General features: G+C 41.0%; 2 pseudogenes; both read left to right on the top strand.

Moving 5' to 3' along the window:
* Window positions 1–26,978: 26,978 nt before the first annotated feature.
* Window positions 26,979–29,152, top strand: LOC128113794 (uncharacterized; annotated as a pseudogene).
* A 31,016-nt stretch (window positions 29,153–60,168) lies between these two features.
* On the top strand, window positions 60,169–62,356 carry LOC128113787 (uncharacterized; annotated as a pseudogene).
* Window positions 62,357–72,089: the final 9,733 nt, after the last annotated feature.

The following is a 72,089-nucleotide window of genomic DNA, read 5'->3' as shown; positions in this document are numbered from 1 at the left end:
TAATTTGTCTTGTGGAAGACATTACAGAGCAGGATTGCCTTCAGGTTGTGGCACAGGAAATGATCAGGACCCTTTCACAGGTTTATAATACAAAAAAAATATCAGCAATTGGGACTAAAACCACAGTCATTTGAAAACAGAGAGCCCTAATTGAAACCCTGCTTGAAAAGTCCTTTGCAGCTGGGATTCACCCGCCTAAGCATATACCTGCCTGTGGTCAGCACACAGAAGCTGCCATAGAGAAAAGCTGCAAGGAACTCATTACCCTCACTTTTGTTTACTCTAAGGCCTGCAGAGGGGTTTGGGGTGTTTCTTGCCTGAATTCCTCCTCTCATAAGTAGAAAGCTCAAAACAATCACAATGTGGCTTTTATGATTTTTCTTAAATCACATGATCATTTGGGGTTGTAATTGCTTTCATAGATTCACTCTATGAAAGATGGTACCTCACCAGCACAACACAGTTATCAACTGGCTGTTCCAGATCCTATATTTACACTGACAAGTGTGTCCTAATGCAACCTTCTTGACTGGCATGAAGAGTCTGCTTTCCAACCAAGGGCTCCCTTCTTTCTGGTCAGTACCTGGAAACATCATATCTTCTCAGCAAGAAATTAGCCAGAACTACATTTGCACACAGTCTGGTGCCATCCAATGTTAATCTCTGAGAAAGGGCAACGGAGAGAAGTTGAGGGAAATTTTTTATTCTAAAAAATTACATCTTTGTGGTGGTATTTTACTTGTACTGAAATGTGATTTTAATTGTATGTTAATAAATAAAGTTGTCTGGGGGTCGGAGCTTTTAGAGCCATAGCAAGTGCGTGGCGGCAGTGGCGCACGCCTTTAAGGACCTGGAGGGTGGTACATACAGGCAGTGATGAGGCAGTCACATGTTTGGGTTTACAACCAATGAGAAGGCAGAACAGAAAGACTATAAAGACATACACACCAGAAGTAGGTCCCTTTTCGGAGAGCTCTCTTGGCTGAAGAGGATCCCTGAATCAGGAAGGGTGAGGCTCTTAGCTCTGACCTCTTGGCTTTCTCCTCTGAATCGGCTCTGTGTTTCTTATTTAATAAGACCGTTGGTTACATCTACATTTGGCGCCCAACATGACAAGAATCCATTAAAAACCTTGGCTTGGCGGCAGGTCCAGTTTCCCGCCAGGGCGGCCAGCAGGTCCGGTCTCCCGCCAGGGTGGCCGGCTCCCTAGCCCGGGCCCAGGTCGGCTTGACCTCAAGCAAGACTAACTTTGGGATACTTGCTTAAAGCCGGTGCTACAGACAATTCAGCCCTGCCCTGCCAAACAGGGCCCCTGCATGTAAAGCCAACACATGTGGTTGGAGCTTAAGGTAGCCAGAGCCAAGGCTTGACTAGGCTCAAGCGGGAACACGTGGCTGGATTCAAGCTTTTAGGCAGAACTTCCGGCTATGGTTCTTGCGTGTTTTCTCTCTCTCTCTCTCTCTCTCTCTCTCTCTCTCTCTCTCTCTCTCTCTCTCTCTCTGGATTCACACCTCGGACACTAGGTGGCTGTTTTGAAATTCCCTCAGATTGGTACTGTTCTGCGAGGACTTGGTCAGTCACTTAACATATCAGATATTTTAAAGGAAACTATATAAAAGAGAAATTTTTTCCACATTTAAAAAAAATGGGTTTTCTGTGTTCATTGGAAGAAAATTGGGCTTTGTTTGCAATATTAGACAGTCTGACTATGGAACAGCTATATGAGAAGATTAATGTTGATCGAATTATGCATTTTATTACTATGCTTATTCTCATTTTACTATTTAAAAAGATAGTCAATTTAAGTGCCAGGGTGACAGCTTTAGAAAAACTTGATAAACCTCTAAAAACTCAGACAGAAGAAACTAACAGTGAAGTTGCTTCAAGATTGGATCATAGGGTTACAGAAAGAAAGCCTGTTTTCACACAGTCACCCTTAGTTTGTCCAGTAACTGTACAGCAGTTGCCTGATCAAATGACTACACAAAATATTTGGGCTCCAATTGAAATGTTAGATTTACGAAGGTTTAAGGAGGCAATAGTATCTTATGGCATGCATTCCCCATATGTAAAGCAAATGTTAAACTCTTGGTCAACATATAATAGGATTGTACCACAGGACTGGCGGGAGCTGGCACAAGCTGTTCTTGAACCCAGTCAAAGGCTTCAATGGCTAACTTGGTTCAAGGATGAAGCTAAAAGCATAGAAAAACAGTGGAGGGATAAAGGAATACAAGTCTGCCAGGATCAGCTTATTGGAGAAGGTCAATATGCTTCAGCACAAGCACAATGTTTATATGATGTCCAAACCCTAATTTTATGTCGAACAGCAGCCTTGAATGCATGGGACAGAGTTGAGGAACCAGGAAAAAAAACTGAGTCATTTACAAAGGTTGTACAAGGCCCAAAAGAATCTTTCATAGATTTTTTTACAAAGACTGGCTTCAGCAGTAAAGAGAATGGTCCCGGATTCAGAAGCTAGTAAGATATTAATTGAATCTTTGGCCTTTGAGAATGTGAATGCAGCATGCAAAACAATAATCAGGCTGTTAAAGGCAAGATCTGCACCTTTGGAAGATCGGATTAGAGACACGGTTAATGTTGAAGCTCATGAGCATGATGATACGTGGGTAGGAGAAGCAATTTCAAAAGGTTTGAGGAATGTTAGATGTTTTGGATGTGGAAAGCAAGGAAATTTGAAAAGGGACTGCAAACAGGTCATTCCTAGAAACAATGTTTCGTCAAGGAACACTGGCAACAGAATGCCCCTTCCTTCTGGAGTATGCAGAAGGTGTGGTAGGGGAAAACACTGGACAAACGAATGTAGATCAACAAGGGACAGACAGGGTAATCCTTTGCCTCAGTCTTCGGGAAACTCCCAGAGGGGCCTCATGCAGGCCCCAATAGCAAATCCAGTTCAAACCTTTCCTGCAGTCATAGAGGAAATCCCTACTCAGAGCAATTAAATAACCAAATGCCTATTGGAATAAGTCATGCTGGTCAGGATGATGAAACAGAGAGAATAGAAAATTCAGGAGAAAACATAAAGAAAATTTTTTGGCAAACTTCTATTAATGAACAAAGACCAAAATTATCAATAAAAATAAATGGTGTTTTGTTGTCTGGTCTGGTAGACACAGGTGCGGACATTACCATAATTGCACAAGAATTTTGGCATCCAACTTGGCCTCTTCAGGAGGTAAACGTTCAACTGTTGGATATTGGGACATTATCTCAGGTAAAACAGAGTGCAAGATGGCTCGAATGTATAGGTCCAGAAGGACAGAGAGCAAAATTAAAACCACATGTGGCTAACATAGCTATGAACCTGTGGGGTCGAGACTTGTTGCAACAATGGAATACTCAGATTAACATCCCTCCAATCTCAGAAATTAATCATAAACTAGCACATGTTTCTGGGAGAAATATTAGAAGGCGATATTCTGAATGGTCACCAACCATCCATGTTATACAAGAACAGGGCACAACAACCGATGATCTTTCAAAGACATCAACAGCTCTACCTTTAAAATGGTTAACAGACAAGCCTGTATGGGTCCAGCAATGGCCTTTAACAACAGAGAAACTCCAGGCTTTAGAAGAGCTGGTAGAAGAACAGTTAAATGCTCAGCATATTGAAGAATCAACCAGCCCTTGGAATTCTCCTGTATTTGTTATTAAGAAGAAATCTGGTAAATGGAGAATGGTAACAGACCTTAGAGCAATTAACAAAGTAATTCAGCCCATGGGCTCTCTACAATCTGGAATTCCTTTGCCTACTCTGTTACCAAAAGGATGGCCTCTCATAGTTATTGATTTAAAAGACTGTTTCTTTTCAATACCCTTACAAGAAAAAGACAGAGAAATATTTGCTTTCACAGTGCCTACTTATAATAATTCTCAACCGGTTAAAAGATTTCAGTGGAGGGTCCTCCCACAAGGAATGTTGAATAGCCCAACTCTGTGCCAATATGTTGTAAAACAGCCATTGGAAGTGATACGTAAAAAATTTCCTAAATCTATAATTTATCATAATATGGATGATATTTTACTAGCTGACTCAAATGCAGATACTTTAGAAAGAATGTTTGAAGAAGTAAGAAAATTTTGCCTTGCTGGGGATTACAAATTGCTCCTGAAAAGATACAAAGAGGAGATTCTATTAATTATTTAGGATATAAAATAGAGCTACAAAAAATTAGACCCCAAAAGTTGCAAATTAGGAGAGATAGACTACAGACTCTTAATGACTTTCAAAGATTATTTGGAGACATTTCTCATCTAAGAACTATTGTTGGGGTAAAAAATGATGAACTGCATAATTTTTTCAAAACCTTAGAAGGTGACAAGGACTTAAATAGTCCAAGAGAATTATCACCTGAAGCTGAGGAAGAATTGGCCTTGGTAGAAAAGGAAGTACATTAAGGACCCGTGGATCGTATTGATCCAAAGCTGGATTGCATTTTGGTTATTTTACCTTCTAGGCATTCTCCTACAGGAATATTAATGCAGAGGGAAGATATTATATTAGAATGGATATTTTTACCAAATAAACCAAATAAAAAATTAAAAACTTATGTGGAAAAAAATCTCTGACTTGATTTGGAAAGGAAAATTGAGACTTCGTCAATTAGCAGGAATAGACCCAGCAGAAATTGTCGTACCTTTAACTAAGGAGGACATTGAAAAATTATGGACAGAAAGTGAACCTTGGCAAAGAGCTTGCAGTAATTTTTTGGGAGAAATTAACAGCAAATATCCCAAAAGCGATAGAATTGATCTTATAAAGAGAGCTGATTGGATCTTGCCTCCAATTATATGGGAAAAACCCATATCTGGAGTTCGTACATTTTATACAGATGCCAACAAACAAGGAAAGGCAGGTTACAAATCAGAAAATTTAAGTAAAGTGGTTCAAAGTCCTTATAATTCAGTTCAGAAATCAGAATTGTATACTATTCTGTTGGTATTAATGGATTTTTCAGAAACTCTCAACATAGTAACTGACTCTCAGTATGCTGAAACTGTAGTATTACATATTGAGACTGCAGAATTTATCCCTGATGCTTCAGAATTAACTTCACTATTTATTCAATTACAAGATACAATCAGGAAAAGGAGTCATCCTTTATATATAACTCACATTCGATCCCATACTGGTCTGCCAGTCCCTCTAGCACAAGGCAATGATGAGATTGATAAATTATTGATAGGAAATGTGCTGGAGGCCTCAGAATTTCATAAAAAACATCATGTCAATAGTAAAGGTTTAAAAAAGGATTTTTCCATAACCTGGCAACAAGGGAAAGAAATAGTAAAGAAATGTCCTACTTGTTCCTTCTACAATCAAACGCCATTACCAGCTGGATGTAACCCAAAAGGTACTCAAAGGAATGAAATCTGGCAGATGGACGTGTTTCACTTTACAGAATTTGGAAAACTGAAATATGTACACCACACTATCGATACTTATTCAGGATTTCAGTGGGCAACTGCTTTGAGTTCTGAAAAAGCTGATTCTGTAATCACTCATTTGCTAGAAGTTATGGCCCTCATGGGTATACCTGCACAAATCAAAACTGATAATGCTCCATCATATGTCTCTGTTAAAATGAAACAGTTTGCCAGGCGGTGGTGGTGCACGCCTTTAATCCCAGCACTCGGGAGGCAGAGCCAGGCGGATCTCTGTGAGTTCAAGGCCAACCTGGGCTACCAAGTGAGTTCCAGGAAAGGCGCAAAGCTACACAGAGAACCCCTGTCTCGAAAAAACCAAAAAAAAAAAAAAAAGAAACAGTTTTTGCTTATTACAATATAAAGCATATTACAGGCATACCACATAATCCTACATGTCAAGCAGTTATAGAAAGATCAAACAGAACTCTAAAGGATATGCTAAATAAACAGAAAGGGGTAACAAAAACCCCCAGAAACAGACTTCATAATGCTCTATTAACTTTGAATTTTCTTAATGCCAATGAGAAAGGAACAACAGCTGCAGAGAGACATTGGATAATAGAAAAAACTACAGAATTAAATCAGCCTATATACTTTAAGGATGTGCTGACCTCAGAATGGAAACCAGGGTATGTGTTACGTTGGGGACTAGGTTTTGCTTTTGTTTCTACAGGAGAAGATAAGTTGTGGGTACCATCAAAATTGATAAAGGTTCGATTTGAACAAGAGAAACCTCTTAATTAGAGGAGGTGATAGTTCATCAACCAGCATGAACATCCAACTTAAACTAACTTATACCAGTAACACATGTCTTTTCATTTAATCAGATAATAACTTGCGAAAAAGGAACATCCCCAAAATTAGTCTTGGGGAAAGGTTTTTGTTTTTGTCTTTTAGGAGAATGAAGGTTAAGGAATCTGAAGAACACTGGACAAATGAGACAACTGAAGAAAAGGGACAAATCATCTATCCCAGGAAACAGAGTGAAACAGCATATGGGTATATATTATCTAAAAAATTTTATGTCTTCCTAAATGTTTGTTTCTGCTTTTCTCTAAAAATTTAACACTATTGGTCTTCTAATAGTCCCAGTTCAATTAAAATTTAAAGCTGACTTTAGAGTTGGAGAATGGCTCTCTCCTTCTTTAAACTCAAGCATGTTGTTAAAAGGAAAATGCAAACCCCCTGTATCATGCCAGAATAAAAGAGCCATCTTCTGCTATGGGACAGGAGAAAAGCCAAATTAACTAAGGGACTATTCTATTGCTAATCTCAACTCTTTGATTCTATTCTGATTCTTGAAAACTTTTCTTAAAGTATAAATTTTATATCAAAATTTACAAGATTAATATATATAGATGTATAGATATATATACATTTTAACCTTTGTTAAGATATGAATGGTCATATAGAGTATTAATTAATTCTAGAAAAAAGGCTTCAATTAGCTGCATATATATGTCTTTGTGTTCTAGTCTCTTATCAGTTTTCTGCAGGAAATCACGGCCAGGCCTAACATCAACTGAAGTCTCCAGGAAGAAGTTGGGGCCCCACAACAACAACAATTCCACGTGGATAATAATAATATCACTAAGCTGACAAACATCATCTACAGATCAGCTTTGAACTACAAGGTGCTCAGAGCAATTTTGAGATGACTAGCTGAGATGATCCAGTCTCAAAAACTACTTGAATAAGGACTTGAGATAAGCCCTGAACTTTGGCATTATACACAGACTGGTTAATGAAGGATATGGTTACATTTCCTAGAATTTGACAATTAACCTAAAATGTTTCTTTCAGGATAAAGATACCTTCGCCCATACCCAGCAGGAAGCAATTTTAAGAATATGACGCCCACATTCCCAAAGAGGTGGTGTGGGGTGGGTGGTTTTTTGGTCTTTTTAATGGGTTTTGGGTCTGGGATAATTTTCATTGTTTAGGGGGTTGGTTACAAGTTGTTGTCAAGGGTTAGGAAAAAGGCTAAGCAAAGGAGATTAGATTTAAGGTTCTTGTTTAAAAAAAAAGAGAAAGAAAGAAGAAGAAAAAGACAATTACTAGTTTTAAATACATTACATTGGATTGGATTGTTTTATATTGTATACAAATTATATATATTGAAATTGATATTGTTAGAAAATGCTATATGTATATCTCTAATTGTACTTATACCGTTCATTTAACAATGCAATTTTCTGATCCTTGAATGTTATTGTTACCAACTATTAGGATATAAAGAAATGACAGTTAGTAGTTAGACATTACAATAGAACTTGTAGTCATATTAGATATGTTTTAAAAATTGAGCAGATATATTTTAGACAGGTCATCTTCAAACCCTTCAGAGATCTACAGAATATGGCATTTAAAATGTTTTAATAACTGAGAAAATTTTTCTTTTTTGTTATGATTATGAGACATGTCGGCTCCTGGCAATACCAATCTACTTCAGAGAAAATATGGGCATTGAAGAAACTGTGTATGGAGTTAACTTTCATTGTGGCAAAAGTTAGCCACTGGACAACAAAGTATCCTTGAATCAACTGCTGACAAAATGGACAGACAGGACATGAAACAAAGGACTACTGATTCTTGCCAAAACGAGTGATTATGGCTTTATCAAAGGGCGTCTTCTGAGGCCAGGACAATATGGCACCATCCCTGAAGTGGCCTTCGCAATTCGGAAAAGTTACAGTACCCTTTTCTTTGAAGGAGCTGAACAGTCAGTGGACCAATGGCTTCTGATGTGCAATGGAACAGCAGCTGAAACAGTTATTCTTGAAGAGTAACTAAGCTCACGCCTCTCAATAGTAGACTGGCATTTGATAGAGGGATGTGAAGAAGAACAGGATGCTGAGATGAAGCCATATATACACAGCCAAGAAGAATGGACAGCTGAATTAAAAAACCATCAACAATTTCCAGAATTTAAAATCCTGAATCATGACATGACACTAGTGGAATTCAGGTGTTTCTGGTACATGGACTGCTCTCACCCAATATGAGGTTGAACTGATGAACTTCACAAATGAGTCTGTCAGATATGCTAACCATATAGGCTGAAGATGATGCCCCAACACTGTGGAGAAACCTCACGTGACTGTCCAGGCAGCTGGCTGTTTCTGTCAACTCACAAATTTTTTGGAAGTTGATTGTATGCACTTTCTGTTTTTATTTTTATTAGCTAATATTATTTCCTTCTTGGGTATCTGAGGGAGTTGAAGATTAGGTAGTTATAGTTGAAGGTTAGTTAGTTATACTTGAAGATTAATTTGGATAGAAAGTGAATTAGATACATTTTGGACTTAACAAAATAGGATAGATAATGAAATTATTTTCTCTGAATTTGTCAAATACAAATGGACTAGACATTGTTTAGACATTTATTACTTGTATATATTTTATATAGTCATTGTACTTTTGTATATAGTTTTTCTTTTGTTAGTTATAACCTTTTTCTTTTTTTCCTTTTTATTAAAATAGAAAAGGGGAAATGTGGTGGTATTTTACTTGTACTGAAATGAGATTTTAATTGTATGTTAATAAATAAAGTTGTCTGGGGGTCAAAGCTATTAGAGCCATAGCAAGTGTGTGGCGGCGGTGGCGCACGCCTTTAAGGACCTGGAGGGCAGTACATACAGGCAGTGACGAGGCAGTCACATGTTTGGGTTTACAACCAATGAGAAGGCAGAACAGAAAGACTATAAAGACATACACACAGGAAGTAGGTCCCTTTTCAGAAAGCTCTCTTGGCTGAAAAGGATCCCTGAATCAGGAAGGGTGAGGCTCTTAGGTCTGACCTCTTGGCTTTCTTCTCTGAATTGACTCTGTGTTTCTTATTTAATAAGACCATTGGTTACATCTACATGTCTGTCTCCTTTAAGAAAGGATGCTCATTTCTCACACCAACCAGGAGATTGGAGCTGATAAAATCTGCTAACAGGCAGGAAGCAGAGGCAACAGAAACTGTTCAAGGAACACTTGCATAAGCAAGGTTGAGAAACACTAGTCTACAGGATACTATTTGACGGTTTTAATAAAGTTTGTGGGGTTTTGCTTCTTTTTCTTTCCCTATGCCCAGAGACTATCTGTTTCTCTGTCAACTTGCAACTGTTAGGGAATCTCACAATTGTTCACTCCTGTGGGGAGTTGTTTTGTGTCTTTCTCAGATCCATACCTTTTACTTTCTATCAGAAGCCTTCACATCTCTGTCAGTGTCACTTTTGGCAGGCAGCTACTGCATGTTTTTCCTACCTCAGGTCTGGAATCATCCTGCTCTGTCTAGTACCCTTCTCTACTCAATGGTTATTTCCCTTTCCTGTCTCTGAGTTTTCTTTCCAGGACCTAAGTTCTTAACCCCAATGAAACTGGATGATACCTTCAAGCTTTGACCCCTCACTCAAGACCCATGTAACACACCTAAAAGTTGACTCTTGACCTCCATATGTATGCAGTTGCACATGGTCTCATGTTAGAAAATAACACATAAACACTCCAAACACTTGCACACGAGTAAATGAATGTAATGTTGTAATATTATGAAGTGAAATTGGCAAGAAGTGGGCTTAAGACAGTTAATACTGAATGATGAAAAGTCAAGAGCTAGAATCAAGAAGAGGATGAGAGCTTCTGGTTAATGTCAAAGATTTTCATGATTTGGTGTGAGAAGATCATCCCCCAATGTAGATGGCATCATTCCATGGATTATGAACCCAGACTGCATATAAAGAGGAAAGCTGAGCACCAGCGGTCATTGCTCGCTGCTTCCTAACTTCTGATATACTACTTACTACAAGCAACTTCGTGCTCTTATTCTCATGACTTCTTGGGCATGATGGCATATTCCCTCACACTGACAGCCAAAATAAACCTGTCCTTTCTGAGTTGCTTATGTCAGGACATTTGTCCCAGAGATGTGTCAAGTATCTAACATGGTGGATCTTGCTTATGAGCGTGGAAGAGCAAGATACACTGAGAGAAAAATATCCATTTGAAATAATACACGTAGAAGCTGACCATGTGGAAGAATTGGAACTGTAGTTCTCAAGAAGCAAGTCAGAGCTGTAATAAAGATCTTCCAATGGACACTGATAGACTAGAACTTCATGATTGTTGACACTTGATATGGAAAGACTAGATTCTCTCTAAGTAACAAAAGGCTCTAGAAAACATCCAAAATCTTTGTTCAAAATCGTTATAAAATATTCACCTCTCATAACTATGGGTTTCTGTAAAATTAAAAAAATATAAAAGTAAGTTGAATACTTTCTTTTCCCAAATGGAGGGCATTAGGATACAGTTACAATAAAATCAAAGCAAAACAAATAGCTGAATGCCCTGCATCTGGTATTCATCCAGGAACTCCTGGGGTCCTATTAAGTTCCTGTTCTCCAGATTTGCAATCCATAGCATGCACCTTCTATCTTGTAGGTTCAGGCTGGCTCTACTGAACACCTGTTTTTGTATTTGCTGGTCATACCATGGTAGTGGCATGTCCACTCATTTGAGGTCTCCAATGCAAGTGGGCTGTACTTTTACCAATAGGCTCTCTTGCGACCTTCTCAGAGACTTTCACGCTTCCAGATTGTGCCTAGATTGCAATCTTCTTAAGACCCATTTAATCCTGGAGTTTGTACCTCCATTAAGGCTGCACATTCAACAAAGGATTCTTATGCTCCTCACAGTCTTAAGCCTCTGATGCTATACATGTCCCCTTCATGCTTTCAAAACCAGTACATTCTAGGAGGATAATATATATTTTTAAGTTTGTTTGCCAGCACAAGGTATTGCGATGCCCCCATCTTGAACATAGCACATGTGTGATTATCCTCAGAAAACACTTCCCAGGAGATTTTCCTTCAGAGATGCTGATCTCTTTCAATTACAGATGATTAGTCATCCCCAGCCAAGGAGAAACAGAATGCTAACTCAAAAATTGTTCAAATTGTCCTCTTAGAATCTTTCCTTCCTGGCTAAACTTCAAGGGCCAGGCCTCCATTATCTGTGTTGCTCTTAGCAAGATAATCTTCCAAGATTCCATAAAACAGCCCAGTGAACTCTTAGCATTGAACGCCTTTTAAGGACCAAATTCAAAGGTCACCATAGTCTTCCCAAATAGAAACAGTGTGGTCTACTTCAGCAACACAGTGTTCTGGTACCATTTTCTGTCTTTGTTTGGATGTCAATTGCTGTAATAATATAAAACCAAAAACAAAGGAACTTTGAGATTACAGGATTTGTTTGATATTACATGTCTGACTAACAGTCTATCACTGTTGGAAATCTGAGCAGGAGCTCAAGAAGGGCAGAAACCTAGAGGCAGCAGCAGAAACAGAAGCCATGGACTAAAGCTGCTACTGGATTGTGCCTCATGGCTTGCTTATCCTGCTGCATTATACACAACAGGACCACCTGCCAAGGAGTAATATTATGCACAATGATTTAGACACTTCTATATCCATCCTTACTTAAGATAATGCCCCACAGTCTTCCTTACAGTTCAGTCTTATGGAGCCATTTTCTCATTTGTTAGTCTCTCTTTCCAGGGAGCAGCCATACAACCATACATTAAGGTAGTGAAGAACACAGAAAGTGTATGTGAACCCTCTAATGGCCTCTTCCTCAAAGGGGGCACAGACTATTGTATTTTTTTTTTTGGAGGAGCACTAGTCAGGAGCTACCACCAAAGTTGTTTCATGAGACAGACAAAAAGCTGTACATATTGGATGAAGACACAATCAGACATGTATTGGCTGACATGGCCATTGACAGGCAGAGTTGAAGGACAAAGACGCTGTTTTCCCCCTTTTTTCCACTAGCACTTTCTGAATGTGACAGCCTCCTGTGGAAAGGGAACAACATCAAGGGGAAGCAACAGACCTTATTAATGGGATCTTTTTCCTTTTCTAACCATCACAATTTCCCCTGAACCCTCTCTTAACATCCCTGTTAAAGATGAAGATTGAGTGTCATTATGGGAGCGATGATATTCTAGGTATTTCCTCCTGATAGGAGATGAAGTTTTAAGCATAGACCAGAGAAAGGAAGGCCCTCCAAGGATAGTTCTTAGTTACAATCCAGAGGGATACAGTAAGATTCTCTGGTTTGCATAGATCCATGGCACCAGATATTCATTTGATGACAGTGCATTATTTGATTTATGTAACAGTTCTCACCTAGAAATAGTAAAAGCATTAGAATAACTATAAGTCCTGTGATTACAAAAAAAAACAGTTTTATCTTCATTAGAGAAAGAATACAGGCTAGAAAATCATTCAAAACCCTCTACAGCAGTGGATCTTAACCTGAGAGTTGTGACCCCCCCCAATGGGGGCTGCATATCAGATATTTATGTTATGATTCATAAAAGCAGAACAATTACTGTTATGAAGTAGCAATGGCATAATTTTATGGATGGTGAAAACCAGAATACGAAGAAATTTATTAAAGGGTCATAGTGTTAGGAAGGTGAAAATAGGTTTAGAAGTTTAGGGCCACTGCCCCAAAGGTTTCACAGAAATCAATGATGACTTTGAAGATTTCCTTGTGGATTTCATCTGTTGCAAGATGTGCATGAGGAAGAGAGCACAGGTTTGATTCAAGAGGTAAAAACCTCCTCATCTCCCAAGTCAAGTTGAAATTGTATTCATCCTATTGTCTGACAGCTATAAATTTCCATAGAAGAACATACGCCTACACCATGATTGATATCATGGAGAAGGTAAACATTCAAATGCTTTCCTAGAATAAATGTGTGTGCTTCAAAGAATTGATTTCCTCCTGCTGCAATTCCATTCCAGTATTTTGTCTACACTAAGATGTTAAATGTAGCTCTTTGACAAAATATCTCGTCAACTGTGGTGTTGATCCTATTGTTTGTGTTAGGACAACCAAGATCAAGAACTATACTTTGAGTTCCATGAACAAAAATTGAGGTTGAATTGGCAGCCCCAAAGCAGGGAAGGTGCCTGAGTGAGTACTTTTGTGAGGCGATATGAAGAGATTTAAGGCTCTGGCTCAAAATTCCAGAATGACTGGGAGAACATTTATGGTGATTTAAAAGATGTCAGTAGAGGGGACACCAGTTCTGAAAATCTAGGACTCCAGATTCTGAAGAAACCGTCACCATAAGGAAAGGCCTCAGTTGCTTGTCATTCTAGGTTAGTGGATGTTAGTTCAGGCTGAATTTATTCAGAACTCGGGTATCTTTTCTCCTCTACCATTCTCTAGTAAGTAACTCAAGACTAAAACAGGTGGGCCTTTCACCAACAGGCCTTTTATCCACTCTTGAGATCATCAATCTGTATTCTGCTTTTACATTACACTTTTCCTCTCTGCAACCCATAAAGGAGCTGAAAGGACAGTTAGATTGTCGGATTTTAACCCCCATCACTCTTCAAAATTAGATTCATCAGGGGCTCAATTCTGTTATCTTTTCCCTTTGTTTTACACTTTGTAGAGTGGAAGATGCACATTAGCCTTGCGCTTGGTTTTGAATGAGTATGAGCAGCAAAAATAGAACAAGCACAGATGGGACCAACAGCAACTCTCTCAGACACAGGCACAGAAACTCACTCAGACACAGGCACGTCTTATACCTATTAGACGAGGAGAAGGACAGACGTCAAAGCAGAAGTACATAAAACAACACAAAGAGCAGTACAGCATCACCAGAACATAGCCCTCCTCCAACAGCAGGACCTGAATATCACAACGTAGAAGAAGCACAAGAAAGCAATCTTAAGAATATCATCATGAGGATGCTAAAGGCCTTTCAAAAAAATGAAAAATGAAATTGAGGAAAAGACAAACAAAAAAGTGAAAGAAATCAATAAATAAATTGAGAAAAAGACAAACAAAAACTTTGCAAGAAATCTATAGAGAAATAGAGGAAAAGACAAATTAAAATTGGAAGAAAGCAATATATCCCTTAAAGAAAACCATGAAAAAGCAATTAAACAGGTGAGGGAAACAGTTCAAGACCAGAAAAGGAAAATAGAAACAATGAAGAAGACACAAACAGGGGGAAAGTTGGAAATAGAAAATTTGAGTAAACGAACAGGAAACACAGATGCAAGCATAACCAACAGAATACAAGAGATGGAAGTGAGGACCTCTGGTATAGAGGATACAATAGAGGAAATGAATTCATCAGTCAAAGATAATACCAAATCCAAAAAGCATACCACAAAATGTCTAAGAAATCTGGGATACAATGAAAAGACCAAACCTAAGAATAATAAGGATAGAGGAAGGAGAAGAATACCAACTCAAAGGCACAGAAAATATATTCAACAAAAACGTAGACTAAAAATTTCCCAACTTAAATAAGGAAATACCTATGAAAATACAAGAAGCCTATAGAACAGCAAACCGAATAGACACCCCCCCAAAAGAGTCCCCTGGCCACATAATAATTAAACTACTAAACCTACAGAATAAATAAAGTATAATGAGAGCAACAGAGGAAAAAGGCAAAGTGAAATATAAAGGATAACCCAAAAGAATAACTCCCAGGTTCTCAATGCAGACTTTTAAAGCCAGAAAGACCTGGACAGATATAACGCAGACTCTAAGAGACCATTGATGCCAGCCTAAACTGATATACCCAGCAAAACTTTCAATCACCTTAGACGGAGTGAACAAGACATTCCAAGACAAAACCAGATTTAAACCATACCTATCTACAAATCCAGCGCTACAGAAAGCACTAGAAGGAAAATGCCAACTTAAGGAATTCAGATGCATCCACGAAAAAAAAAAAAGGCAATAGATAACACCACAGGAGTAAACCCCAAAGAAGAGAAGTACACACACACACTCTACCACCAAAAGATAACAGGAACTAACAATCATGTGTCATTAATATCCCTTAATATCAATGATCTTAATTCACCCATAAAAAAGACACAGGCTGACAGAATGGATATGAAAGCAGGACTCATCTTTCTCTGCATACAATAAACACATCTCAATTTTAAAGTTAGACACTACCTCAGAATAAAAGGGTGGGAAAAGTCTTTCCAATCAAATGGTCTCTTTTTCTTTCATTTTCTTTATTAAGAAATTTTCTACTCACTCCACATATTATCCACAGACCCCTCCTCCTCCCTCCTCACAATCCCAGGTCTTTCCCAAGCCACCTCGCATCCCCACATTCCCCAAATCGAGGTCTCCTATGCTGAGTCAGCAGAGCCCAGCACCCTGAGACTGGGCAGGTCCAGGCCCTTCCCACAGCACCAAGGCTGTGCAAGGTGTCACACCACAGCAACCGGTTCCAGAAGCCTGCCCATAAACCAGGGAGAAATCTCGATCCACCTCTCTGGGTACCCCCCAAACAGTTTGAGACAAACAACCATCTTCCATTTCCAGAGGGTCTAGTCCAGTCCCATAGGTGTACCACAGATACCAGTCCACAGTTCATGGGCTTCCCACTAGTGTGGACAGTCATCTCTGCACATCCTCCCATCATGATCTCGATGTCTGCCGCCTCTAGTATCTCTCCTCTTTCTCATCAATTGGATTCCTGGAGCTCAGCCTGGTGCCTGGATGTGGATCTCTATATCTGCCTCCATCAGTCACTAGACAAAGGCTCTATGATGAGAGTCAGGTTATGCAACCACTCTGGAAATCAGTATGGTGCTTTCCCAGAAAATTGGGAATAAGTCTTCCTAAAGACCCAGTTATAGCACTCTTGAGCATATACCCAAGGAATGCTCAATCTTACAATAAGAACACATGCTCAGCTATGTTCTTATCAGCATTATTCATCATAGCAAGAACCTGGAAACAACCTAGATGCCCTTCAACTGAAGAATAGAGAAAGAAAGTATGGCACATATACACAATGGAGTACTACTCAGCAGTAAAAAACAATGAGATCATGAAATTTGCAGGCAAATTGATAGATCTAGAAAATATCATCTTGACTGAGGTAACCAAGACTCAGAAGGACAAACCTAGTATGTACTCACTCATAAGTGGATACTCGATGTGAGGGAAGAAATGGCCAGACTACAAAACACAACTCCAGAGAGGCTAGCTAACAGAAAAAGACCCTAGGAGGGACACATGGATGATCCTGTGAAGGAGAAGTGGATGAGATCTACATGAGTGAACTGGATGGGGTGTGCTTGAGGGCAAGGAGTGGGGGATGAGCACACAGGGAAATGGGAGGGTCAAGTTTGAACAGGGACACAGTGGGAGGGCAGGGAGGAAGATACCATGATAGATGAGTACATCATGGGAATAGGAAGAGCAGGGTGCTGGGCAGGTTCTCAGGAATCCACAAGGATGACCTACTTGGGAGTCTGGCAGTGGTCTAGAGGGTGCATGGACTGGTCTATTCTGGTGAATACCTTAACAGTCATCGTAGAGACTTTGTCCAGTGACTGGTGGAAGCAGATGCAGATATTCATGGACAGGCACATGGATGAGCTGTAGGAATCTAATCAATAAGAGAAAGGAGGGATTCTGCATGCAAGGGACGTTGAGATCATGATGGGAAGACATGCAGAGATGACTGGCCACACTGGTGTATGCCAATGAAGTGTAGACTGGTTTCTGTGGAGCCCCAATAGGACTGGACTAGGCCCTCTAGACACAGAGGAAAGTTGTTTGGCTCAAACTGTTTGGATGTTACCCAGAAGGGGTGATTGGGATCTGTCCCTGGTGCTCGGGCAGGCTTTTGGTGCCCAGTGTCTGTGGTGTGACACCTTGTGCAGCCTTGATGCAGTGGGGTGGGTCTTGGACTTGCCTAGGCTCAGTATGACATGCTCTGCTGACTCCCCATGGGAGACCTTGATTTGGGGGTTTTGGGGATATGGGGTGGCTTGGGAGGAAGGGCTGTGTGGTGGGACTACGTAGGTGATGGTTTCTGCGGGTGGTATGTAGAGTGAGTAGAATATTTCTTAATAAAGAAAAGTGAAAAACTTTAATTAATACATAAAAAGTAAAATAGAAAAAGAAAAAAACTGAATGGCCAATAGCTAAGCAGAGGAGGGATAGGCAGGCCTGGTAGAAAAAAGAAAAAGAGACACCAGGGCCAGCCAGTGCCCAGCCAATCAGATACAGAGGAAGGAAGAAAACAGGATGAACAGTACACAGATGAGGTAAATGAGGCTCAGGGCAACACATAGATTAATAGAAATAGGTTAATTTAAGTTTTAAAAAAGAGAGCTAGAAATGGGCCTAAGCTAAAGCTGCACATTCATAATTAATAAATAATAAGTCTCTGTGTTATGATTTGAGGCTGGCATTACAAGAAAGCCTCCTACAGTACATGTTCTGTACACTCAGAACAGGGCTGGATAGTGTGCAAGATGATACAGGGAACACTAGTTCTAGAGGATCTCACCGGGAAAACCCAGTCCAGGAGGTGTATGTCTAGAGCCAGGCCATATGAGGTAGAATGGGGCAGATTGCTTTGCTTCTTGGAGAACTAACCTCAGAATTCCTCCATTGGCTCCTTGAAAGGGAGCAATGGCTGGAAGAACAGTATTGTGATACATTTCAAGTTTCATTGGAATGTCATAGGGAAAGCCAGTGTGTGGTCTCTGCATTCAGAACTAGGCCTGGGGCTAAAGGGGCACAGCTATAGGCTGTTCTGGTGGCACTTGCCAGATACAGTTGCTGCACATACTGCTTGAACACAGGTTGATTCCAGAGTGGAGTTTATATGCTGACAGCAGAGCATCTTTGTAACTCACCAGGCAAGTCTGCTATGCAAGGTGTAGATTATGGAGGCCAAGGCACCAGATCAGTTCTCAGGGTACTCAGCAGAGAAAGCAAGTGAAGTAACTGAGTCTTAACTGGCCTTCAGAGCAAGGCCAATGTGTATATGCATAGCCCAGGCAGGAAAGGTTCTATAGAACATTACCATGTAAATCAGTGCAGGTTTGGTGCATCTAGAACTTGGTAGTGTGTTAATAGTATAGACAAGCTTGGCTCCAGGAGTGACCAGGCAATGCTAATGCAGGAGCTCAGTTATGGGTGCTTAGTCTCCGAGGGTGCATAAGGCACTGGCAAGAAACCTATGAGGAGCACACCCGGCAGAACTGTAATCAGGACATCAGAAGATGATATGAAAATGGCACAGGCAGCCTTGATTCTCAGAATGCATTTCAGGGAAATCCAGTGCAATGACTGTGAGAGAGAAGAAGCTTGACTTAGAAGTGTGGTGATGTAGAGGCCTTGCAAGTTCCTGTGGTGTTTCATCAGACAAGCAAGTACATATAGAGCTGAGAATGTGGGTCCATGATTCCACAGGTTCCAAAGAAACTCACGAAGGCAACCCAAGCAGGAGGCATGTAACCCTTGTCTTTAATTAGGACTAGAATGAGTGGGTAGTTCTTGTGGGTGTGTTTCTGGGAGCTTAGCAGTCAAAACATGTGTGCTACCTGCACACCAAGAACTAGATTTGGGAGCATGCAGGTGGTTCTGGCAGGCTTGGTTCTGTGGAACTCACCTGGAAATTCTTCTATAGGGGCTTCTTGCTGGATAAGCGGAAATGGACCTGGTGGGCAAATTTGTGGTCATCTGGGAAAGCTGATGTACATGTACGCATCCAGAGTTAACACTGAACTGTGGATATGATGCAGGTATTCTTGGTTCTGTGTGAACACTCCAGGAAATGAAGCTTCATTAACAGTTTGACTGTGACCTGGACTAGGTCTGTGAGTGTGGAGAAGGCTCTGGCCATGTGTATTTAAATTCATGTGGCAAATCTGGCAAGCAATATGAACATCCACAAATACGTCTGGGGAATAAATAAATGGTACAGGCTTGCTCAGTTCAGTTGGTATTCAACAGAACAGAGAAGTGAGGGAAATCTACAAAAACAGCTAGGCTAGGAACTGGATGGATGGTGCTGATGGGAGAGGTTCTTTGAACCTACAAAGACAAAGCTGATATGAGATCTGCCCATCTGTAACTAGATCACTAAACCTGGGAGTGCCCGCATGAAGCTGGAGGAAGAGGTTCTGGGTAGCATCATCAGGCAACACTGCTGTGCAATCTATGAATCCAGCTCTTGGCCTTGGATAGAAGAGATCGTGCCATTGTTCTTGGTTCTGGGAGAACTCACTTGGGAAAGATGTTTAACATGAATTGCTAAATGGTCTTATTAATAAAAAAAGTCCAGAGCCAGATATTGGGGGGAAAACTGAGATCAGAGGAATAGTACAAGCCACAGCCAACCTCATCTCACCAACTTTCAGAGGGAGCCATTTCCTGTTTACTCATGCCTATATCCTTTCTGTCCCTGCCATCTTGCTGCCTCTCTCCACCAAGCTACATCATTTCCTCTTTCTGCCCAACTCTGTCACTTCCTGTCTGTATAGACCTCCACACTTTTATAGCTAACTAGTATTGGAATTTAAAGGTGTGTGCCACCATGCCTGGCTCTGCTCCTAGTGTGGCCTTGAACTCACAGAGATCTGGATGACTCTCTGCCTTCCAGATGCTAGGATTACAGGCCTGACCTCTATGTTTAATATAGTGGCTGGCTTTCTCCCCTGATCTCCATGTAAGCTTTATTTATTCGAGCACAAATAAAACATCACCACAGAGAGCTTTTGCAAGAGCTACATGACCTGAGCTAGGGCTGAGAGAGCAGATGACTGTGTTAAGCACGTGTCCAGGAATGCCAACAGGCACACCCAATCTTTGATCTATGCAACCAGATCTATGCCTTAACAATCTGGAGATGGTGCATGCGTGCTTGGTGTGGAATAACTATCAGGAAAAGCTATTACCAGAGGTTCATGACACAAGGTAGATATTTGAGAAAGTAGATGTCTCTGGAAAGTGAGATATTGGAGAACTCAACAAGCCAAATCTGGGTGCATACAGACCTTGGCCTGGAGTATCGTCATCACTCAGGTTGGCATGCTTCTTGAAGAATTAACCAGGAAAAGTTGGTTCAGGATCTATAACACCAGAGATAGCCACGGTAGTGTGGTGATGTCACTGGGGACCGAGGTTCCAGGGACTTTACCAGGTAAGGTCAGTGCAAGACCTGTAAGTTCAAATCAAGAATTCACAGATGGGCTTGCTCAAGAGAGAATTCACCAGTGAAATCTGGTGTGGCACTTGTTTGGCCAGAGCTTGACTGGACATGAAGTGATGTTGATTGCAAGGGAAGGCTTGGTTCTGGGTGTACAACAGGGAATATCCAGTGTGACCTGTTCAAGGTCTGGGGAGTTGGGTATAGTGCTGACAGGGGAGGCTCAGATTTTCTCACGAAAGAAAGACTTCACTTGATCTACACATACTTAGCTGTCTAGGCCTCTTAGTAGGCATATTGCACATCTGGGCTTACTGCTGGTGGAACTCACCAGGAAATTTGGTGAAAGAGCTGTCTGATTAGGAACAGGCTTGAAAGGGTAAACACTGCACAAGCAGGGGAACATCTGTTGACCTATCATCAAAGTTGGTACAAGACCTGTGCACAGGAGAAATGCCTGGTGTGTATAGATGGCATACGCAGGCTGGAATATAGGGGAACTAAACAGAAATTGCAAGTGCAGGAGGTGTATTATGGGATTTAGGCCTCAGATTTCATAGATGGTTCTGGCAGGAGTTCAGGGAAATTCTACGAGTAAAGCTGATGTATAGGCTTCATCTAGAGTGAAGTGGTGGCACTGGCTCTTAGGGAATTCACCAGCTACAGTTAAATGAAGGATCCATGTGACTAGGCCTTTGAGGGCAGAGATACTGCAGTTGGATTTGATTCTGGGCAAGTTCACCTTAGAGAAAGCCAGAGCAAGTGCTTCACAGTCCATCACTGACAGAACACATAGGTAAGGAATCAAGGCAGAAACTTGGAGACAAGGAACTGAAGCACAGACCATGAAGGAACACTGCCTTGCTCTCCATGGCTGACTCAGCTTGCTTCCTTATGCAACTCACAAACACCTGTATCACACACAGTGGACTACATCCTCTCAGGTTAATCATTGCTCAAGAGAAAGATCCACACACTTTCTATTTTGCTTTGTTTTGCTTTTTGAGACAGAGTTTCTCTGTGTACCCTGCCTGTCCTGGAACTCGCTCTGTAGAATAGGCTGGCCTCGGATCCAGATAGAACCACCTGCCTCTGCCTCCTAAGTGCTGAGATCAAAGGCGTGCACCACCACACTTAGCTTCCACACACTCTCTTAAAGGCCATTTTCCTGAAGGAATTTACTCAACTAAAGTTTACTCTTTCAGATGAATCAAGATTGCATCAAGATGACAGAAAAAAAAAACCTATCCAGCATAGCCAGGTTCCATTACATTCCATCAGAACCTGCCAAAGAGCTGGGGAGCATATTCCATGTGGTACTGAATTTTCAGTAAGCACAAACACAAGATTATACGGTAAATAGAATCTTGATTCACAGTTTCAGAACCCTTAAGATCATGTAATGTAAATCATGACTGGAGACCAATGAATTCCATCTTGGAAGTCTAGAAGACCCCTTAGTGAAACTGAATATGAACTTGATGCTTCAATGGAGACAGTAGCATGTGGGAAGACAGGACCTTGATGTGCTTGCCATAGAAATCTACATGTATATGTTGTAGAGAGCTCAAGAAAGAGGCTACAAGCCGGGCAGTGGTGGCACATGCCTTTAATCCCAGGTCTCAGGGTCAGAGGCAGGTGGATCTCTGTAAGGCTGAGGCAAGCCTGTTATACCTACGTGTCCCTCAACCAAAGAATGCATAAAGAAAATGTGGTACACATCACAATGGAGTACTACACAGCAGAGAAAAACATGACATCATGAGGTTTGCAGGCAAATGAAGGGAACTAGAAAATATCATCGTGAGTGAGGTAACCCAGACTCAGAAAGACAAACCTGGTGTGTACTCACTCATAATTGGATACTAGATGTAAAGCAAAGGTTAACCAGACTGCTACCCACAGCTCCAGGGAGGCTAGATAGTAAGGATGACCCTAGGTAGGAAGTATGGATCAAACAGCAATGAAGAAATGGATGAGATCTACATGAGCAAACGGGATGAGGAGAGGTAATAGAGGACAAGGGATGGGAGATGAGAGCTTAGGCAATAGAGAGGTTCAACCCGGAACGGGAACAGAGTGGGAGATCAAGGAAAGAGATACCATGATAATTGAAGAGACCATGGGAATTGGGAGAAGCAGAGTGCTAGGGAGATTCCCAGTAATTCCCAGGACTTCACCATAGACTACTGGCAATAGTTGAGAGGGTGCCTGAGCTGAACTACTCTGGTGATCAGATGGCTGAATATCCTAACTGTCTTGATAGAACCCTCATTCAGTGACTGATGGAAGCAGATGGAGAGATCCACGGCCCTGTCCCAGGTCCAACTCCAGGATTCCAATCAGAGAGAGAGGAGGGATGCTATGAGCAAGAGATATTGAGATCATGATTAGAAAATGAACAGAGAAAATTAGCCAAACTAGTGGAAACACATGAGTTGTGGACCAATAGCTGAGGAGCCCCCATGGTACTGGACTAGTCCCTCTGGGTAATCAAGACACTGGTTTAGATTGAACTGTTTAGGGGGCCCCCAGGCAGTGGGATCGGGACCTGTCCCTAGTGCATGAGCCAGCTTTTTAGAATCTAGTGCTTATGGTAAGATACTTTGCACAGCCTTGGTGCAAGGAGAAGGGGTTTGGACCTGCCTCAACTGAATGTACCAGGCTCTGCCTTCTCCCCATGGGAGACATTGCCTTGGAGGAAGAAGGAATGGGGGATGGAGGAAACCGGATTGGTGGGAGGTGGGTGGAGAGGGGAATCTTTCATTGGTAAGTAAAATGAATAGAAAATCTCTTACTTAAAAAAAAGCAAGAGACGAATAAACATAACTCAGAGAATAGAGAAAGGAAAATAAACAAACAAACAAATAAAAACTCCCCAAAACAGAACAAACAAACCAATAAAGCCAAAAAAATAAATTTTTCCCTTGCTTTTGAAAAAAGTTAATAATAGCAGTGAAAAATAGTTGTGCTTGGCAGGTATTAATTTCCCATATTGTAGAAAGTTTTGAAAAATGACAAATTCATTTCTTTGAAAAACTGTTACACTCTAGAGGCATAGTAATATATGCTTTTAATCTCCACACTCAAAAGGCATGCAGATATCTGTGAGTTTAAGGCCAATCGCTTATACATAATAATGTTCAGTCCAAAGTTATACTATGAGACTATGATTCAAACCAACCAACCAAACAACAAACCAAACAAACAAACACACACACCATCCAACTACAGTCATGTGTTTACTAGAAAACAGTAACAAAACAATTTATTCTTTAGTTTAATAGGAAGGAAAACAGATTAATTTCCCTCAGTAGCAATAATGCTAATTTGAGTTAGGTTACACTTGTTTCCCACAATCTGAAAATATTTACATAAAATGTCTTTTGGATTGCTTTCCTTTTAGCCTGCCAAGGATTGTAAGCTATAGGTAATGGTCAATATGGCTACTTTAGACGAAGAACATGGCTTACATTCCATTTCTGTAATTAACTTCATATGAAAGGCTGCTATTTTCTTTATGGAAAATCTGAAATTCATGATGACATATTTTGGGTAATTTAAAAAATATTCCTGTCTTCAAGAAGGAGCAGATTGGATGGTTTTTTATACTTTACTTATCTTTCCTCCTGAAAAAAAGAATAGTCTGTGGTGGCAATAAAATCCAAGCTTTGAAAAAAATGACTAAATAATGGCATTACAGATATCCATGTAAACTTTCAACATTTTGAGGGTGAGGCTTACCTTCAGAGCTTTAATCCAAGTGGGTGCAGATTTAATGTAACATTGAGTCTAAAACATGACTGGGAATGAGGCGAAAACTAGGGACAGTAGGAACATATGCTTACTGACTGGTTCAGACTAGGGAGTAGTTTCCTTCAGTAGTCTCTAAAATTTTTCTAAAACATCGCATATTTAAGATACAAGTCCGAGTTAAAATAAATTCTTCCAATTTTCAATTCATGGATTTTTTCAATTAGTTTAGTCCTTAATGATAACACAGTAAATATAAGCCACCACATTAAGTATTACCTTCACCTTCAGCTCTGACTTACCTAACAGCAAGAGTGTTCTAAGTAGTATATTTTTACACTCCCTGGTATTGAGAGCCACTGGTAGCAAAAGTCCATGGGAGTATAAAGCAATGTCAATTAGAGTTCAGAAGGTCAACCTATCAGAATGAAGGGTTCTGTTAAAGGAAACTATCATGCAAGGCTGGTCTATATCACCTTAATCATTAATCCAGTCTGTTGGAGGTAATCCCTCATTTGAGATTCCATCTTTCAAAGAAACTCTACTGTGTTTCAAGTTGATCAAGAGTAGAGAGCACAATCACCAATTGGGGTTTGTAGCAGTGGTCTCAAACAAAGGCATGTTGTGCATGTCAGCGAAATTCTTCTTTTCTTTATTTTCATGACACCTGGTTTCAGAGAACCTCTGGCTTTCTGGGAGTTCACAATGTAGACAAGTCACACCTAGAACTCACAGAAATCAGTCTGCCTCTCCCTCCCGTTGCTGAGATTAAAGTTAGGGTTCACCACACACAGATGATCAGCTGACATTTTTGCCAAGCTCTTGAGCACCTGGATGATGCTTTTCAGGGCATAATTTATTTCCAGCAGAATCTGGGGAATATCACTTTCTAGCAAATGCTGTTTGAATTCTTATATCTAAGGTGGCAGGCTGTGGAATCTTCCCAGTTGGTCACATACATAAAAACAACTACATGCATATTTATACATTAATGCTACACCATGCTTTTTATAAAACTTTATTGTCTTCCCATTTCCTGTTACAGGATGTTTATGCATTTAGCATTGATCTCCACAGCTCACTCTAAGAAATTCACCCTGATTTTGATATCGGTGTGCTCTGGAAGCTGCCATGTAGCAGAAAGTGTAGGTTTTCTTCATTGCTTTTTATACCACAGATACATTATGAAGTACAAAGAGTTAAGGTTTAAAAAGAAAGTCAAATTTCCTTCTCTTTTTACCACTCATTTACACACGTTGGCTATTTTTAACTAAATGCTTACAGTATGGTATGTTCTCAAGATGTAACCATAGTAAGAAATAACATTGTGTAAATTTACATAGCTTTATATCAATATGTAAGAACTTAAGAGTTGCCTGGAAAGAAGAAGCTCAATTAAAGGATCCTCTCCATCAAATTGCCTATAGTCAAGTCTATAGGACATTTTCTTGGTTAGTAAATTTCTTGATTAGTATCTTATGTAGGATGTCCTGGCAGAAGGTGGGCAGTACAAAACCTGGGCCTCTGGTAAGCGTTGATATAAAAATGCACATTGAACATGATATGGGGGTAAACTCAGTAAGCAGTGTTCTTCCTTGCCTCCTGCTTGATTCATTTTCTGACTTTGGTTTGTGCCTTGAGTGCCTGAACCATTTCTTCTCCAAGTTGAATTTGGTCATGATGCTTTTATCACAGCAATAGAAACCCTAACTAGTATCATCAAAGTGACATGTTTGAGGTAAAACACAGAAAGAGAAAAGGAGAATATTTTTCTATTCCAAACAAAATACCCCATGATTTTATATACATATAATCTGTTATTACTGACAATATATACTTTGTGTCTCTATCTAAGTTGTTTCTACAAGGTAAGATGATCTCAAAATCTCCAATGAATTCACTTTGCTCAAAGTGAAACGTCTATCCTTCCACCACACAGACACTGGAGGGCAAGGAATGGGGGATGAGAGCTTATTTTTTTGTTTTTTTTTCAAATAACTATCTCTGCTATGCCCATCAGGCATTGTAGTACTTATTTGGTGCATGATTTCCAAAAGTAAATTCCTCTTTTGAAGACTATTTACATACAAAGGGAAGTTAAGCACACTGGTCCTTTATGGCCAAATATGGCTAGGAAGTTTTCTTCTTTGCTCATAATCCACCATTCAGCCTTAGTAGCCATGGAAACAAGAATTTTTAAAGTGAGTTACAACTCTGTCTACTGGCAGTCACTAACATTTGGTCTTACTACAAGGGAAAAAGAGACAAGTATTTTACCTTCCCGGGTGTTTTTATTAATCACATTCAATTTCACAGGACAAAGAATGCCAGAAAGGGAAATTTACATGTGGGTAAGTGTATGAAAACGCTGCTGAATAACGTGTCTAGAAGCCCCACGTGGGACTGCAGGTAATCATTGAGCTGCCCTGCAGGTTTTAATTGTGTAGGTCCCTGATGTTGAGTTTATGAATTAACCTCTCTCTGTTGTTTCCTTACCTACACAATGGGGGAAATGACTACATGGATGTCCTTAGAGAGTCAGATGTATGAATACTCTTGAAGTGTTTAAATGAGGTTCTTCTTAAGCCAAGGACAAGAGTGAATGGAAAGGATTGTGGGATCAAGGAGTTGGAGAGACACTGCTCTGAGCTGAAATATCTGCCTAATAGAATTTCTTTTTCTGAAGGTTTTTCCACTCTTCTTCTGAATGGAGATATGGGCTTTTACTGTTACTGGGAAGAACGTCTGTGATCCTGCCACCTTCTAAATGAATCTTCTTATCCATAATACACAAAGGTATAAAAACTTTGTTATATAGGGGAGCTTTCAAATATGGTCTTATGAATCACACATCTCCTCCACGTGTTTCAAATACAGGAAGAAACAGATACTACCAAGCTAGCTCATATTTTTTTCTGGAACAACAGCAATCTTCATTGTGTTTTCAGTACTACTTCAAAGCACACTGTTCCTGTAGTCCATTGCATTGGCCTGCCTTGGAATGGAAGATGATGTTGGCAGGGTGTTACCCAAGCCACCATGAATTGGGAACACATCTTGCTGATGAAACCTCCCTAGTAGAAGAGCTACTGCCTTCACTCATTCAAGAAGTACATTCTACAGAGACTTTAGAGCAGTGGGTAGCTGTTTAGGGAAGGTTTCCTGGCAAGGAGATCCAGTGTGTAGGCCCCTTCAACCTTCTGCATGCACAGTTATCAGTGACGTTATCCACATGCCTAGTGAGTAAATGACTCAGCTCCTTCCTTCATCCTAAGATTGGAATTGAGAAAAGGTGCAAAGAATTTAGTTCAAAGTTACAATAAAGGGTGTAAATTCTCTGTGAAAGAAGATATTTGCTCACAAAACATATGTCAGGATTCTTTTTGTTTCATAGAAATGAAGCTAATTATCTAAAGATGAAATTTTAAGTAAAAGATGGCTACAATTGGAAATATCCACTTTTATGGATTTATAAGATTTTATGTGTTAATTATCCATTTCCCCTATTCTTCTGACTCACTCTCTGGACAATTTTACACATAGATTATGGTTTACAGATACTAAAGAAGAATTCAGGGTTTTGTGCATGTTAGATAATCACTTTACCACTGAGCTCTCTCCCAGGCTATATTACAGATAGACATTGATGGGCATACTCTTCTGGTTTCAATTATAAAATACGTATAGCCTTCTTTAGAGAAGTGTACATTTCGTTAAAATTCACAAGGAGGAATAGCATTGTACACTATCAATTATGAGGTGTATCATTATCTACAGATCAATTTGTATACACATATATGTATACAAAAATTTATGTCAAGTGTGTTATTATTTTTACATAAATGAGTTTACTATGTGAATTATTTTCATTTTCTTTCATAGATGATTTCAGTTTGTAACAGTTATGAAATGTTATACTACTATATTTTAGAAATGACAATTAATTTGAACATTCCTCTGCTTTTTCCTCTCTTTATGGTATTAAAATATTTACAAATTGCAAATACAGGTAAAATAAGCATGTCATTACATATGATATTGCAAACTCGATTCTCATTGTCAGTTCTAAGCACTGAAATTCCTAGTCAACAAATACTATTATCTACTCTGTGAAGAATAATAATCTGTACATAAACCACTGAAACATCTCTATGTGACAACAAAGACAAGGTATGAGAGCTCAGTGCTGTCTAAGCCATGACTCCCTCTGTTTTCCTGCCTTCCCATGTAGTCTCACTGACTCTATTCTTCTTTGATGCCTTCTTCAGATTTGCCAAAATGAAGGAGTACATCTTCAAGTTCTGTGGCCTGATTTGCAGTACAGCAGCTTTGGTGTTCGAAATCATCCTTGCAAACAGCCAATGCTGGCGCCTGTGGGAGTTTAACAACAAGGATGTGCAATTTGTGTCAATTGGACTCTGGAAAGCTTATTACACTCAGGAATTTAACATCTCTGGGTCTATGACCAGGATGTTGGTTCACACCCCTATCAATTCAACCTGGAACAAGTCATCGGAATTTCAGTATTTACAACTCCTGATAGCATGGGCCATTTTAATGAAAATCCTAGTCATGTTTTTCACTTCAGTGGCCATTAAGATCAGCTGTATGGAAGACCCCTTCATTGAGATCCAGCTGTTTTGCTACAAGGTGTCTGCTATAACTTTGGCTGTGAGCAGCCTTTTCACGCTTGTAGCTGTGACCTTGAACCACCTGGTAGACATCTATGGGCAAACAACTCTTGACTTTTCACCTGACTTTCCCATTAAAATGGAGGACATTATAAAGAAACACTGAACAAATGTGTTCCCAATGGGTGTCCTGACAGCCACAATGTCACTCTTTGGCGTGATTTTGTTTCTCTGTGAGATGATCTCGTTGACAGTACAGAGTCAGGTGAAGGCCCAGTGTTCTTCCAACCTGGCTGAGCAAAAGGTCTGAAGTGAGGGCTCTGGCATTTTAACATCTGCCAGGAGAATCCTTGAAGAAAATGCCCATTTGAACACAGTACTGTGTAATCACCAATTTATTCTATATAAAATATCAACTTGACTTCTGGGATTGTGTCTAAGTTTTATTCCTTCCTTGCTTTCAAACGCATTCCATTCCTTAAATGTTTTCACATTCAAAACTGCAGGTCGTGATCCCATTCAACACTTCCAACAAGCAATAGCAAGAAAGAATACACTATAAAGGCATGTTTCCTAAGTAAATCTAGTGAATCCCATGAGAAATACGGTTTGTAAGTAAGCAGACACCTCAACACAAAAAAGAAACCACATTCTTGTGTGGAGACACTTAAGTATTCATATCTCTGACAGGTGGAGCAGGATGTTTTAGCCTTGGCACTGCTGGGAGAGTGGGATGCTCTCTTGGAGAAAGAAGGCAATGCTGTTCAATGTGTATGCCAGTGCCATCTGTCGTCTGTCTCTACTAGAAGGCAGTAGCCCTCTCCTATTTCCCCAGATGTGAATAAATGCCACAAATGCCCAGACATTTCCAGTGTGCTCTGATGGTCCATGTGGTGGGTAGCATAGGGCCATTCTAATCTCTCAGCCATCCTTCTGGACCTTAAAAAAATCCTAGTTTTCTTCCTGGGAACATTAGTCCCTGTTCTTTATCAGGTCAGCTTTCTGAGTGTGTGTTATACTGTGTGAATACTTTCTCTCAGTGGATCTGGATCAGTGCTTCTCAACCTGTGGTTTTTGGCCCCTTTTTGGGGTTCAATGACCCTTTCACAGGGATTGCCTAAGACCATTGGAAAACACAGATATTTATATTATGATTAATAACAATAGAAAATTGCAGCTATGAAGTAGTCATGAAAATAATTCTATGGTTTTTGGTCACTCCAACATAGGGAAGTGTATTAGAGTGTCACAGCATTAGGAAGTTTGAGAACAACTGACCTAGATCTTCCATCTCCATCACCACCACCCACCATATCACATACCTGATTCATTACTCTGGCAAAATACATAAAATGAGCAAGTGAAGGAAGAAAATTTTATATTGGCTCTTAATTTGAGGAAATACTCATCATGACTGGGAGTTTGGGGGCAAGAGTCCCAAGTTGCTTGCTACATTGCATTAGTAGTTAGAGAGCAGGGAGAGTAGTTAGAGCACTGCAGATGCTTACCTAGCTCTCTCCTTGTTATGCAGCCAGGTACCTCATTCCAAGGAATAATGCTACTCAATTTCAGATGGTTCTTCCCAGCCCAGTTATCCTCATCTTAACCTCTTTGAGACATTACTATAGGCTTCTGTATTTCTTGATTTTAGATCCTGTTCACTCAACATTCAATATTAACCATTCCTAATCCTCTTCTTGACAATTTATGGTCCAACTGTATCATTTTTATTACATTAATTTGCTGTGTGTGTGTGTGTGTGTGTGTGTGTGTGTGTGTGTGTGTGTGTGTGTGTTTTACAGGAACCTTTGTTCCATGGCAGGTGGTGATGTTATAGGGGAAATGGTATGCAGTAGACATCTAGGGGTGTAGCTAGAGTTTTCCTGCCTGACCCACAGTCTGGACAAATCTCTCTCACCTGCTAGTCCCACAGCCACTCAGAACCGACCAAGTAAACACAGAGACTTATACTGGCTACAATCTGTATGGCCGTGGCAGGCTTCTTGCTAACTGTTCTTACAGCTTAAATTAATCCATTTTAAATTAATCTATGCCTTGCCACATGGCTCGTGGCTTACCGGCATCTTCACATGCTGTTTGTCATTGTGGCGGTTGGCAGTGTCTCTCTGACTCAGCCTTCCACTTCCCAGCTTTATTCTCCTCTTTGTCCCGCCTACAATTTCTGCCTAGCCAATGGCCAATCAGTGTTTTATTTATTGACTAATCAGCAACACATTTGACATACAGAACATCCCACAGCATAGGGGCATATAAACATCATTAATTTGAGTGGACAAATTATGTGTGTGCTGGAAATTAAACCCGCACAGGACAGAACATAGAGTGATGGGTGAAGATGGTAGAGTCACAACTATAGATCTGTGACCAGGAATTTTAAACTGGAAGCCACTGGGATTGAAACAATAACAGAGATATGAGTGCTCCTGACAGAAAGTAACTGTTATAAACTCAATATACCCTGATTCTACTGAGCACATAAGCAAGTTCAGATGTCAGGTACTGTTTTGATTATGAACAATGTGTGGCTGATGACAGGATATAGAATCATAGAACAAAAAGACTTCTAAACATGTATGTGAGATTATTAGGGCTAGGATAAGTGAGGTGGATGATTTATGATAAATATGGGTGGCATCATTCCATGAGCAGTGGACTCAGACTGCATAAAAAAGAAGACATCTAGAAGATGAGAAACATCCATAGCTCTCTGTTCCCTGGTGACAGGCACAGAGTGACCAGAAGCCTTATAATACCTACACTATACACTCTCTGCTGTTACAGTGCCCTCAAACTGTGAGAAAATAATATTCAAATATCCACTCTTTCCTTTCTTTCATCATGTCAGATATTTTCACAACAATGAGACAGGTAAGTAATATAGACTAGTGGTCCATGAAATAGAATTATTCAAGTTAATATTATTAACATAAACATGAACTTATTAAACTTTTGGAATCAGTACTTGGGTAATGTGGAAATATTTGGACCTATGCCTTAGAAATGCACTCAGATGTCCTAAAAAATAGTTTAATTGGCCATTCCATGCGGAGTGTACAATTCTAGAAGGATGTGGAGAGTTGGAAGCTGCTCATGAGTATTCAAAGAGGATCAAGAACTGTAAGGTGAAAGGGGCCTGTTTTCATTCATGTTCTGTGCTGGTACAAAGCTGGTTGCATTGTACCTGTGTCCTGAAAACCTGAATATGGCTGAACTTAAATTTGTAGAATAATTTGTCTTGTGGAGGACATTACAAACAGGATTGCCTTCCGCTTGTGGCACAGGAAATGATCAGGACACTTACACAGGTTTATGATACAAAAAATCAGCAATTGGGACTAAAACCACAGTCATTTGCAAACAGAGAGCACTAATTGAAACCCTGTTTGAAAAGTCCTTTGCAGCTGGGATTCACCCGCCTGGGGATGTACCTGCCTGTGGTCAGCACACAGAAGCTGCCATAGAGAAAAGCTGCAAGGAACTCATTACCCTCACTTATGGTTACTCTAAGGCCTGCAGAGGAGTTTGGGGTGTTTCTTGCCTGTATTCCTCCTCTCATAATTATAAAGCTCAAAACAATCGCAAGGTGGCTTTTATGATTTTTCTTAAATCACATGATCACTTGTGGTTGTAATTGTTTTCATAGATTCACTCTATGAAAGATAGTACCTGGCCAGCACAACACAGTTATCAACAGGCTGTTCCATATCCTATATTTACACAGACAAGTGTGTCCTAATGCAGCCTTCTTGACTGGCATGAAGAGTCTGCTTTCCAACCAAGGGCTCCCTTCTTTCTGGTCAATACCTGGAAACATCATATCTTCTCAGCAAGAAATTAGCCAGAACTACATTTGCACACAGTCTAGTGCCATCCAATGTTAATCTCTGAGAAAGGGCAATAGAGGGAATGTGAGGGAAATTGATATACTAAAAAATTATTCCTGTCTCCTTTAAGAAAGGATGCTCATTTCTCACACCAACCAGGAGATTGGAACTGATAAAATCTGCTAACAGGCAGGAAACACAGGCAACAGAAACTGTTCAAGGAACACTTGCTTAGGACCAATCATGAAGGAGAGGGACTCTGGAGGGGGCGTTACCTATCAAAACAATCTGACCTCAGCTTCAGAGCAGATTCCCAGCTAGAGTGCACATCCCATCCCCTTGTGCACTAGTTCACAACCTGTGGTTTGAGACCCCGCTGACAACCTTCTATCTCCAAAAAAACTTATAATACATTTCATTAAATTAACAATATTACAGTGATGAAGTAGCTATGAAAAATTTTATGGTTAGGTGCTGTGGGATATTCTGGATGACAAATGTGTTTCTCTGATTGGTTAGTAAATAAAACACTGATTGGCCAGTAGTCAGGCAGGAGGAAGTATAGGCAGGACAAAGAGGAGAAGAATTCTGGAAAGTGGAAGGCTGATTCAGAGACACTGCCAGCCTCCGCCATGACAAAGAGCATGTGAAGATCCCAGTAAGCCATGAGCCACTGGCAAGGTATAGATTTATAGAAATGGATTAATTTAAGATATAAGAACAGTTAGCAAGAAGCCTGGTATGGCCATACAGTTTGTAAGCAACATAAGTCTCTGTGTTTACTTGGTTGGATCTGAGCGGCTGTGGGACTGGTGGGTGATAGAGATTTGTCCTGACTGTGGGCCAGGCAGAAAAACTCTAGCTACAGTTAGGGGTCACTACAACATGAGGAACTCTATTAGAAGGTTGCAGCATTAGAAAGGTTGAGAAACACTAGTCTACAGGATACTGTTGGATGGTTTTAATAAAGTTTGTGGGGTTTTGCTTCTTTTTCTTTCCCTATGCCCAGAGACTATCTGTTTCTCTGTCAATTTGCAACTGTTAGGGACTCTCACAATTGTTCACTCCTGTGGGGAGTTGTTTTGTGTCTTTCTCAGATCCATACCTTTTACTTTCTATCAGAAGCCTTCACATCTCTGTCAGTGTCACTTTTGGCAGGCAGCTACTGCATGCTTTTCCTACCTCAGGTCTGGAATCGTCCTGCTCTCTAGTACCCTTATCTACTCAATGGTTATTTCCCTTTCCTGTCTTTCTGAGTTTTCTTTCCAGGACCTAAGTTCTTAACCCCAATGAAACTGGATGATACCTTCAAGCTTTGACCCATCACTCAAGACCCATGTAACACACCTAAAAGTTGACTCTTGACCTCCATATGTATGCAGTTGCACATGGTCTCATGTTAGAAAATAACACATAAACACTCCAAACACTTGCACACGAGTAAATGAATGTAATGTTGTAATATTATGCAGTGAAAATGGCAAGAAGTTGGCTTAAGACGGTTAGTACTGAATGACGAAAAGACAAGAGCTAGAATCAAGAAGAGGATAAGTGCATCTGGTTAATGTCAAAGCATTTGTAGATTTGGTGTGACAAGATCAGCCCTAAATGTAGATGGCATCATTCCATGGAATATGAACCCACACTGCATATAAAGAGGAAAGCTAAGCACCAGCAGTCATTGCTTGCTGCTTCCTAACTGCTGATATACTACTAACTACAAGCAACTTTGTGCTCTTATCCTCATGACTTCTTGGGTATAATGGCATATTCCCTCACACTGACAACCAAAATAAACCTGTCCTTCCTGAGTTGCTTATGTCAGGACTTTTGTCCCAGAAATTTGTCAAGTATCTAACATGGTAGATCTTGGTTATGGGGGTGGAAGAGCAAGATACACTGAGAGAAAAATATCCATGTGAAATAATACACGTAGAACCTGACCATGTGGAAGAATTGGAACTGAAGTTCCCAGGAAGCAAGAAAGGGTTGTAATAAAGATCCTCCAATGGACACTGATAGACTAGAACTTCATGATTGTTGACACTTGATATGGAAAGACTAGATTCATTCTAATTAACAAAAGTCTCTAGAAAACATCCAAAACCTTTGTTCAAAATCTTTATAAAATATTCAAAGTCTCATAACTATCGGTTTCTGTAAATTTAAAAAAAATAAAAGTAAGTTGAATACTTTCTTTTCCCAAATGGAGGGCATTAGGATACAGTTACAATAAAATCAAAGCAAACAAATAGCTGAATGCCCTGCATCTGGTATTCATCCTGGAACTCCTGGTCTCTAAAGGACCTAGTAAGTTCCTGTTCTACAGATTTGCAATCCATAGCATGCACCTTATATCTTGTAGGCTCAGGCTGGCTCTACTACACACCTGTTTTTGTATTTGCTGGTCATACCATGGTAGTGGCATGTCCACTCATTTGAGGTCTCCAAAGCAAGTGGGCTGCACTTTTACCAATAGGCTCTCTTGGGACCTTTTCAGAGACTTTCACGCTGCCAGATTGTGCCTAGATTTCAATCTTCTTAATACCCATTTAATCCTGGAGTTTGTACCTCCATTAAGGCTGCACATTCAACAAAGGATTCTTATGCTCCTCACAGTCTTAAGCCTCTGATGCTATACATGTCCCCTTCATGCTTTCAAAACCAATACATTCTAGGAGGGAAATATATATTTTTAAATTTGTTTGCCAGCACAAGTTATAGTGAAGCCCCCCTCTTGAACATAGCACATGTGTGATTATCCTCAGAAATCACTTCCCAGGAGATTTTCCTTCAGAGATGCTGATCTCTTTCAATTACAGATGATTACTTAGCTATAGCCAAGTAGAAACAGAATGCTAACTCAAAAAATGTTCAAATTGTCCTCTTAGAATCTTTACTTCCTGGCTAAACTTCAAGGGCCAGGCCTCCAGGTTCTGTGTTGCTCTTACCAATATAATCTTCCAAGATCCCATAAAACAGCCCACTGAACACTTAGCATTGAACACCTTTTAAGCAACAAATTCAAAGGTCACCATAGTCTTCCCAAATAGAAATAGTGTGGTCTACCTCAGCAACACAGTGTTCTGGTACCATTTTCTGTCTTTGTTTGCATGTCAATTGCTCTAATAATATAAATCCTTAAACAAAAGAAACTTTGAGATTACTGGATTTGTTTGAAATTGCATGTCTGGATAACAGTCTATCACTGTTGGAAATATGAGCAGGAACTCAAGAAGGGTAGAAACTTAGAGGCAGCAGCAGAAACAGAAGCCATGGACTAAAGCTGCTACTGGATTGTGCCTCATGGCTTGCTTATCCTGCTGCATTATACACACCAGGACCAACTGCCAAGGAGTAATACTATGCACAGTGATTTGGACACTTCTATATACATCCTTAATTAAGATAATGCCCCACAGTCTTCTTTCAGTTCAGTCTTATGGAGCCATTTTCTCATTTGTTAGTCTCTCTTTCCAGGGAGCAGCCATACAACCACACATTAAGGTAGTGAAGAACACAGAAAGCATATGTGAACCCTCTAATGGCCTCTTTCTCAAAGGGGACACAGAAAATTGTTATTGGTTTTGTTTTTTTTGTGGAGGAGCAGTAGTACAGAGCTACCACCAAAGTTGTTTCATGAGACAGACAAAAAGCTGTACATATTGCAAGAAGACACGTTCAGACAGGTATTGGCTGACATGGCCATTGGCAGGCAGAGTTGAAGATATGAGATTGAGAACAGGAATACAACAGCCACAGGAGACAGAATAGGGACATCCTAGGTCTCTCAGACAGAACATGACAGTGGAAGATACTAAGGGCAGCTGAGAATGAAAGTAAATGACAGATTGATATAGGAACAAAGAAGCAGTAATCACAGAGATAAATCACAAAAGCACGAACTTTATAAGAACAGACAAACAGCTGCCATCAAGGGGATGGGAAGGTACCCCGAGGTTGAAGGCTGCCCTAGGGCTCTGGATAAGACTTTTTATATGCTCTCCAGGCTCTTACCCAATGGAAGTCACCTCCTCCATTATTGGTCCTTCCCAGGGAAGGACAAAGAGGCTCTTTTCCCCCTTTGTTTCCACTAGCACTTTTTGAGTGTGACAGCCTCCTGTGGAAGGGGAACAATATCAAGGGCAATCAACAGCCCTTATTAATGGGATCTTTCTCCTTTTCTAATCATCACAAGTTCCCCTGGACCCTCTCATAATATCCCTGTTAGAGATGAAGATTTAGTGTCATTGTGGGGGCGATGCTTTTCTAGGTATTTCCTCCTGATAGGAAATGAAGTTTTAAGCATAGACCAGAGAAAGGAAGGCCCTCCAAGGATAGTTCTTAGTTACAATCCAGAGGGATACAGTAAAATTCTCTGGTTTGCATAGATCCATGGCACCAGATAGTCATTTGATGACAGTGCATTATTTGATTTATGTAACAGTTCTCACCTAGAAATAGTACAAGCATTAGAATAAGTATAAGGTCCGTGATTATAAAAGAACAGTTTTATCTTCATTACAGGAAAAATACAGGGTAGAAAATCATCCAAAATACTCTACAGCAGTAGTTCACAACCTGAGAGTTGTGACCACCTTGGAGGCTGCATATCAGATATTTATGTTACGATTCATAACATTAGAACAATTACAGTAATGAAGTAGCAATGGCATAATTTTATGGATGGTGGTCACCAGAATTTGAAGAAATTTATTAAAGGATCATATTGTTAGGAAGGTGAAAATAGATTTAGAGGTTTAGAGCCACTGCTCCAAAGGTTTCAAAGAAATGAATGTTGAATCTGAAGATTCCCTTGTGGATTTTATCTGTTGGAAGATGTGCATGAGCAAGAGAGCACAGGTTGATTCAAGAGGTAAAAACCTCCTCATCTCCCTAGTCAAGTTGAAATGTTATTCATCCTATTGTCTGACAGCTATAAATTTCCATAGACGAACATACGCCCACACCACAATTGATATCATGGAGAAGTTAAACATTCAACTGCTTTCCTAGAATCAATGTGTATGCTTTAAGGATCATATTTCCTGCTGCTGCATTTCCATTCCAGTATTTTGTCTACACTAAGATGTTAAATGTAGCTCTTTGACAAAATGTCTCATCAACTGTGGTGTTGATCCTATTGTTTGTGTTAGGACAACCAAGATCAAGCACTATAATTTGAATTCCATGAACAAAAATTGAGGTTGAATTGGCAGCCCCAAAGCAGGGAAGGTGCCTGAGTGAGTACTTTTGTGAGGCGATATGAAGAAATTTATGGCTTTGTTCCCACTCCATAGTGACTGGGAGAACATTTATGGTTATTTAAAAGATGTCAGTAGAGGGGTCTACCAGTTCTGAAAGTCTAGGACTCCAGATTCTGAAGAAACCATCACCATAAGGAAAGCCCTCGGTTGCTTGACATTCTAGGTTAGTGGATGTAGTACAGGCTGAATTTATTCAGAACTCGGGTATATTTTCTCCTATACCCTTCCCTAGTAAGTAACTCAAGACTAAAAGTGGTGGGCCTTTCACCAAGAGACCTTTTATCCACTCTTGAGATCATCAATCTGTATTCTGCTTTTACATTACACTTTTCCTCTCTGAAACCCATAAAGGAGGTGAATGGACAGTTAGACTTGTCGTATTTTTACCCCCAATACTCTTCACAATTAGATTCCTTAGGGGTTCAATTCTGGTATCTTTTCCCTTTGTTTTACACTTTGTAGAGTGCAAGATGTACATTAGCCTTATGCTTGGTTTTGAATTAGTATGAACAGCAAAAATAGAGATGTGGCAGATACATAGCAAAACATCCTTTAATCTATGCTTATAACCTCCTGGAGACAGTAACAACAAATAATTCTAATTAAAATTAGTCTCTTGTATTTACTGAATGAGAAATTCTAGGTTGAAGGGCATTTTACCTTCTCCACAGATAATCAACCCAGTACCTTTTTTTTTAAATGAATGATTTTATGTCAGAAGATAAACAAGAGTAGTTTTTATTTGCAATAAGTTATCCCTTCGCTATCTTTGAGGGTCACGGTGTCTAGGATCTGACACTGTTTGTAGTTCTCCTCTCTCCTTGTCAGAGTGTCATGCGAGGAACTTTACAGGACATTTTGAGACAGACATGTTTGGACCTGAATTGGGAATGTCAACTCCCATTTCCAGAGCCATCTTCTCTCTGAGATTAATTAGCATCAGACAATTCACTAACATTTCCCATGTACAAAGGCATTTGCTTCTCTATAAAGCAGAACTCCAAAAAGTATTAGAAATAGCAAACTGGATGTTGATTATGGTGAAAACTGGCTGAACTCAAAGTGCATTTCTTTCTCATGACTTTCCTGCCTAGATTTATATACAGGATTATCTGTATGACCAGGCATTGATAAAAGAGGCAGACAAGAGGTAGACAACTTTTCCTTCCCTTCTACAATGCTTCAAGGAATGCAACATTTTTACCTCGATAGATCAAAATCTGATGCATTCAAAGTTCTTAAATCAATGTGTGCTTGGCATTCTGGGGAAATAATCAGAAGAGGAAATCAGGGGTGTGATAGGGAAAGATGCTCAGTCTTTTCACAAGAAAGTCTCATCTCACAGACAAAATCTAGGACATCAGCATCTAATTGGCATATCTTAGTTCATTCTGAGTGATCCTTGAGGTAGATGGCACACGAGACACCTCTAACATCTTTCCTTTCCCTTTTTAGTTTCAGGATGGTATTATAATTTAGGCTCCATGGGCTGAGCCTATCTTTCATTTATTTGATATATTTCTTTTTGCTTCCACAGATTAAAAAACCATTTAGTAGCTTCATATCTATATCATGTCTGGAAATATCATGATGGATTAGCCAGCACCAAAGGTCCAGACCAATCATGCACCTTAAAATTCACCTTTCCTTTGCTGACAATTATGGTTCAGGCAGTTATGAACATTGCTTTGGCTATACTGCCCAATACAATATGTATAATCACTTTGCCTTTGGCAATTCAGTAGTGCCCCCTGGTCCCATCTACTCTGGTACCCAAAAATCCGTTACATTTAATTCATCCAACTGAGCAGCAGAGTCTCCAACCCTAACTGTCTGGCATAAGAAAAATAAAGACAACAAACCTCAAATGTGCTAGTGCCCCTCTCACAATTTTGTGTTATATAGGATTAGTGAAGGGCGGTTAACAGGCAGCAGGCAGGGCTCTTGAGGGAAGGCTCCCAATTCACCAAGACACATCAGCAGACCCTGCAATCTAATACTCTGCCCTCATACCCAGCAGACCAAGACCCCAGCCACTTCCTGAGGCTTAGAAACCAACCCCCAGCTCTCATCAGGCTTAGTGAGAGAGCTCTCATTAGTCAAAGAGCTGTCATTGGACCAAGAGTAACCTCAGGAGACAGGGAATCTGCAAGCCTTCATTAGACCAAGAGTGACTTTCTGAGAAGTAGTATCCGCTTCCTCTCATTGGACCCAGAGAGGCTTCCAGAAAGGCAGAATCTATTGACTCTTCCTGGACCAAGAGCCCCGATAAGACCAATAATATATCCATGAGTCACAGATTCAACTAGCTTGGGTCAATTCAAGAGCAGCTCTCTAATACACGGAATCTGCCTGTTCCAATTAGACCAAGAGCTAAGATTAGACTCAGAAGGGCCCCCTGAGAAACAAACACAACAAGTACCAACTCACTCAGACACAGGCACGTCTTATACCTATTAGACGAGGAGAAGGACAGACGTCAAAGCAGAAGTACATAAAACATCACAAAGAGCAATACAGCATCACCAGAACATAGCCCTCCTCTAACAGCAAGACCTGAATATCACAAGGTAGAAGAAGCAGAAGAAAGCAATCATAAGAATATCATCATGAAGTTGCTAAAGGCCTTTCAAGAAAAAAATGAAAAATGAAATTGAGGAAAAGACAAACAAAAAAGTGGAAGAAGTCAATGAAGACATTGAGAAAAAGACAAACAAAAACTTTGCAAGAAATCTATAGAGAAATAGAGGAAAAGACAAATAAAAATTGGAAGAAAGCAATAAATCCCTTAAAGAAAACCATGAAAAAGCAATTAAACAGGTGAGGGAAACAGTTCAAGACCAGAAAAGGAAAATAGAAACAATGAAGAAGACACAAACAGAGGGAAAACTGGAAATAGAAAATTTGAGTAAACAAACTGGAAACACAAATGCAAGCATAACCAACAGAATACAAGACATGGAAGAGAGGATCTCTGGTACAGAGGATACAATTGTGGAAATGAATTCATCAGTCAAAGATAATACCAAATCCAAAAATCATAACACAAAATGTCTAAGAAATATGGGATACCATGAAAAGACCAAACCTATGAATAATAAGGATAGAAGAAGGAGAAGAATAACAACTCAAAGGCACAGAAAAAATACTCAACATAATCATAGAAGAAAACTTTCCCAACTTAAAGAAGGAAATTCCTATGAAAATACAAGAAGCCTACATTACAGCAAACTTAATAGACATCCCCCCCAAAGAGTCCCCTGGCCACATAGTAATTAAACTACTAAACCTAAAGAATAAAGAAAGTATAATGAGAGCAACAAAGGAAAAATGCAAAGTGAATTATAAAGGATAACCCATCAGAATAACTCGTAGTTTCTCAATGGAGACTTTGTAAGCCAGAAGGACCTGGACAGATTTAATGTAGACACTAAGAGATCATGGATGCCACCCTAAACTGATATACCCAGCAAAACTTTCAATCACCATAGAAGGAGTGAACAAGACATTCCAAGACAAAACCAGATTTAAACCATACCTATCTACAAATCCAGTGCTACAGAAAGCACTAGAAGGAAAATTCCCAACTAAGGAAGTCAGATGCATCCACGAAAAAAAAAGGCAAAAGATAACACCACAGAAGTAAACCCCAAAGAAGAGAAGTACACACACACAAACTCTACCATCAAAAGATAACAGGAATTAACAAACATTGGTCATTAATATCCCTTAATATCAATGATCTTAATTCACCCATAAAAAAGACACAGGCTGACAGAATGGATATGAAAGCAGGACTCATCTTTCTGCTGCATATAAGAAACACACCTCAATTTCAAACTTAGACACTACCTCAGAATAAAAGGGTGGGAAAAGTCTTTCCAATCAAATGATCTCTTTTTCTTTCATTTTTCTTTATTAAGAAATTTTCTACTCACTCCACATATTATCCACAGACCCCTCCCCATCCCTCCTCAAATACCCAGCCCTACTTGCCAAGCCACCTCGCATCCCCATGTCCCCAATTCGAGGTCTCCTATGCAGAGTCAGCAGAGCCCAGCACACTGAGCCTAGGCAGGTCCAGGCCCTTCCCACAGCACCAAGGCTATGCAAGGTGTCACACCACAGCACCTGGATCCAGAAGCCTGCCCATAAACCAGGGACAGATACCAATCTCCCTGTTTGTGTGCCCCCCAAACAGTTTGAGACAAACAACCATCTTCCATTTCCAGAGGGCCTAGTCCAGTCCCATGGGTGCTCCACAGACACCAGTCCACAGTTCATGGGCTTCCCACCAGTGTGGCCAGTCATCTCTGCACATCCTTCCATCATGATCTTGATTTCTCCTGCCTGTAGTATCTCTCCTCTCTCATCAATTGGATTCCTGGAACTCAGCCTGGTGCCTGGATGTGGATCTCTATATCTGCCTACATCAGTCACTAGACAAAGGCTCTATGATGACAGTTAGGTTATGCAACCACTCTGGAAATCAGTATGGTGGTTTCCCAGAAAACTGGGAATAAGTCTTCCTAAAGACCCAGTTATAGCACTCTTGAGCATAGGAATGCTCAATCTTACAATAAGAACAAATGCTCAGCTATGTTCATATCAGCATTACTCATAATAGCAAGACACTAGAAAACAACCTCGATACCCTCAACTGAAGAATGGATAAAGAAAGTATGGCACATATACACAATGGAGTACTACTCAGCAGTAAAAAAAAATATCATGAAATTTGCAGGCAAATTGATAGATCTAGAAAATATCATCTTGAGTGAGGTAACACAGACTCAGAAAGACAAACATAGTATGTACTCACTCGCAAGAGGATATAAGATGGGAGGGAAGGAATGGCCAGATTGACCCTAGGAGGGAAACATGGATGATCCTGTGAAGGAGAAGTGGATGAGATCTACATGAGTGAACTGGATCGGGGGGTGCTAGAGGGCAAGGAGTGGGGGATGAGCATACAGGGAAATGGGAGGGTCAAGGTGGAACAGGGACAGAGTGGGAGGACAGGGAGGAAGGTACCATGATAGATGAGGACATCATGGGAATAGGAAGAGCAGGGTGCTGGGGAGGCTCTCAGGAATCCACAAGGATGACCCTACTTGGGAGGCTGGCAGTGGTCTAGAGGGTGCGTAGACTGGTCTATTCTGGTGAATACCCTAACAGTCATCGTAGAGCCTTTGTCCAGTGACTGGTGGGGGCAGATGCAGATATCCACGGACAGGCACATGGCTGAGCTCTGGGAATCTAATCAATAAGAGAAATGAGGGATTGTGCATGCGGGGGACGTTGAGATCATGATGGGAAGACATGCAGAGATGACTACTGGCCACACTGGAGTAAGCCCATGAACTGTAGACTGGTGGCTGTGGAGACCCCATGGGACTGGAAAAGGCCCTCTAGACACAGAGGAAAGTAGTTTGGCTCAAACTGTTTGGGGGTTACCCAGAAGAGGGGATTGGGAACTGTCCCTGGTGCACGGGCAGGCTGTTGTGAGCCCAGTGTCCATGGTGTGACAACATGCGCAGCCTTGAAGCAGTGGGGCGGGACTTTGACTTGCCTAGGCACAGTATGCCAGGCTCTGCTGACTCCCCATGGGACACCTTGATTTGGGGGTGGTGGAGATATGCGATGGCTTGGGATGAAGGGCTGGGGGGTGAGAGGAGTGAGGAGATGTGATCTGAGGGTGGTATTTAGAGTGAGGAGAAAATTTCGTAATAAAAAATGGAAAACTTTTATTAATATATAAAAAGTAATATAGAAAAATAAAAAAACTGAATGTCCAATAGCTGAGCAGAGGAGGGATAGGCAGGGCTGGTGGAAAGAAGGAACAGAGAAACCAGGGACAGCCAGTGCCCAGCCAATCAGATACAGAGGAAGCAGGAAAACAGGATGGCCAGTACACAGATGAGGTATATGAGGCTCAGGGCAGCACATAGATTAATAGAAATAGGTTAATTTAAGTTTTAAAAAAAAGCTAGCTAAAAATAGGCCTAAGCTAAGGCTGCACATTCATAATTAATAAATAATAAGCCTCTGTGTTATGATATGGGACTGGCATTACAAGAAAGCCTCCTACAGTATATTTTCTGTACACACAAAGTAGGGCTGGGTAGTGTACAAGATGGTATAGGGAAAACTGGTTCTAGAGGATCTCACTAGGAAAACCCAGTCCAGGAGGTATATGTCTAGAGCCAGGCCATATGAGGTAAAATGGGGCAGATTGCTTCGCTTCTTGGAGAACTCACCTCAGAATTCCACCATTGGCTCCTATAATGGGAGCAATGGCTGGAGAAGAGAATTGTGACACATTTCAAGTTTCATTGGAATGTCGTAGGGAAAGCCAGTGTGTGGTCTCTGCATTCAGAACAAGGCCTGGGGCTGAAGGGACACATCTTTAGGGGTTCTGGTGGCACTTGCCAGATAAAGTTGGTGCACATACTGCTTGAACACAGCTTGATTCCAGAGTGGAGTTTATATGCTGACAGCAGAGCATCTTTGTAACTCACCAGGCAAGTCTGCTATGCAAGGTGTAGATTATGGAGGCCAAGGCACCAGATCAGTTCTCAGGGTACTCAGCAGAGAAAGCAAGTGAAGTAACTGAGTCTTAACTGGCCTTCAGAGCAAGGCCAATGTGTATATGCATAGCCCAGGCAGGAAAGGTTCTATAGAACATCACCATGTAAATCAGTGCAGGTTTGGTGCATCTAGAACTTGGTAGTGTGTTAATATTATAGACAGGCTTGGCTCCAGGAGTGAGCAGGGAATGCTAATGCAAGAGCTCAGTTATGGGTGCTAAGCCTCAGAGGGTGCATAAGACACTGGCATGAAACCTATGAGGAGCACACCTGGCAAAACTGCAATCGGGACATCAGGAGATGCTATGAAAATGGTACAGGCAGCCTTGATTCTCAGAATCCTTTTCAGGGAAATCCAGTGCAATGACTGTGAGAGAGAAGAAGCTTGACTTAGAAGTGTGGTGATGTAGAAGCCTTGCAAGGTCCTGTGGTGTTTCATCAGACAAGCCAGTACATACAGAGCTAAGAATGTGGGTCCATGATTCCACAGGTTCCGGAGAAATTGACGAAGGTAACCCAAGCAGGAGGCAAGTATCCTGCGTCTTTAACTAGGACTAGAATGAGGGGGTAGTTCTTGTGGGTGTGTTTCTGGGGAGCTTAGCAGTCAAAACCTGTGTGCTGCCTGCACACCCAGAACTAGGTTTGGGAGCGTGCATTTGTTTCTGGCTGGCTTGGTTCAGTGGAACTTACCAGGAAATTCTTCTGTAGGAGCTACTTGCTGGATAAGCAGAAATGGAGCTGGTGGGCAAACTTGTGGTCATCGGGCAAAGCTGATGTACATGTGCGCATCCAGAGTTAACACTGAACTGTGGAAATGATGCAGGTATTCTTGGTTCTGGGTGAACTCTCCAGGAAATGAAGCTTCATTAACAGTATGACTGTGACCTGGACTAGGTCTGTGAGTGTGGAGAAGGCTCTGGCCATGTGCATTTAAATTCACGTCGCAAATCTGGCAAGCAATATGAACATCCACAAATACGTCTGGGGAATAAAGAAATGGTACATGCCTGCTCAGTTCAGTTGGTATTCAACAGAACAGAGATGTGAGGGAAATCTACAAAAACAGCTAGGCTAGGAACTGGATGGATGGTGCTGATCGGAGAGGTTCTTTGAACCTACCAAGTCAAAGCTGATATGAGATCTGCCCAACTGTAACTAGATCACTAAACCAGGGAGTGCCAGCGTGAAGCTGGAGGAAGAGGTTCTGGGTAGCATCATGAGGCAACACTGGTGTGCATTCTGTGAATCCAGCTCTTGGCCTTGGTTAGTAGTGATTGTGCCAGTGTTCTTGGTTCTGGGAGAACTCACTTGGGAAAGATGTTTAACATGAATTGCTAAATGTTCTTATTAATAAAAAAGCCCGGAGCCAGATATTGGGGGGAAAACTGATATCAGAGGAATAGTACAAGCCACAGCCAACCTCATCTCACCAACGTCCAGAGAGAGCCTCTTCCTGTTTACTCATGCCCATATCCTTTCTGTCACTGCCATCTTGGTGCTTCTCTCCACCAAGCTACATCACTTCCTCTTTCTGCCCATCTCTGTCACTTCCTGTCTCTATAGACCTCCACACCTTTATAGCTAACAAGTGCTGGAATTTAAAGGTGTGTGCCACCATGCCTGGCTCTGCTCCTAGTGTGGCCTTGAACTCACAGAGATCTGGATGCTTCTTTCCAGATGCTAGGATTAAAGGCCTGACTTCTATGTTTAATATAGTGGCTGGCTTTTTCCTCTGATCTCCATGTAAGATTTATTTATTAGAGCACAAATAAAACATCACCACAGAAAACTGTTGCAAGAGCTGCATGACCTGAGCTAGGGCTGAGAGAGCAGATGACTCTGTTAAGCAAATATCCAGAGAATGCCACCAGGCACATCCAATCTTTGATCTATGCAACCAGATCTATGCCTTAACAATCTGGAGATGGTGCATGAGTGCTTGGTTGTGGAATAACTATCAGGGAAAGCTATTACCAGAGCTTCATGACACAAGGTAGATATTGGAGAAAGTAGATGTCTCTGGAAGGTGAGATATTGGAGAACTCAACAAGCCAAATCTGGGTGCATACAGACCTTGGCCTGGAGTATCGTCATCACTCAGGTTGGCATGCTTTTTGAAGAATTAACCAGGAAAAGATGGTTCAGGACCAATAACACCAGAGATAGCCACGGGAGTGTGGTGATGTCACTGGTGGCCGAGGTTCCAGGGACTTTACCAGGTAAGGTCAGTGCAAGACCTGTAAGTTCAAATCAAGAATTCACAGATGGGCTTGCTCAAGAGAGAACTCACCAGCGAAATCTGGTGTGGCATTTGTTTGGCCAGAGCTGGGCCTGGACATGAAGTGATGTTGATTGCAGGGAAGGCTATGGGGAGATGACCAGAAAATGGAAGTGCACAGTGTAGACATGCAGAGTTAGTTCTAGGAGAGTACAGACAGCAGGAGTGAGCTTGGTTCAAGGAGTACAAAGAGGGAATATCCAGTGAGACCTGTTCAAGGTCTGGGGAGTTGGGTATAGTGCTGACAGGGGAGACTCAGGTTTTCTCACAAAGAAAAGACTTCACTTGATCTACACATACTTAGCTATCTAGGCCTCTTAGTAGGCATATTGCACATCTGGGCTTACTACTGGGGGAACTCACCAGGAAATTTGGTGAAAGAGCTGTCTGATTAGGACCAGGCTTGAAAGGGTAAACACTGCACAATCAGGGGAATATCTGCGGACCTTTCATGCAAAGTTGGTACAAGATCTGTGCACAGGAGAAATGCCTGGTGTGTATAGATGGCACAGGCAGGCTGGGATATAGGGGTACTAAACAGAAATAGCAAGTGCAGGAGCTGCATTATGGGACTTAGGCCTGGCATTTCATAGATGGTTCTGGCAGGAGAATTTCAGGGAAATTCTTCGAACAAAGCTGATGTATAGGCTTCATCTAGAGTGGGGGGGTGGCACTGGCTCGTAGGGAATTCAGCAGCTACAGTTAAATGAAGGATGCATGTGACTACCTCTGGACTTGGTACAGTGTGAATTGGGCTGGCAGGAGAGATTCTGGAAATCTCACCAGGTAAAGACCATGTCTAAACTAAGCATCTCAAGGTAGGCCTTTGCGGGCAGAAATACTGCACTTAGATTTGATTCTGGGGAAGTTCACCTTAGAGAAAGCCAGAGCAAGAGCTTCACAGTCAATCACTGACAGAACACATAGGTAAGGAATCAAGGCAGAAACTTGGAGACAAAGAACTTAAGCACAGACCATGAAGGAACACTGCCTTGCATTCCATGGCTACCTCAGCTTGCTTCCTTATGCAACTCACGAACACCGGTATCACACACAGTGGACTAAATCCTCTCAGGTTAATCATTGCTCAAGAGAATGATCCACACACTTTCTATTTTGCTTTGTTTTGCTTTTTGAGACAGGGTTTCTCTGTGCACCCTGCCTGTCCTGGAACTCGCTCTGTAGAATAGGCTGGCCTCGAATCCAGAGAGAACCACCTGCCTCTGCCTCCTAAGTGCTGAGATCAAAGGCATGTACCACCACACTGAGCTTCCACACACTCTCTTAAAGGCCTTTTTCCTGAAGGCATTTACTCAACTAAACTTTACTCGTTCCAATGAATCAAGATTGCATCAAGATGACAAAAAAAAAAACACCTATCCAGCATAGCCAGGTTCCATCACATTCCATCACAACCTGCCAAAGAGCTGGGGAGCATATTCCATGTGGTACTGAATTTTCAGGAAGCATAAACACAAGATTATACGGTAAATAAAATCTTGATGCACAATTTCAGAACCCTTAAGATCATGTAATATATATCATGGTTAGAGACCTATGAAGGCTATCTAGGAAGTCTAGAAGACCCCTTCGTGAAACTGAATATGAACTTGATGCTTCAATGGAGACAGTAGAATGTGGGAAGGCAGGACCTTGATGTGTTTGGCATAGAAAGCTACATGTATATGTTGTAAAGAGCTTAAGAAAGAGGCTACAAGCCTGGCAGTGGTGGCACATGCCTCTAATCCCAGGTCTCAGGGGGCAGAGGCAGGTGGATATCTGTAAGTCTGAGGCAAGCCTGTTCTACCTACGTGCCCCTCAACTGAAGAATGGATAAAGAAAATGTACACATCACAATGGAGTACTACACAGCAGAGAAAAACATGACATCATGAGGTTTGCAGGCAAATGAAGGGAACTAGAAAATATCATTGTGAGTGAGGTAACCCAGACTCAGAAAGACAAAGATGGTGTGTACTCACTCATAAGTGGATACTAGATGTAAAGCAAAGGATAACCAGACTGCAACCCACAGCTCCAAGGAGGATAGATAGTATGGATGACCTTAGAAGGAAGAATGGATCAACCAGCAATGAAGAAATGCATGTTATCTACACGAGCAACCTGGGAATGAGGGGAGATAATGGAGGACAATAGATGGGGGATGAGAGCTTAGGGGATAGGGAGGTTCGACCTGGAACAGGAACAGAGTGGGAGAGCAAGGAAAGAGATACCATGATAATTGAAGAGACCATGGGAATTGGGAGAAACAGAGAGCTAGGGAGATTCCCAGTAATTCCCAGGACTTCACCATAGACTACTGGCAATAGTCGAGAGGGTGCCGGAGCTGACCTACTCTGCTGATCAGATGGCTGAATATCCTAACTGTCTTGATAGAACCCTCATTCAGTGACTGATGGAAGCAGATGGAGAGATCCACGGTCCCATCCCAGGTGCAACTCCAGAATTCCAATCAGAGAGAAAGGAGGGATGCTATGAGCAAGAGATATTGAGATCATAATTAGAAAATGAACAGAGAAAATTAGCCAAACTAGTGGAAACACATGAACTGTGGACCAATAGCTGAGGATCCCCATGGTCCTGGACTAGTCCCTCTGGTTAATCGAGACAGTGGTTTGCCCCACCTTCAGGGCTTCAAGGGGTTCTCGACCACCCTAAGGATGGAATGATAGAGAGAGTAGATACAAGGAAACACACCAAGTCTAGATTCTGATCAAGGTGCAACTTTATTTTTCTCCAAGAGGGTTTATATAGTTTCTGCAGGGTGGGGGGAGCAAGAAGCTGTCATCTGCATAAGGTGGGGCAAGCTATCAGGATGTTTGTATAGGATGTTTACAGGGTGAAAGGGTCAAGGGCTCTGCCTCAATGTCCTGTTGCTAGGCAACCTGACTGTAAGATGATCTAGTTCCCTGTCTTATGAGGGTCTGTATTTTTCCACTAACTAGAGATTCTATCCTTGTCCCTGACATCTCCCCCTTCTTAGTAATAAATATAAGGGCCAACATAAACCAGGTTCGAATGGTCTAAAAGGAGGGCTCTGAAAGAGGCTTTGCATGGAGGATTACAGAGGCCCTATCCCTCTAACGGTTGTGAAAAAAGGGTCCGAGAGGGAATTTCTCTCCAGACTCAAGCACCACAGGTGTCCCCATAGTGCGGGAATCAATGGATCCTGCAGTTTTTTGAGGGAGCGGAAATGGGTAAGCGTAAGGCTGTTACTGCACAACCGCTATGCAATAGGGCATATAATCCAGGCTCTTGGGATTTTGGGGTACCATGGTCCCAAGCCTGTGCTTTTTTTGGGGCGGGGAAGGCTGAATGCAAAATAGGCTCTGTCCTCGGGGTGCAAGGGAATAGTAAAGAAACAATCTTTAAGGTCAACGACCATCTTGTAAAATTTAGCAGGAATAGCCACAGGGGAAGGCAATCCAGGCTGAAGTGCCCCCATAGGCCTCATTACCTTATTTACTGCCCTTAAGTCTTGAAGGAGCCTCCATTTTCCTGACTTCTTTTTGATAACAAATATAGGTGTATTCCAAGGGGAGTTGGAAGGCTCAATGTGGCCAGCCATAAGCTGCTCCTGTACAAGCGTAGTGGCGGCCTGTAGCTTTTCTTGAGTAAGGGGCCACTGATCCACCCAGACAGGGGTCTGGGTCATCCAGGTAATTTTGTCTGCATGGGGTACAGGAGGGTCAGTGGCTGCTACTAAAAACCCGAATATCCCAGCCCATGTCTATCCTCCTTGGGAATGGGCTGAATTGGTTGGACTCTCCCCTGAGCTGCCTTGCCCAAGCCTGTGACAGGGATATAATTCATCCGTAGCATTTGTTGTGTGACTGTAGAGTTTGGGCTATATAAGATTACTTGCATTTGTGAAAGTATGTCCTTTCCCCAAAGATTAACAGGCAGGCCCGGAACCACAAAAGGAGTGACAGTCCCCTGGTTTCCTTCCTCGTCCTTCCAGGAAAGTGTCCTTTAACTAATTAAAGGATTATTAGACTGACCGATTCCTTTTAAATCGGTGAGGGATGGAACCAGTGGCCAAGCGGATGGCCAGTGAGACTGTGAAATGACTGTGGTGTCTGCCCCTGTATCCAAGATACCCTGAAACTTCTTTCCCTCTATAGTAAGGGTGAGAGTAGGGTGATCCTGAGTAACAGGCTGGACCCAGTAGGCATCCGAGGAGCCTAATCCAGCTGACCCCCGAGGGGTGTTTGTAATTGAGGGATTATCACAGACAGATGAGGGTAGAGGAACTAGCTGTGCCAGGCGCGTACCTTGAGGAATCGTGACCATGCCGTTTACAGCAGTGGCCAGAATCTTAATTTCACCTGTGAAATCACTATCTATTATGCCAGGGTAGACCTGGACCCCTCAGAGGGCCGCAGAAGCACGGCCAAGGACAAGCGCGCAAACATTAGGAGGTAAGTGTTGGTAAAGTTTTCCTGCCTGGCCCACAGTCAGGGCAAATCTCTCTCACCCGCCAGTCCCACAGCCACTCAGACCCAACCAAGTAAACACAGAGACTTATATTGGTTACAAACTGTATGGCCGTGGCAGCCATACAGTTCTTGCTAACTGTTCTTATAGCTTAAATTAATCCATTTCCATTAATCTATACCTTGCCACATGACTCGTGGCTTACCGGCATCTTCACATGCAGCTTGTCATGGTGGCGGCTGGCAGTGTCTCTCTCACCCAGCTTCCTGTTCTCTCAATTCTCCTCTCTGTTAGTCCCACCTATACTTCCTGCCTGGCCACTGACCAATCAGTGATTTATTCATTGACCAATCAGCAACACATTTGACATACAGACCATCCCACAGCAGGGAAGGGCCCTGTCACCCCTGTAAGGATGACCTGAGCCCCTTCAAGGGAGTTTAATACTGTTTCGGCGGTGGCACACAAGTCCAATCCGGCACTGCCTGGGGTTGCTCTCTGGAGGGAGGAGAATGGAACTGGGGTGGGAGAATTTGTTGAGGCTGGGGAGGCAGGAGGTGAGCGGACCTCAAGGCCCCAGGGTGCGCTCTTGGAGGCATTGAGGCCAGGGGCTGGCCCCTTTGGAAGTTTCCCGGCACCCGCGGAGGAAGGGGCTGACTGAGATATTTGACTTTTGACCTGCATTCTGTCGCCCAATGATGGCCCTTGTTGCAGGGGGGGCAGAGAGTGGAAGGCAGGGGCCTCATAGAGGCGGCCTCCTGAGCCGGCTGGGCTAAGGGCGCGAGGCTGTGACCTTTCTGGGGACATTCCCTAGCAAAATGTCCTGGTTGTTTACAGAAATAACAGGTGCGAGCTCCAGGCTGTTGTGAAGCCCTGAGGGCAGCACCTATAGCTGATCCCATGGCATGGGCGGCACCAACACCTGAACAGAGTCTCACATATTCAGACAGGTCCGCTCTGTTTTTATGAGGGCGGAGGACTTCCTAGCAGGCAGGGTTTGCATTTTCAAAGGTCAAGTGTTTAACAAAGGTGCTTTCTTGTTCGTTCGGCCCAAAAAGTCTCTCAGCTGCATCATTTAAGCGAGAGACAAATTCACTAAAAGGTTCATCAGGGCCCTGACGAATTTTTGCTAATGAGGTGGTAGCTGAACCCTTTGGGGGCAGGCGTTTCCAGGCCCGGACCCCCGCGTTTTGAATCTGGGCCAGGAGGGAATTTTGCCTGTGCTGCATTTGTATCGTAAGGGGGGTTGCCGAGGAGTTTCTTTACTGTCCAAGTTTTTGAGGACGGCTGTTCAATATTTTTTTGAGCAACTTCTCGACAATTTTCTGTAAGTTCTGTTTTCCAGAGGACAAAGTCACCCCCAGAAAGAGCCGCACGGGCAAGAAAATACCAGTCATTAGGGGTCAACCAATGTTCGCTCTGGTTTTCCACCAAGGCTAATGTAAAAGGAGCCGTAGGACCATACTGAGCACAGGCGGAGTTCAGCTTTTCAACTAGGCGGAAATTTAATTTGTGATAAGTCTGTCCTGGTGGGGGGTCCTCTGGTGATGCCTCCTCCTCCTCCCCCTCTTCCCCCTCCTCATTTTGATCTTCCAAACCCCCTGAGGGGCCGCTCTGAGCGGCGGATGAGTCCCCAGAGGTCTGGCTCCTGGTAACAGGAAATGCCAGGACAGGCTGTAGCTAGAGTTTTCCTGCCTGGCCCACAGTCAGGACAAATCTCTCTCACCTGCCAGTCCCACAGCAGCTCAGACCCGACCAAGTAAACACAGAGACTTATATTGCTTACAAACTGTATGGCCGTGGCAGGCTTCTTGCTAACTGTTCTTACAGCTTAAATTAATCCATTTCCATTAATCTATACCTTGCCACATGGCTCGTGGCTTACCGGCATCTTCACATGCTGTTTCTCATCATGGCGGCTGGCAGCGTCTCTCTGACTCAGCCTTCCACTTCCCAGCTTTATTCTCCTCCTTGTCCCGCCTACACTTCCTGCCTAGCCAATGGTCAATCAGTGTTTTATTTATTGACTAATTAGCAACACATCTGCCATACAAAACATCCCACAGCACTTCCCCCATTTTTTTTTTCAAAAAGGAAGGTTTTAACCTTAACAAAGTAAAATTACATATAATTTGGGAATTTGGGCGTAGCTTCTCTTACTACTTCCTGCTGGAGGGGGGCGCTGTATCTTATGGGGATACAAAGAAAATTTTAGGATTATGGAGTAGTCCATGAGGGTGTATCGTCTGAGCCAGTTGCCTTCAGACCATTCTGTATGTTGGATCATCTGGGCCATGGTGTCATCGGAGACCTTTCAGGGGGTCTTGGCTGGTCAAATCTGATGTATCTTAATCTGGAACAAATCCATAGCCTCTGGCTTTCTGTGGGAACAAAAGCAGAGTCTTCTTTCCAAAGTAACACATCCTTACATCCAAATTTTGAAGTCAAGTTACCTTTAAAATATACATTTTGGCATAACTCAACAGCTTTTACAATCAAATGTTTTTCTGCAGTTAAAAATCCCAAAGACAACACAATGCAGATTCTCTGTGTAATATCCATTTTTACGTGGCTTATGTTTTATACTACCTTTACTGTCTCTTTAAAGACTTTATTTTTTAAAACTATGTATTTGTTTCTATAACTCTATATATCATCTTTTTTGTCTCTTTCAAGCCTACATATCTTTTATACACATTGTAAACTATTACATTTGAATCTGTCTTATTGTGAATCTATTGCCTTAAACTGCAGCAGCTGTGGCTGCTGGCTCCACCCACCTCAGCTTCCCAACATGGCAGTGTTACCTTTTCTACCAGCTCTGGGAGCTATCGTGGGTCTATGCTTTTAGCCAAGCAGCGTGTAGTCCAGAAACCTCTTTTTTTTGTTTTGTACTAGCAAAGTCTAAATCCACCATGCAGCTTAATGTGCCACTTGCAGAGGCCTCATTCCCGCCATACTGCAGGTCGAGCGCACATGCTAGGAACCCACAAGTAGCTCAAACCGGCAGCTGCCGCTCATTTGAGAGAGACAATTAGGAAGCTGTTTTTAGCTCCGTTTTAGAATCTTTTTTCTCAGGTTTTAGGTGGAAACTCTTGCCACCACGTTGGATGCCATTTGTAGCTTAAGTTTTCCTGCCTGGCCCACAGTCAGGACAAATCTCTCTCACCTGCCAGTCCCACAGCAGCTCAGACCCGACCAAGTAAACACAGAGACTTATATTGCTTACAAACTGTATGGCCGTGGCAGGCTTCTTGCTAATTGTTCTTACAGCTTAAATTAATCCATTTCCATTAATCTATACCTTGCCACATGGCTCGTGGCTTACCGGCATCTTCACATGCTGTTTCTCATCATGGCGGCTGGCAGCGTCTCTCTGACTCAGCCTTCCACTTCCCAGCTTTATTCTCCTCCTTGTCCCGCCTACACTTCCTGCCTAGCCAATGGTCAATCAGTGTTTTATTTATTGACTAATTAGCAACACATTTGCCATACAAAACATCCCACAGCAACAGGCTGAGGCTTACTCTTCGATTTACTAGATTTTTGAGATGGTTTTAGCAGACCGGGAGCCACCATTTCAAGGGCAAGATCTTTAAGTTCTTTGTCAAGAGTTTTCAATTCCCTTAAAAGCTCAACATGTTCCCTGCGAGCCTGGAGGGCCCGTCTCAGTGAACCAAGATCTGGGACAGGGGGCGCCAACTCATCAAGAATAGGCCCGCAAAAATGGGAAGCCTGAGAAACATAGGAAGGGGACATTGAGGAAGGGGGAACTGCCGGAGATTTTTGAGGTGGTATAAAAGGGCCCAAGGACTCCTGTGTTAAGGGGAGATTTTTGCAGGGGGGGCAGTCTGGATTATGGTAACGGGCCGCCCCTTTCTCTAGGGAAGCCTCCTCGGTGGGGTGTAGAGGGGAGTTAGAGGTCAAATTATTAACAGAGGGATGAGAATGGGCAAAAGCAGACTCCTGGGGATTCCTAGGTTTAAAAGTTGTGAGCATCCCCTCTTCCATAGAGCACAGGTCGTGAACCTAGGGAAAGACTGAAGGTGGACCAGAAAGCGCTCGGGGAGTCTTAGGGCAGGTAGAGGAGGAGCGAAAGGCTTCTTTGAAGATTTTTTCTCCTATATTAATAAGGTCTTGTATGTCAGGGGAATATTTATAGACCCTGAGAATGTCATTAATCAACAAAGGCTTTAAGGTCTTTTTTCTTTACCCTAGTTCCTTGCATCTTGAGGGGCTCATTTAGGCCAGAAATAAATAAATCTCGTGACGAAGTTGCCTGTCCCATGGCTCGTCACTTGCTTACCTGTGTCATCTGCACCCTCCTCCGGGATTGCATCTTGAACCGGGCGATTTCAGGGGGATCCAACAACTTCACCAAGGCCTTGGTCTTCCTCCAGGAGACGACGTTACGAATCCTCAAGAAGTGGTTTCATCCACGTTGGGCGCCAGTTTGCCCCACCTGCAGGGCTTCAATGGGTTCTTGACCACCCTAAGGACGGAATGATAGAGACAGGAGATACAAGGAAACACACCAAGTCTAGATTCTGATCAAGGTGCAACTTTATTTTTCTCCAAGAGGGTTTATATAGTTTCTGCAGGGTGGGGGGAGCAAGAATGTGTCATCTGCATAAGGTGGGGCAAGCTATCAGGATGTTTGTATAGGATGTTTACAGGGTGAAGGGGTCAAGGGCTCTGCCTCAATGTCCTGTTGTTAGGCAACCTGACTGTAAGATGATCTAGTTCCTGTCTTATGGGGGTCTATATTTTTCCACTAACTAGAGATTCTATCCTTGTCCCTGACAGTGGTTTAGATTGAACTGTTTAGGGGGCACGCAGGCAGTGGGATGGGCACCTGTCCCTAGTGCATGAGCTGGCTTTTTAGAGTCTAGTTGCTATGGTGGGACACTTTGCACAGCCTTGGTGCAAGGTGGAGGGGTTTAGACCTGCCTCAACTGAATGTACCAGGCTCTGCCTTCTCCCCATGGGAGAAATTGCCTCCCATGGGAGGAAGAAGGAATGGGGGAGGGCAGAAGCCGATTGGTGGGAGGAGGGAGGAGAGGGGAATCTGTGGTTGGTATGTAAAATGAGTAGAAAATCTCTTACTAAAAAAACAAGAGAGGAATAAACATAACTCAGAGAATATAGAAAGGAAAACAAACAAACAAACAAATAAATAAAAACTCCCCAAAACAGATAAAAAAAACAATAAAACCAAAACAATAAATGTTTCCATTGCTTTTGAAAAAAAGTTAATAATAGCAGTGAAAAAAGAGTTGTGCTTGGCAGGTATTAATTTGCCACATTGTAGAAAGCTTTGAAAAATGACAAATTCATTTCTTTGAGAAACTGTTACACTCTAGAGGCATAGTAATATATGCTTTTAATCTCCACACTCAAAAGGCATGCAGATATCTGTGAGTTTGAGGCCAATCGCTTATACATAGTAATGTTCAATCCAAAGTTATACTATGAGACTATGATTCAAACCAACCAACCACCCAACAAACCAAACAAACAAACACACACACCATCCAACTACAGTCTACTATACAGTTTACTATACAGTCTACAGTTTACTACAAAACAGTAACAAAACAATTTATTCTTTAGTTTAAGAGGAAGAAAAACAGATTAATTTCCCTCAGTAGCAATAATGCTAATTTGAGTTAGATTACACTTGTTTCCTATATTCTGAATATATTGACATAAAATATCTTTGGATTGATTTCCTATAAGCCTGCCAAGTATTGTAAGCTGTAGGTAATGGTCAATATGGACACTTTAGCCGAAGAACATGACTTACATTCCATTTTTTAATTAACTTCATATAAAAGGCTGCTATTTTCTTTATGGAAAATCTGAAATGCATGAAGACATATTTTGGGTAATTTAAAAAATATTCCTGTCTTCAAGAAGGAGCAGATAAGATGGTTTTATATGCTTTACATATCTTTCCTCCTGAAAAAGAATAGTCTGTGGTAGCTATAAATCCAAGCATTTGAAAAAAATGGCTAAATAATGGCATTACAGATATCCATGTAAACTTTCAACCTTGTGAGTGTAAGGCATGCCTTCAGAGCTATAATGCAAGTGGGTGCAGATTTAATGTAACATTGAATCTAAAACATGACTGGGAATGAGGACAAAACTAGGGACAGCAGGAACACATGGTTACTAACTGGTTCGACTCGGGAGTAGTTTCCTTCAGTAGTCTCTAAAATTTTTCTAATATATCTCATATTTAAAATAAAGGTCCTAGTTAAAATAACTTCTTCCAATTTTCAATTCATGGATTTTTTTCCAATTAGTTTAGTCCTTAATGATAAACAGTAAATATAAGCCACCACATTAAGTATTACCTTCATCTTCAGCTCTGACTTACCTAACATCAAGTGTGTTCTAAGTAGTATATTTTTTACGCTCCCTGGTATTGAGAACCACTGGTAGCAAAAGTCCATGGGAGTATAAACAGTGACAATTAGAGTTCAGAGGTCAACCTATCAGAACAAAGGGTTCTGTTAAAGGAAACTATCATGCAAGGCTGGTCTAAATCACATCAATCATTAATCCAGTCTGTTGGAGGTAATCCCTCATTTGAGCTTCCATCTTTCAAAGAAACTGTACTGTGTTTCAAGTTGATCATGAGTAGCGAGCACAATCACCAATTGGGATTTGCAGCAGAGGTCTCAAACAAAGGCATGTTGTGCATGTCAGCAAAATTCTGCTTTTCTTTATTTTCATGAGACCTGGTTTCACAGTACCTCTGGCTTTCTGGGAGCTCACTATGTAGATATTCACACCTAGAATTCTCAGAAATCGGGCTGCCCCTCCCTGTCGTTGCTGAGATTAAAGTTATAGTTCACCACACCCAGATGATCAGCTGACATTTTTGCCAAGCTGTTGAGCACCTGGATGATCCTTTTCAGGGCACATTTCTTTCCAGCAGAATCTGGGGTATATCACTTGCTAGCAAATGCTTTTTGAATTCTTCTGTCTATGATGGCAGGCTGTTGAATCTTCCCAGTTGGTCACATACAAAAAAACAACAACATGCACATTTATACAGTAGGGCTACACCATGCTTTTTATGAAACATTCTTGTCTTCCCATTTCCTGTAACAGGATGTTTATGCACTTCCCATTGATCTCCACAGCTCACTCTAAGAAAGTCACACTAATTTTGATATCAGTGTGCTCTGGAGGCTGCCATGTAGCAGAAAATGTAGGTTTTCTGCATTGCTTATTATACCACAGATACATTATGAAGTACAAAGAGATAAGGTTTAAAAAGAAAGTCAAACTAAACTCTTTTTTACCACTCATTTACACACTTTGGCTATTTTTAACTATATGCTTATAGTATGGTGTGTTCTCAAGATGTGATCATAGTAAGAAATAGCACTGTATAAATTTACGTAGCTTTATATCAGTTTGTAAGAACTTAAGAGTTGCCTGGAAAGAAGAAGCTCCGTTAAGGGATCCTCTCCATCAAATTTCCTATAGTCAAGTCTATAGGACATTTTCTTGGTTAGTAATTTTCTCGAATAGTATCTTATGTAGGATGCCCTGGCAGAAGGTGGGCAGTACAAAACCTGGTCTTCTGGTAAGGGATGATATAAAAATGCACATTGAACAAGATATGGGGGTCAACTCAGTAAGCAGTGTTCTTCCTTGCCTCCTGCTTGATTCATTTTCTGTCTTTGGTTTGTACCTTGAGTGCCTGCCCTAATCTGTTGAGATGATGCACTATGATGTGGCAAAGTGAGCCACATGAACCATTTCCTCTCCAAGTTGATTTTGGTCATGGTGTTTATCACAGCAATATAAATCCTAACTAATATCATCAAAGTAACAGAGTTTGAGGTAAAAAACAGAAAGAGAAAAGGAGGATATTTTTCTATTCCAAATAAAATACCCCATGATTATATATACATGTAATCTGTTATTACTGACAATATATACTTTGTGTCTCTATCTAAGATGTTTCTACAAGGTAAGATGATCTCAAAGTCTCCAATGAAGACACTTTGCTCAAAGTGAAACATCTATCCTTCCACCACACAGACACTGGAGGGCAAGGAATGGGGGATGAGAGCTTATTTTCTTCTTTTTTTTTTTCAAATAACTATCTCCGCTATGCCCATCAGGCATTGTAATACTTATTTGATGCATGATTTCAAAAAGGAAATTCCTCTTTTGAAGACTATTCACATACAAAGGGAAGTTAAGCACACTGGTCCTTTATGGCCAAATATGGCTAGGAAGTTGTGTTCTTTGCTCATAATCCACCATTCAGCCTTAGTAGCCATGGAAACAAGAATTTTTAAAGTGAGTTAATACTCTGTCTACTGGCAGTCACTAACATTTGATCTTACTACAAGGGAAAAAGAGGCAAGTATTTTACATTCCCGGGTGTTTTTATTCATCACATTCAATTTCACAGGACAAAGAATGCCAGAAAGGGCCATTGACATGTGGGTAAGTGTATGTCAACGCTGCTGAATAACATGTCTAGAATCCCCACGTGGGACTGCAGGTAAACACTGAGCAGGATTTAATTGTGTAGGTCCCTGATGTTGAGTTTAGGAATTAACCTCTCTCTGTTGTTTCCTTACCTACACAATGGGGAAATGACTAGATGGATGTCCTTAGAGAGTCAGATGTATGAATACTCCTGAAGTGTTTAAATGAGGTTCTTCTTAAGCCAAGGACAAGAGTGAATGGAAAGGATTGTGGGATCAAGGAGTTGGAGAGACACTACTCTGAGCTGAAATGTCTGCCTAATAGAATTTCTTTTTCTGAAGGATTTTCCACTCTTATTCTGAATGGAGTTATGGGCATTTAATGTTACTGGGAAGAACGTCTGTGATCCTGCCACCTTCTAAATGAATCTTCTTATCCAAAATACACAAAGGTATAAAAACTTTATGTTATATATGGGAGCTTTCAAATATGGACTTATGAATCACACACACACACACACATCTACTCCATGTGTTTCAAATACAGGAAGAAACAGAAACTACCAAGCTAGCTCATATTTTTTTCTGGAACAACAGCAATCTTCATTGTGTTTTCAGTACTACTTCAAAGCACACTGTTCTTGTAGTCCATTGCCTCGGGCCTGCCTTTGAATGGAAGATGATGTGGGCAGGGTGTTACCCAAGTCACCATGAATTGTGAACACATCTTGCTGATGAAACCTCCCTAGTAGAACAGCTACTGCCTTCACTCACTCAGGAAGCTCATTCTACAGAGACTTTAGAGCAGGGCGTAGCTGTCTAGGGAAGGTTTCCTGGCAAGGAGATCCAGTGTGTATGCCCCTTTAACCTTCTGCATGCAGATAGCAGTGACGTTATCCACATGCCTAGTGAGTAAATGACTCACATACTTCCTTCATCCTAAGATTGGAATTGAGAAAAGGTACAAAGAAGTTAGTTCAAAGTTACAATACAGAGTGTAAATTTTCTGTGAATGAAGATATTTTCTCACAAAAAATATGTCAGGATTCTTTTTGTTTCACTGAAATGAAGCTAATTACCTAAAGATGAAATTTTAATTAAGAGATGGGCTACAATTGGAAATATCCACTTTAATGGATTTATATGATTTTATGTGTTAATTATCCATTTCCCCTATTCCTCTGACTCACTTTCTGGACAATTTTACACTTAGATTTTGGTTTACAGATACTAAAGAAGAATTCAGTGTTTTGTGCGTGTTAGATAATCACTTTACCACTGAGCTCTATCCCCGGTTATATTACAGATAGACGTTGATGGACGTACTCTTCTGCTTTCAATTAAAAAATATATATAGCCTTCTTTAGAGAAGTGTACATTTCTGTAAAATTCACAAGGAGGAATATCATTGGACACTATCATTTATGAGGTGTATCATTATGTACAGATCAATTTGTATACACATATATGTATACAAAAATTTATGTCAAGTATGTCATTATTTTTACATAAATGAGTTTACTATGTGAATTATTTTCATTTTCTTTCACAGATGATTTCACTTTGTAACAGTCATGAAATGTTATAGTACTATATTTTAGAAATGACAATTAATTTGAACATTCCTCTGCTTTTTCCTCTCTTTATGGTATTAAAATATTTACAAATTGCAAATACAGGTAAAATAAGCATGTCATTACATATGTTTTTGCAAACTCTCTCCTCATTGTCAGTTCTAAGCACTGAAAATCCTAGTCAACAAATACTATTATCTACTCTGTGAAGAATAATAATCTGTACATAAACCACTGAAACATCTCTATGTGACAACAAGGACAAGGTATGAGAGTTCAGTGCTGTCTAAGCCATGACTCCCTCTGTTTTCCTGCCTTCCCATGTAGTCTCACTGACTCTATTCTTCTTTGATGCCTTCTTCAGATTTGCCAAAATGAAGGAGTACATCTTCAAGTTTACTGGCCTGATTTGCAGTACAGCAGCTTTGGTGTTCGAAATCATCCTTGCAAACAGCCAATGCTGGCACCTGTGGGAGTTTAACAACAAGGATGTGCAATTTGTGTCAATTGGACTCTGGAAAGCTTATTACACTCAGGAATTTAACATCTCTGGGTCTAGGACCAGGATGTTGGTTCACACCCCTATCAATTCAACCTGGAACAAGTCATCGGAATTTCAGTATTTATAAGTCTTGATAGCGTGGGCCATTTTGATGAAAATCCTAGTTGTGATTTTCACTTCAGTGGCCATTAAGATCAGCTGTATGGAAGACCCCTTCATTGAGATCCAGCTGTTTTGCTACAAGATGTCTGCCATAACTTTGGCTGTGAGCAGCCTTTTCACGCTTGTTACTGTGACCTTGAACCACCTGATAGACATCTATGGGCAAACCACTCTTGACTTTTCACCTGAGTTTTCCGTTAAAAAGGAGGATATTATAAAGAAACACTGCACAAATGTGTTCCCAATGGGTGTCCTGATAGCCACGATGTCACTCTTTGGCGTGATTTTGTTTCTCTGTGAGATGATCTCGTTGACAGGACAGAGTCAGGTGAAGACCCAGTGTGCTTCCAACCTGGCTGAGAAAAAGGTCTGAAGTGAGGGCTCTGGCATTTTAACATCTGCCAGGAGAATCCTTGAAGAAATTGCCCATTTGTACACAGTACTGTGTAATCACCAATTCATTCTATATAAAATATCAACTTGATTTCTGGGAGTGTGTCTAAGTTTTATTCCTTCCTTGCTGTCAAACGCATTCCATTCTTTAAATGTTTTCACATACTAAACTATAGGTCATGATCTCATTCGTCAGAGGCAACAAGCAATAGCAAGAAACAATACAGTATAAAGGCATGTTTCCTAAGTAAACCTAGTGAGTCCCATGAGAAATATGGTTTGCCAGTAAGCAGACACCACAATATAAAAAAAGAAACCACATTCTTGTGTGGAGACACTTAAGTATTCATATCTCTGACAGGTAGAACAGGATGTTTTAGCCTTGGCACTGCCGGGAGATTGGGATGATCTCTTGGAGAAAGACGGCAATGCTGTTCACTGAGTATGCTAGTGTCATCTCTTGTCTGTCTCTATTAGAAGGCAGTAGCCATCTCCTGTTTCCCCAGTTGTGAATAAATGCCACAAATGCCCAGGCATTTCCAGTGTGCTCTAATAGTCCATGTGGTGGGTAGCATAGGGTCATTCTAATCTCTCAGCCATCCTTCTGGAACTTAAAAAAATCCTAGTTTTCTTCCTGGGAACATTAGTCCCTATTCTTTATCAGGTCAGCTTTCTGAGTGTGTGTTATACTGTGTGAATACTTTCTCTCATTGGATCTAGATCAGTGGTTCTAAACCAGTGGTTTGTGGCCCCTTTTCAGAGTTGAATTACCCTTTCACCAGGATTGCCTAAGACCATTGGAAAACACAGATATTTATATTATGATTAATAACAATAGAAAATTGCAGTTATGAAGTGTGGGGCATTTACCCAACCACCCCTACAGTTCCCCAGAGTTTTCTTAAGTGCAAGCAGCAGGAAATATTAGATAGAAGGATTTATTGCGGAGAATATCGCAGAGATAAACAGATAGAAAATAAAGGATAGCCTCGAGAGGGCCTGGAACCTATTCCAAGGGGCCCTGACTGTCTCTGCCCCAGGGTTTTTACAGAGACGCCAAGGGGTGGAGCAAAAGACCTCCTCCCCCAGCACAGCCAAATGCAGTCCATCTCAGACACCTGCCCTCAGGCCCGTGGTCCTAATCATCCTCTATGTGGACCTGCTGGGTAAAGCCACGAGGAACCCGAGAACGGGCTCCCACAGGTCCCCCTTTCTTAATATATAAAAAAATAACTATTAATGGCTTACAGCAATCTCCATAGCTGTTACACCTCCCAATATGGGAGTAGAGGATGATAAAAATGGCATTTCTCTTTTGAATTAGGTCCAAGTTGACTACAGCAGTCTTAGCTGCCTCAAGCCCTTTCTAAGCCAAAAACTCTTAAGGCGACTACAAACTTAAAGAATACCTTAGCTTCATCATTACCATTAACAGGTTAACATAAATATTGCTATACATAGTCACAATTCTCCCAATCTTACAACACAAAGCAAACTCTTAACAGAACCATTTGAATTAGCATATATGGTGCTATATATAGTTAATTTTCTCCATCTTACAACATTAACTCAATCATTTGAATTTTCTTGCTAACAGAACATAGGAAAAGCTTCGATGTATTCACATCAAACTTAAATATTTCCTTAACTCCACAAAATCAGGGTGCATTAATATCAATAGGGTGAATATAATTTCTGCAAACATAATTCAATCTCATAACTCCTCCTTTTCTTTATAATTTTTTAAACAAAATCCCAAACCTAGTTAGAGGAACCCATACTCATACAATTCCTACAAACCCATATTGAAAAGCAATCGTCTCAATCTAACCATTAACACTTTGAAAACTTAGCAAAACATCCAAAAGCAGTTTCTTAATAAAACTCTTTATACTTTAAAAGCAGTCTCTTAATATACCCCATTTGCATTTCTTACTAACAAAAACATGCCATTAATCCACTCAAACAACTTTTGAAATTAGACTAAGGAATATTAACTCTTCCTCTTTTCTTTATAATTTTTTAAGCAAAATCTCAAACCTAGTTAGAAAACCCAAACTTTTCCATTTAAACAGTTCCATTTATAACACAATACCAGTTCTGTAAACATTTCCACAAAACAATTCATGAATCACCAATTAATAAAGCATATATGCATACACAAAACTGCATCTTGATTCTAGGTAGAAATAAATTTCTTCATTTAAACAGTTCCATTTTTAACCCAATTCCAGAAAACAGTTCCTAGGTCATTACTATGAATAAACTCAAAAATTGTCCCATTGCAATGAAATCTCTACTGTTCATTTCATTTCTATAGTCCCAAAATTCAAATGATAAATTCTGGTACGAGCCTTCCAAATATGAAGAAATCCATAACCAAATTCTTTTTGTAATTTTATCTCATTTTAAGTTCAAAAAGTTCAAACAAGAAATAAATTCTAGTATCAGGCTTTCACTTCCAAATATGAAGAGACATTTTTCAACCAAAACTTTTTGCAGTTAACAATTTTTGTTCAAACAAGCGTCTCTGAACTTTTATTCTCAAGTCAGAGACCTTTTTAGGTACAGTAGTATTCTAAACTGCACCGTTTTTGATGTTAGCTCAGGTTTTTCTGTGTTGCGTTGATTTTCCACGGATCTCAGCTGTGGATGCCTTGTGCTGGTTCTGGCCTCCGCCATTCTTAGCTTCTTAGCGGCTTTTGGAACTTTTGAAACCATTCAGACTGCCTACTTTGCAGTCTGCTGGGACACTAACCTTCTGTGTCTCGGGTTCTTTCACCATATACATTAGGAATAGATTCATATTTAACATTTACACTTTTTTACAAATTCACATATAACATTAACATCTACTTATTTATACTCTTTAAGGGAACTATAGAACTACTTTAGCAAATATATTTCTTATTACTTCTTATATACTTCTTATCTATTTCTTATTTAAACTTACATTTACAACTAGTATCTTCACTTCTTACAAGCTTATTACTACATGTCTTAAGACTACCTTAGATATTTCTTGCAAGCTTATATTCTTAAAGGAACTCTATAGATCTATTTTACAAACTTATACAGGGCTACCATTAGCATATATCTAATTTAGCAAACACCTAAAGATTTCTTAACACAGATCTAACAAGACAGAATTTTTACAAACTCACATATCTTATTTTCATCTTTTTCTATTTCTTATTCTTAATTATTATTACTATCTCTATTAGAAAGATTTTCTTAACTAGACAGGAAGTACGTACATCATTGCTAAAGTTTAGAGTTTATAATCAACTTTGTTATAAAGCACTGGGATTTAGTGAGTGTTGTTGTTATAGAATTGTGATAGTTGTTGCTAGGGGACTGTAACCTTCCCAGGATGACCCCACACTCCAAAGTTGCCAGTTCTCTCAGCCGTTCCGGACCGGCAGAGATGCACTGTCAGCGGTAGATGGTTTTTAACTAGAGGCTGTCCCTTCACCCAAATTCATAATAGTTCCCCTAAGTGCTTCAATTCAGACAAACGTTTCTATTACAGCAGTACTTTTGGTTTGTTCTACGGAAAAACTTCACTTCACACTGTGGGTGAAATTACCGTATTTAGCTGCTGTAAGGTCTTTGCCAAATACCACACAGCTATTAGGTGATATAAAGTATTTTTCCAAAGGAGCTAGTAAAGCCAAAAGCAGCACAGCTCCTAACTCTGTTTCCTCACTGTTTGCATTAACCAGTTACAAAACCTCAGAAATACTAATCGAGCCACTTTCATTCTGATTCCTTTATAGGAACATCATTGGAGCTGACCCTTCCTTAGTTCCATGCTCCTTACCAGATGCTCCAGTAACCACCGAGCTTCATTCTCCTCTTGTGAAAAAACACAAACATGTCCTCGACCCCATATTTACACAGGATCAGGACCCTTCCATAATCCCGAGCAGGGATCTTTCCATTTCGCATTACCCTCAGCTAAAGGACCAGGAAGATTGGAGAGAGCTCTAATATGGCCCACAAAGCATGGCAGCTTTCTTTTGTGGAATAGCATCTTGAATTTATTGAAACATTTTGACTTGGTTGTTGTTAGTTCCAATATTTTTACTAATCAAAGGAGTCAAGAACATAGATGTTCTTTCATGAAACATATCCTTCATTAGCTTACTCAGAAAGCATTTTCAGGATTTAGTATTTTCACTTCATTAGCTTTAACTCCTGATATTATTAGCAGCTGTAATATTTATCATTGATTTTTTTATAAGGAACTTTCAGGTGAAGCAACTCTTTTGTAAGACAGCTAGATTTTCTGAAGTTTGTTTCCCATCTATAAAGCAGTCATTTCTTTTTGAATGCCTGTTTCCTTGTCTCCTTAATTAGATTTCCAAAGGAATCACTCATTGCAGGCAGTTTGTTCAAAAGGCAAAGAACTTTTTAAATTGCAACATAAGTTTCTTCATATCTAAGACAACGTTCAGTGTATAAACTGCTCTCTTGCTTTCTTAAGGATTTTAAAGTGGCTTGTTTGCTCTTAAAGGTAGCTTTTTGTCTTTCAACTACTGTAAAAACTTAGCACAGCTATTAGGGTAAATAAGGCATTTTACCAACGGAGCCCCAAACCACGAAGCACCTAGTTCCATATCCTTTCAAATTTTCATTGGAACTGACACTTAGATGATTTTCCTCATTCTTTTAAAAGCTGTATTTTAAGTTTACCATGAACATATTTTCTAGCTGACAAAAGTGTTTCAGGGCAATGTCGCCATCTTTAGTGGAAAAACTACCTTTCCCAGAATGCATTTCCCTTATATCAGTCCATAATATCAGTCCCTTAAATCAGTCCTTTATATCATTTCCCTCATATCAGTCATTTCCCATAGTTCTTTTCGGGTCTGAGAGTCAACTGGTTCTTTTACCAGACTTGCTTACAAATTCTTGCCTGGGAGATTTGAACAAAGTTTTTTGCTTTTGCAATGGGAGATTTGAACAAGCATTTTACATTTTCAGCTATGGCACATTGGGAGATTTCTATTCTCTCCTCAGCTGGCTTCAACAGGTGTCTCTCCTTCATTTGACACTGGCCCCAAATCAGAACCGCACCTGCCTCGTTAGTGCGCATTGAGGCTGGCATTTCTGATAGCAACTTTCCTAGGGGCTTGTGTTTGTCTTAGCCAGTCAGTGAAAAACAAGATCACATACAACAGCTTTTCCATAGCTCCTTCAGAGAGATTTTCTCCCACTGATTTTATTCTCATTTTGCTTGTTCCTTCCTTCCCCAGATGCAGAGCTTCAGGTATCTGTCTGCGGCTCTGTTCCTCTGCTAGCTGCTTTTGGAGGTAGGGGCTTTTTTTCTTCCCCCGAATCTGCCTCAAATTCTAGCAGCTTTTCACAGGTCATGTATTTTCTGGGGAGGAATTATGTCCCTTCTGTTTCTTCGGAGTCTTTCCCAGAGAGTTCCCAGTTTGGTCTCAGTTTATCCCCTCTACCCCAGAAACAGTTACCGACACTACAGTGGCGGCTTTCCCTGCTACTGAAGGTAGGGGTTTTTTGTCCGTTTCTGTTTTCAGGGTCTGTGTGGTTTGCGTACAGACTGAAAATCTAACAAGGGAGGTTTTTGCCATCTCTAAACTCCCATTAGGACAGGTGTTTTGCCTCATCGGGCCTTCACCTGGCCCAGTCCCCCAGTGGGTTGCATTTGCTTGTCTGGGTGCTCAAGGACAGAGCTTATGCCAGAGGCAATCACCCCTCAGGGCTACACTCCCTCATCTCAGGGAGTCAGTTGAAACAAAGCTTTTCTCAAAGAGATGCTTTCTCTGACAGAAAATAAAGCTTTACTCCTGGATAGTTCTGTTCTGCCCTGGCTGGGCTCTTTTCCCAGACAGCGTTCTGACTCAGCAGCACAACTGCTTCAGACAGTTCAGCTTTACTGTTTTCCCAGAAACGTTCTTTCTCTGATAGGAAAGCTTTTTCTCAGATTTTTTTCACCTGTGGACCTATCAACCCAGGACTTGTAGGAAAGTGGACAACTATGCCGTTCCCACTGGCTTTAGTTTTGGTTGTTCATTAGCAATCTTCCCCTGGGTCCTGCACCTTCCTGCCTCAGCTCTGTGCTCCAGGAAGTTTACAACTGCAGTAACCCTAGTATCCCCGAAATGCACCCCAACTCAGAGATGCTGGCCAGTCACCTCTGGGTTTTTGGTCAGAAGCGAGGATACAAGGCTAACAGTTTGCACTGCTTCAGGGGACCTTTGCATTAGGACAATTAGGAGCACCTTTTTATTCTGAAATGCTCAAACATAACGCTTGATGCCTCAGCTCGGCTGTAACTGAAAAGCTTGGCTTTTTTGTTTTTCTCAGGTAAAGTTTCCTGCCCTATTGGGCTCTCTGTAGCTCTTTACCCACACTCTCCCAAGCGTTTCCCTCAGGGTACTCTGACCCACTGTCTTTTACTGGCTTGAAGAGACAGAGCTTAGTAGAGGTTTTTAGGAACTTGTCCCTGCCTCCTGCATTGCAGGGAGGATTTTTAAAGCTTGAAAGAGAACTTGGAGAGGTTTTGCTGTCTTAAGAGGTTTGTTGTTTTCCCTTAGAGCTAATCACAGGTGGTCCCCATACTAATATCTTCAGGTGATTCTAATTTTTGTCCTTCTGAGAGAGAGTTCTGAAAGACTTTAGTGTTTAAGTTTGAGAGATTTTAGTTTGAGAAAGATTAAGGCTTTTTTAGAGAGATTTTCTCCCCCAAATTTTCCAAGAAAAGCTTTATAGTTTAAGAATTTTTTTCCCCAGGAGAAAGACCAACTTTTCCCAAAACTTCCCAACTTTAAACTTTGGCTTTTTACAACCCCATTTTTGCCTCAGGGAGAAATCACTTTCTCCTGCCGCTTGGACTTAGCATTTCAGCTGTTCCCAGGTCAAAAGCTTCCATAGGAAACTTTTTCTTACTCATAAGCTCAAAGAGCTTTTTTTACTACCTGTAAAGCCCAAAGAAAGATTTTTCCCCCAGTTTGCATTCAGAGACCCCAAAGTTAGAAAATTGAAGAGTTTTTCTGTCTAGTTGCCTTATTTTTTTCCCTACACAATCTTACACTTCTAAGTATTTCCTAAACTATATTACTACCCTATGCCTTATACTTATTTTTCACAGATAGAAATTGAGAAAGCGATACAAGATAGAAAATTTTGACAGAAGAGAATTTTGCTGCAGCATCGGACATCCTTCCAGTCTGCTTTCCTTTTCTCTCGAGGATAAAACCCCTGCCTCTCAATATATATATATAAAATATATATTTTCCATAACACCGGCATGCCTTATCCACTGGCAGGGCTGACTCAGCACTTTCGCCAAAAACTCTGTAATAAAACTATTTTCCTATATCTTTAGTCCCTATTACTTTGTCTTTAGTCCCTGTTCATTTGTCTTTAGTCCCCCCTTTTTTTTACTCCCCCCTTTTTTTCTTTAGTCCCCTTTTTTTCTTTTTTCTTTAGTCCCTGTTCATGGTGCCATTCTGTGGGGCGTTTACCCAACCACCCCCACAGTTCCCCAGAGTTTTCTTGAGTGCGAGCAGCAGGAAATATTAGATAGAAGGATTTATTGCGGAGAATATCGCGGAGATAAACAGATAGAAAATAAAGGATAACCTCGAGAGGGCCTGGAACCTATTCCAACGGGCCCTGACTGTCTCTGCCCCAGGGTTTTTATAGAGACACCAAGGGGTGGAGCAAAAGACCTCCTCCCCCAGCACAGCCAAGTGCAGACGATCTCAGACACCTGCACTCAGGTCCGTGGTCCTAATCATCCTCTATGTGGACCTGCTGGGTAAAGCCACGAGGAACCCGAGAACGTGCTCCCACAATGAAGTAGTAATGAAAATAACTTTATGGTTGGGGGTCACTCCAACATGGGGAATTGTATTAGAGTGTCACAGCATTAGGAATTTTGAGAACAACTGACCTAGATCTTCCATCTCCATCACCACCACCCACCATATCACATACCTGATTCATTTCTCTAACAAAATACATAACATGAGCAAGTAAAGGAAGAAAAGCTTATATTGGCTCTTAATTTGAGGTAATACAACTCATGACTGAGTGTTCATGGGGGCAGAGTCCCAAGTTGCTTGCTACATTGCATTAGTATCTAGAGAGCAGCGAGAGTAGTTAGAACACTGCAGAAGCTCACCTAGCTCTCTGCATGTTATGCAGCCAGGAACCTCATTCCAAGGAATGATGCTAGTCAATTTCAGATGGTTCTTCCCAGCCCAATTAACCTCATCTTAACCTCTTTGAGACATTACCATGAGCTTCTGAATTTCTTAATTTTAGACCTGTTCACTCAACATTTAATATTAACCATTCCTAATCCTCTTCTTGACAATTTATGGTCCAAATAGATCATTTTTATTACATTAATTTGTTGTGTGTGTGTGTGTGTGTGTGTGTGTGTGTGTGTGTGTGTGTGTGTTGTACAGAAACCTTTGTTCCATGGCTTGTGGTGACGTTATAGGGGATTTGGTAAGCAGTAGACATCTAGGGGTATATAAATTTCATTAATTCGAGTGGACAAATTATGTGTGTGCTGGAAATTAAACCCACACAGGAGAGAAAGTAGAGTGATGGGTGAAGATGATAGAGTCACAACTATAGATCTGTGACAAGGAATTTTAAACTGGAAGCCACTGGGATTGAAAGTAACAAGATATGAGTGTCCCTGACAGAAAGTAACTATTATAAACTAAATATACACAGATTCACCTGAGCACAAAAGCAAGATCAGATGTCAGGAACTGTTTTGATTTTGAGCAATGTGTGGCTGATGACAGGATATAGAATCATAGAACGTTTAAAACGACTTCTAAACATGTATGTGAGATTATTTAGGCCAGGATAAGTGAGGTGGATGATTTATGATACATATGGTTGGCATCTTTCCATGAGCAGTGGACTCAGACTGCATAAAAAAGAAGACATCTAGAAGATGAGAAACATCCATAGCTCTCTGTTCCCTGGTGACAGGCACAGAGTGACCAGAAGCCTTATAATTCGTACACTATACACTCTCTGCTGTTACAGTGCCCTCAAACTGTGAGAAAATAATGTTCAAATATCCACTCTTTCCTTTCTTTCATCATGTCAGATATTTTCACAACAATGAGACAGGTAAGTAATGTAGACTAGTGGTCCTTGAAATAGAATTATTCAAGTTAATGTTATTAACCTAATCATGAACTTATTAAACTTTTGGAATCAGTACTTGGATAATGTGGAAATATTTGGACCTATGCCTTAGAAATGCAATCAGATGTTCTAAAAGAGTTTAATTGGCCATTCCATGGGGAGTGTGAAATTCTAGAAGAATGTAGAGTGTTGGAAGCTGCTCATGAGTATTCAAAGAGGATCAGGGACTGTAAGGTGAAAGGGACTGGTTTTCATTCATGTTCTGTGTTGGTACAAAGCTGGCTGCATTGTACCTGTGTCCTGAAAACCTGAATATGGCTGAACTTAAATTTGTAGAATAATTTGTCTTGTGGAGGACATTACAAACAGGATTGCCTTCCGCTTGTGGCACAGGAAATGATCAGGACACTTACACAGGTTTATAATAAAAAAAAAATATCAGCAATTGGTACTAAAACCACAGTCATTTGAAAACAGAGAGCCCTAATTGAAACCCTGCTTGAAAAGTCCTTTGCAGCTGGGATTCACTCGCCTAAGGATATACCTGCCTGTGGTCA

The sequence above is a fragment of the Peromyscus californicus genome, unplaced genomic scaffold (assembly GCF_007827085.1).
Source record: "Peromyscus californicus insignis strain IS unplaced genomic scaffold, ASM782708v3 Scaffold_10__1_contigs__length_136768540, whole genome shotgun sequence".
In the NCBI taxonomy this organism is placed as follows: domain Eukaryota; kingdom Metazoa; phylum Chordata; class Mammalia; order Rodentia; family Cricetidae; genus Peromyscus; species Peromyscus californicus.
Note: the sequence above shows the minus strand (reverse complement) of the source record. Positions and strands in the feature narration are given on the sequence as shown.